Genomic DNA, 60185 nt, shown 5'->3' on the forward strand with positions numbered 1-60185 from the left:
TCACTAAAATGTTGTTTAAAACCATTTTGGGTACATACAATGAGATGAACAACACATAGATATTTAGTGTCTTTGATATACAAAAAAGAAAAAGAAATTCGTTTCTTTTTTGTATATCAAAGACACTAAATATATTCAGATGTGTTGTCATTGTATGTACCCAAAATGGTTTTAAACAACATTTTAGTGACAAACAATGATTCAGATGCCTGTGTATACGATGACAAAGATATACTCAGTATCAATCTGCCGGACATGTTCACCACATTCTCCACAATAACATTTTAACAAATATCTGAATCTGTGTAGATAATATGTTCACTGCAATGATCAGTCGGTCATATATGTGTGAGGTGATAAAACGTAATAGAGTAGAAATTTTAAGGTATCAATCCATTAAACATTCCTGACTTAACCTTAGATATAATGACCAACTTATTAAGCGCGGACTATATACATTAAATTAAGAATCAATTAGGCTCCAGTTTTTGCCGCTTCCTTATTCACTAGTCGTTTTATTTGCTCCAGAGTAACTGCAGCGTCCACTGCCGTATATGTCTCTTTTTCAGCGGAAACGGAAGACGCCACGGGCGGCGATGCCATTCGGCTTGCACCAGCACTTTCCATGCCAAACGAAGACGCCATAGGCATCGATTCCATCCTTGCATAAGGACTTTCCATCATGTCAGAAAACGTTTCAATACCAGAAAACGCATCGCCACCCATTATGCTCATCTTACTAAAAACGCGTGATGGTCGTCCTATAGAAAAGTCACTTGAATAAACAGGTGCACTTCCCTTTTTGAACACTTTTCTGGCTTCTGCCATACTACCTGTCGCTGCAATTGCTATAGCATCGCTTGATGGTCCTTCAAGTGGTTTATCATTGCGCAAAAGTTGAGTCGTTTTCGTATTCTGGCTACTAAGTTGGTCATACACGGTTTGAGCAATTTGTGCCCTGTCCACTGTTCCACCGGATGCCTGTTGCTTTTCGATTTCACGTTGAACGTCGGCAGAAAAATGCTGAAGGGATAGTTCCTCTTTAGCTCCTCCAATAATTGCATCGATTAAAACCTTTGGACGACTCAAAGGAATGTATTGGCCGCTAGCAATGTAGGCTAGTGCCATGAAAAAGTCTTTGTAAGGCGATATTGCAGGTTCGCATCCAACGGTATAGAGCGTGACGCCTTTTCCAACAAGCTTATGCGCCATCTCGATAGGATCATATATTCCAGGAAGTCCATTGGGAAACGAGGTGTCACTAGAAGGGTCCAAACCATGTGGTGGAGCGTCCGACACTAGCACTGCGACTTTTACAGCCTTTGGGCGCCAGGACAGAGTAGTTCCAGAGTGAAGGGCGTCGGCAACTGCTTCCGGTGTATCTCCACCTCCACTAGCTTCGGCTTTCTCCAGCCATGATTTCATGGTTAAGACCGATGAAGTGAAGTCATTTTTTCTTACAACAAACGTACTTTCGGCTGGCGGGTGATCCCTGTACTCAATAAGGGCAAAACGTATATCAGTCCTAGAACTCTGCACAATTCTGTCCACAACTTTCTGAATATTCTCTCTTGCGGTATGGATGTAAGACGACATACTTCCGGTCGTGTCCATGATAAATGCCAGATCGAGTGGCTCCTCGGAACCCGTCGGCGTCGGCTTGACCGGTTTAATTGTTTTTGGAGGATCAATTTTCGGTGGAGCAATTACAAGTGGATCAACTATCGGTGGATCAATCATAGGTGGATCTATTATTAGTCGATCAACTATCGTCGATGGATCGACTGGAGGTTTTGGCATAGGTGGATCAATTAGAGGTCCTGGCATCGGTGGGTCAATTGGAGGTTCTGGCATCGGTGGGTCAATTGGAGGTCCTGGCATCGGTGGGTCAATTGGAGGTTCTGGCATAGGTGGATCAATTGTAGGTCCTGGCATCGGTAGATCAACTGGAGGTTCTGGCATAGGTGGATCAATTAGAGGTCCTGGCATCGGTGGGTCAACTGGAGGTTCTGGCATAGGTGGATCAATTGGAGGTCCTGGCATCGGTGGATCAACCGGAGGTTCTGGCATAGGTGGATCAATTGGAGGTCCTGGCATCGGTGGATCAACTGGAGGTTCTGGCATAGGTGGATCAATTGGAGGTCCTGGCATCGGCGGATCAACTGGAGGCATTGAGTCGATTGGAGGACTCTTGCGTATTGCAACTCCATTTGCATAATAGCACACACACAGTGACAGAATAGCAAAGAAATTCGTGTTTGCCATTATTTTGTTTAACTCCACAGTTTATGAAAACAGTATATGCGATCTCCGTTAAATACTCTCGTCCTGGCCAACGTAGGGCGGATGTTTTTGCAATGTTCTCATAAAAAAAACCTTTTTATCGCATTCGTATCCGCGTTAAACGTCTGGTTTACATAAATGATTGATGAAGCGTAACCAAGACGTATACACAACATTTCATTGGCAGCTGTTAACGCAATTAATCATCATACGTGTTTGCATGTTTGTAAATAAACAGATAATTTGCGTATCTGAGCTCTTTCATTGGTTGAAAATCTCGAACATTTTCTTGGAAGTAATCTATTGGATATAGGGCTTATCAGCGATTTTCGCTGCTGTATTGTAAACACTATAAGTGCAATGAATTTCATAGAACCCGCTTATACGGAGCCAGCAGTCTTCTACCTGCATGAATTGAAATCTATTTAAAAAGTATTAAAATTCAGGTCTATCGTAACGTGCGAGCCAATGAAACACCAGCAGATCCCTTCAGTGAAAAGCATGCTCGACCCTGAAGGGGTCCACTGGTCTTTATATACACTAACTTCTCTATTCTCACATAGTCCGGGATTTGCTAATTTGCATATTACCAACCAAGTTTACATCCGGTATGAACGTACTTCCGTTTTAACGGAACGTTATTATGAACGCACATCCGCCGCCTACAGCGGACCGTTACACTATTATATGCATTTTTGCTATTATTGATCGATAAGGTGTTTGGATATCCAAACATTAAACGTTTGATCTGTTGGCAGAAAAATCCATCTCAAGACATGCATACACATACAACTTGAGACATATAACGTATACACACAACTAGAGACATATGTATACACACAACTAGAGACATATGTATACACACAATAGGGACATATGTATACACACAACTTGATACATAAAACGTATACACACAACTAGAGACATATGTATATACACAACTAGAAACATATGTATATACACAACTAGAGACATATGTGTACACACAACTAGAGACATACGTAAACACACAACTTGAGACATATGAATACACACAACTTGAGACATATGTATACACACAACATGAGACAAACGTATACACACAACTTGAGACATATGCATACACTCAACTTAAGACAGATATGTATACACACAACTAGAGACATATGTATACACACAACATGAGACATATGTATACACACAACATGAGACATATGTATACACACAACATGAGACAAACGTATACACACAAGTTGAGACATATGCATACACACAACATGAGACATATGTATACACACAAAATGAGACATATGTATATACACAACCAGAGACATATGTATACACACAACATGAGACATATGTATACACACAACATGAGACGAACGTATACACACAAGTTGAGACATATACATACACACAACATGAGACATGTGTATACACACAACATGAGACATACGTATACACACAACTAGAGACATACGTATACACTCAACTAGAGACATTCGTATACACACAACTTGAGACATATGCATACACTCAACTAAAGCTATATGTATACACACAACCAGAGACATATGTATACACACAACCTGAGACATATGTATACACACAACCTGAGACATATGTATACACACAACCTGAGACATATGTATATACACAACTTGAGACATATGCATACACTCAACTAAAGCTATATGTATACACACAACAAGAGACATATGTATATACACAACCTGAGACATATGTATATACACAACCTGAGACATATGTATATACACAACCTGAGACATATGTATACACACAACCTGAGACATATGTATATACACAACCTGAGACATATGTATACACACAACCTGAGACATATGTATACACACAACCAGAGACATATGTATACACACAACCTGAGACATATATATACACACAACCTGAGACATATGTATACACACAACCTGAGACATATGTATACACACAACCAGAGACATATATATATACACAACCTGAGACATATGTATATACACAACCTGAGACATATGTATACACACAACCTGAGACATATGTATATACACAACCTGAGACATATGTATACACACAACCTGAGACATATGTATACACACAACCTGAGACATATGTATACACACAACCTGAGACATATGTATATACACAACTTGAGACATATGCATACACTCAACTAAAGCTATATGTATACACACAACCAGAGACATATGTATATACACAACCTGAGACATATGTATATACACAACCAGAGACATATGTATATACACAACCTGAGACATATGTATATACACAACCAGAGACATATGTATATACACAACCTGAGACATATGTATACACACAACCTGAGAAATATGTATATACACAACCTGAGACATATGTATACACACAACTAGGGAAATATGTATACACACAACTAGGGACATATGTATACACACAACTAGGGACATATGTATATACACAACTTGAGACATATGCATACACTCAACTAAAGCTATATGTATACACACAACCAGAGACATATGTATATACACAACCAGAGACATATGTATACACACAACCAGAGACATATGTATATACACAACCTGAGACATATGTATATACACAACTAGAGACATATGTATACACACAACTAGAGACATACATATACACACACAACTAGAGACATACGTATATACACACACACACACACACACACACACACAACTAGAGACATACGTATACACACAACTAGAGACATACGTATAAACACAACTTAGTTGAGACATATGTATACACATAACTTGAGACATATGTACACACACACCTAGAGACATACATATACACACGCAACTAGAGACATACATATACACACACAACTAGAGACATTCGTTTACACACAATTTGAGGCATACTTATACGCACAAATTGAGGCATACATGTTTACACACAAAAGGGACATACGTATACACACAACTAGAGTACACCCTCAACTAGAGACATACGTATGCAAACAACCAGATACATATGTATACACACAACTAGAGACAAATGTATACAAACAACCAGAGACATATGTATATACACAACTAGAGACATACGTATAAACACAACTAGAGACATACGTATACACACAACTAGAGACATACGTATACACACAACTAGAGACATACGTAAACACACAACTAGAGACATATGTATACAAACAGCCAGAGGCATATGTACACACACAATTAGGGACTTACGTATAGAAACAACTAGGGACATACGTATACACACACACACAACTAGAGACATATGTATACACACAACCAGAGACAAATGTATACAAACAACCCGAGACATATGTATACACACAACTAGGGACTTACGTATACAAACAACCAGAGACATACATATACAAACAACCAGAGACATACGTATACAAACAACCAGAGACATACGTATACAAACAACCAGAGACATACGTACACCCACAACTAGGGACGTATGTATACGCACAACTAGGGACATATGTATACGCACACCTAGGGACATATGTATACACACAACTAGGGACATATGTATACACACAACTAGGAACATATGTATACACACAACTAGGGACATATGTATACACACAACTAGGGACATATGTATACACACAACTAGAGACATATGTATACACACAACTCGAGACATATGTATGCACACAACTAGGGACATAGGTATACGCACAACTTGGGACATATGTATACACACAACTAGGGACATATGTATACACACAACTAGAGACATATGTATACACACAACTAGAGACATATGTATACACACAACTAGGGACATATGTATACACACAACTAGGGACATATGTATACACACAACTAGAGACATATGTATACACACAACTAGGGACATATGTATACGCACAACTAGGGACATATGTATACGCACAACTAGGGACATATGTATACGCACAACTAGGGACATATGCATAAGCACAACTAGGGACACATGTATACGCACAACTAGGGACACATGCATACACACAACTAGAGACATATGTATACACACAACTAGGGACATATGTATACACACAACTAGGGACATATGTATACACACAACTAGGGACATATGCATACACACAACTAGGGACATATGTATACACACAACTAGAGACATATGTATACACACAACTAGGGACATATGTATACGCACAACTAGGGACATATGTATACGCACAACTAGGGACATATGTATACGCACAAGTAGGGACATATGCATAAGCACAACTAGGGACACATGTATACGCACAACTAGGGACACATGCATACACACAACTAGAGACATATGTATACACACAACTAGGGACATATGTATACACACAACTAGGGACATATGTATACACACAACTAGGGACATATGCATACACACAACTAGAGACATATGTATACACACAACTAGGGACATATGTATACGCACAACTAGGGACATATGTATACGCACAACTAGGGACATATGTATACGCACAACTAGGGACATATGTATACGCACAACTAGGGACATATGTATACGCACAACTAGGGACATATGTATACGCACAACTAAGGAATATGTATACACACAACTAGGGACATATGTATACACACAATTAGAGACATATGTATACGCACAACTAGGGACATATGTATACACACAACTAGGGACATATGCATACACACAACTAGAGACATATGTATATGTATACGCACAACTAGGGACATATGTATACGCACAACTAGAGACACATGTATACACACAACTAGGGACATATGTATACACACAACTAGGGACATATGTATACACACAACTAGGGACATATGTATACGCACAACTAGGGACATATGTATACACACAACTAGGGACATATGTATACACACAACTAGGGACATATGTACACCCACAACTAGAGACATATGTATACACACAACTAGGGACATATGTATACACACAACTAGGGACATATGTATACACACAACTAGGGACATATGTATACACACAACTAGGGACATATGTATACACACAACTAGGGACATATGTATACTCACAACTAGGGACATATGTATACTCACAACTAGGGACATATGTATGCGCACAACTAGGGACATATGTATGCGCACAACTAGGGACATATGTATACGCACAACTAGGGACATATGTATACTCACAACTAGGGACATATGTATACACACAACTAGGGACATATGTATACACACAACTAGGGACATACGTATACGCACAACTAGGGACATATGTATACACACAACTAGGGACATATGTATACACACAACTAGGGACATATGTATACACACAACTAGAGACATATGTATACACACAACTAGGGACATATGTATACTCACAACTAGGGACATATGTATACACACAACTAGGGACATATGTATACGCACAACTAGGGACATATGTATACTCACAACTAGGGACATATGTATACACACAACTAGGGACATATGTATACACACAACTAGGGACATATGTATACACACAACTAGGGACATATGTATACACACAACTAGGGACATATGTATACTCACAACTAGGGACATATGCATACACACAACTAGGGACATATGTATACACACAACTAGGGACATATGTATACACACAACTTAAAGCATATGCATAGACAAAACTAGAGACATTTGCATATACACACAACTAGAGACATGTGCATATACACACAACTAGAAATGTATGTATTCGCACACATCTAGAAGCATATGTATACAAGTTAACAATCATAGACAATATTAAAGCTACACTTTCAAAGAATTATTGTTTAACAACATTTTTTTTTGTCTTTGAATAAGTCAATTTTTGCGCAAATGTCTGGAAACCAGTGATATATCAGACTGCTAACAAAAGATCAAATCGCGCTATTATCATATTTGCGTTCGAAAATGGATGTTTTGTGACTTATGGCGTTATTAACGTTCGTCTTAAAAAATGGAAAGTTTCGGCAGTTTACCAAGCAATTTAGTTATGTATTATATATGAATGTTGAACAATTTAAATTTAAGATGTATTTACTCAGTCTTGTTATTTTGGCATTTCAAAGTGTCTTTAGAAAATGGCATATAAAATATATAAAAATACTTAATGTTTGAAGAGTGCCTCATTAACTTTATTCATTGGTGCGCATATCGAGGGGTGAAAGCGAAAAGGTTCTATCTGCTTCTTTATTTAATGTCACTTAGAACCTTTTCGCTTTCACCCCTCGATATGTTTTCATACTCGTCTTGACACATATTTCTACCAGGAATTTGATCAATTACACTTGGAAAAAGCAATTCTTTTAATTCATATTTGATACTGGATTGAACTGTTGTCACTGAAGTCGCCTTATAACATTCTGTAAAGTTGATTGCCCTATTGCCAGTATTCATGTTTTTGCAGTTTTGTTGTAATATAATGTTGCCGTGACAAAATAAATTGTGAATGGGTGTGTGAACATTTTTTATAACTTAAATATTTACAGTGTAATAATATGAGTATTTATTTGATTATGTTTAAGATATATTTCGTAATTTCGTCTTACATAAAATCAAATTCGCACATTAGCACGTCTCCAGCTGGAGATAAGGCTTCACATGGACATACAATAAGTTCCCGTTATAATAATGTGAGAAAAGAGATCGTAAGCATGAATTTAATTATGAAACTTCTAGCCCCGATTTCTCGAAAGTACTTAAGTCCCATAAAACAGGATCAAGTTAGGGTCATTTTTTTAAATTTATTTATTTATTCTTATTTATTTATTATTATTTTTTTTTTGGGGGGGGGGAGGGGGTATAATTTGTGTAATATGTACAATTTTAGGAGTTTGGAACTTAAGGGAAAATGGAAAACATTTTCAGGTAATTAAGATAAACTTACTTATATAGACTAAAATAAAGATTAAGTACGAAATTTAGCCTATGAAATAAGCCACTTTTGCCTCTCACACGTTTTCCATGATTTGTTATTTTCAATTCATCGTCTGACTACGTTTCTTTGCGTAAATGTGCACACTCTAGATTGGTACGGAAACCTTTATTTTTATTTTTATGCATCATCATGTTTAGCTCAGTTGACTTTATTGATCAAAACAAAATAAAACATATAATTTGTGTACAGATAAAAAAGATTAACTTTTTTTTTTTTTCAAAATATGTTTTCTTGTTTGATCAATAAAGTCAAATGAATTGATAATAATAATGCATTAAATCTAAATAAAATGGTCTGCATCAACCTATAGTGTGTGCCTTTAATGCATATAATGAAGTCGTTTTATATTTTGTAAAAAGAAAGTATATTTAAGTTTATACGTACAAGCACATGTCATACAATATAATTAGAAGGAAACACATCTTAGCATGTGTTATCACTGTTGTAGCAATAAACGCAGGTATAAGAACACAATCTCATTCGATAAATGTTTTATTTATAACTTGTATTCCATATTCATACAAATCTACAATTTATGTAAATAATGCATAACAGTCATAAACATGTACTACCATATACATAGCCTTACCGTTCAGTAACAAGCGTGCGTATAAATGACATGGCTATTGACTTTAACTACGTGCTTATTATTGAACGTTTTCTTTAGCGACATGGTACAAAACAGTTACGTCGACCACCAGCATCGTTATATACACTCGCGCCGGGTTGTGGGTGTGGTGGCTTCTACGTTTACTTCAAATTGAATTAATACTCGGTATCTATCCGAACAAAATTAGGCACCAGCTTTTGCCGCCTCCGCGTTCACAAGTCGTTCGATTTGGTCAAGACTAACTGCAGCCTCCACAGCTGTAAAGGCCTCTTTTCCCCCTGAACCGGAAGACGCGCCTGGTGCCGATGCCATCTTTGGAACAAAATCCATGCGCATGGATGGTAACCTTCTCGAAATACCACTCGAAATACCATCCATTCCACCCATTTTCGAAATACCACCCATTCTTCTCATTGGCATGAAACCGGACTTTAACGAAGAAACAGGCGCACTACTTTTTGTAAATACTTTTCTGGCTTCTGCCAAGCTAGTTGTCGCAGCTATTGCTTTAGCCCCGCTTGTCGGTCCTCCCAGAGGCTTATTGTTGCGCAAAAGATGTGTCGTTTTCGTATTCTGACTACTAAGTTGATCAAACACCGTTTTTGCAATTTGTGCTCTGTCCACTGTTCCACCGGATGCCTGTTGTTTTTGGATTTCACGTTGAATGTCGGCAGAAAATTGCTGCAGAGAGAGTTCCTCCTTAGCACCTCCAATGATGGCATCGATTAAAACTTTATGATCGTCCAAAGGAATGTACTGGCCGCTAGCAATGTAGGCTAGGGCCATGAAAAAGTCTTTGTAAGGAATAATTGCAGGTTCACAACCAACGGTATAAAGTTTGACGCCTTTTTTCGAAAGCTTATGAGCCATGTCAATAGGGTCATGACTGTTTGGTGATCCCTGGGGGTAAGAATTGTCCATAGAAGGGTCCAAACCATGTGGTGGAGCGTCCGACACGAGCACCGCGATTTTCACAGCCTTTTGGCGCCAGGACAGAGTAGTTCCGGAATGAAGGGCGTCGGCCACTGCTTCTGGTAAATCGCCACCGCCCCTGGCTTGGGCATTTTCTAGCCAAGCTTTCATTGTGGAGACCGATGAAGTGAAGTCGTGTTTTCTGACGACAAATGTGCTCTCCTCTTTCGGGTGGTCCCTGTATTCGATCAGAGCAAAGCGGATGTCGGTCCTAGAGCTCTGTACAATTTCGTCCACAACTCTCCGAATATTTTCCCTCGCGGTCTGGATATAAGATGACATACTTCCAGTTGTGTCCATGATGAATGCCAGATCCAGTGGCTCCTGTGAACCCGTCGGCGGCGGCAACGGCTTTATCGGTTTAATGGGCAAAATTGGACCACCTGGGCCAATAGGTGGGAAGTCCCGAATAGAAAGCGGATCCATAGCAATTCGTCCATATGCTGAAGTCCACACACACAGTGAAAGGAAGGTAAACAAAATCTTGTCTGCCATTGTTTTGTAGCTTATAATATTGAAAGTTAACTCTACGCTCGCCGTTAAATACTCTTTTCTGACAAACGTCACCAACGTAAAACGGATTATTTGTTTTTACTTTCTTGGAAAAACACGCTATCACGGATGTGCAAACTAATCGTATTCGTCTACAGTGTATCGTTAAATTGCGTCATGTGAGCCGTAAAAACGTAAACAAACATGTAAACGCAACAAAGTATAAAACGCTGTGGTTAATAAGCGTTTACGTGAACATAAATCACAGGCGGCAGTTAGAATATGTTTTCCCAATTTATAACGGATTCTAATTTGTTTCAGTGTAAGATTGAAACATATTTCAACTCAAAAAGTGAAAAACAAAAAGCTATATTTCACAAGTGGCGTTGTTCTAAAACCAACGTAAAGCATATACTAGATACTATAATAACTTAAGAAATAATACATTTCATGCATGAACACCAAAAGTAACTTTAATATAGCGAGTGGTGCTTATTCGATGAAATATACTACGATCTTACACTGATCTGAAATGATTGTCATATTTGTACTATTTATTTTATTTTTTAATTAATTATTTTTTTTATATTTATTTTTTGGTGGGGTGTGTGGGGTTAGGTGGTCGTGACCGTAGTTAAGGTCCTGTCAGCGTAACTGACGTCTGTGTTTGAAATAGCAAAATCAAATTATAATCTACTCTGATTACTTAAACCTGATCTGTTGAAATGCACTTAACTTGCCATCAATTAAAACACGTTTTCTTTGTGTCTAACCATCATCAGCTGCAATCTTTTGAAGTTAAAGCCCTGTCGTTCCGATTGAGCTCAGCTCAACCTAACTAAAAACTTGATGCTTATTATTACGTCCTTTTAAACAAAGCAAAGAAATGCATAAAACATATATGCATTTTATTTCAAGACAAAATGCGCGGTTATATAAAAACAGAAATGTACAATTCGTATTCTAACGAGATGAGAGGCACTCGGTTGTTTGATCTTGAATACCGTTCTATATCTATATAAATCAAAGCGCTTAAAGCGTTGAAAGGCTTTCGATCCGCTACGTTTTCATTCGGAACTCCTCGGCCATTATATCGAAAACAACCTCGGATGTATTTGGATGGTTTACACACTCAAAAAGTGGTACGTTTAAGTCCGCTGCAAGTAGATCGCGTAGTAATTTTATTTAGCAGTTAAACTTTGTGACTTAACTCTCGGGATTCTTCATTATGTTTGCTATAATACAATTCAATGACAATAAATTTAAACTTAGATCAATAAATACAACTCTAAAACACTACATTTAACTAATGATATAATTCAAAATTTTACGAACTACTTCAACAGATGTACCGGCATACATCCGAGGTTGTTTTCGATAAAATGGCCGAGGAGTTCCGAATGCTACGTTTTGTGGGTATATTACAGTCATGTAATTGTAAAACAAAAACATATAAAGATAATAAATGCTTTCCTCTTAAATAATTTAGATTTTCGTATTATATGCATTTATTAACGGTTAAATGTTGTAAGTATGTTCTTACACAAATCAATGGTTTGATGCAACACGGTCGCATAACCGTTTATTTTGTGGAAGTACATGTACATACAATCTTTATAAAGATTGGTAAGTAAGAGCCTATTTAGCTGTTTAGGCTATTTTAGACATAGAAAAGAAACTTATGAATGAACTACAATCACAAAAAACTGATAATAGAATAAAGTGAAACACTATATAATTTCATTTCAAACATTGAAGTTGAATAGCTTACGTCACATGAGCGTTTAATTGCATCTTCGACTTCGTTACACCCCATGTTTTTTTCCGGGTTTTAACGGGTTCTCCGGGTTAATTTCCGGCAAATAAACATGTCCGAAACCGATGACCCAGATTCTCTTTTCTTGTTCCCCAGCTTATTCGCACTGTATTAACCGCATAACATATTATGAAGACTCATTACAGGGCTACTTTTAGTAAGCTACTTAATATGCAAAATGCAGTCCGTAGCTATTAGAGCAGATTGACAGCTAGGTAATTTAGATGTAAAGGTTAATGTAAATCAGGTGTTTGACCACCGCAGTTCAAACAGCGCTGGGGTTGATACGCACGTGGATGGATTAATTCGTCAAAAGTTAAAAAAGTTATGTCGATCTGCCGATGGTAAATTCCCAGAAACGGTTATATAAGTATGCAAGCCTAGCGACCTACAGCCTAAAACAAACAGTAAAATAAATAATTCAATATACAGTACAACACAATACAATACAATACGTTTATTTCGGCTTTAAACTTACAGCAGTTTATAGCAGTGAAAAAATAGCATATGAAAAGTGGTAAACAGAACTTAACAAAGGGATATTACGTATCAAAAATATATGTATGAGATGTTATAACATACAGTTATATCATTCGCATATAACAGTACAAAAAGCTTATTTAATGTGGGCAATCTACAAACGTAAGGTTTAAAATAGTTTTTCCTTATATGTCCCAGGGCATGCTAGCAAAAAGTGAAATTCTGTTTCTACAGCTGTCTTGAAATAATTTCACAAAGTCGTTCGTTTCTTGGTGTATTATCATACCTTCCAGTCTCTATTGCTAGTGTGTGTGCATGTACCCAAAATTTTGTTAAACGGCTCTTTATTTTAAGACATTGTCTATATAATTTTCTAACACGAAGGTTTGCTTAAACATACAATATGACTCTAATTTACGAGAATAATTTATATCGGCATACCATGATTGATAATATATATCAAATAATCGCTGTTATATTTTCGATATAAGTAAAAACTCTTTCTTAAGTCGTATACACAATTTTACTGAGTTATACATTGCTTGTAAAGCAGTCACCATGCTGTGGATATTTTCAGCCACCAATTTATGCCACAACAACTTTCTTTCAATGAAATCAAAACAACGTTCATAGTCTACTAACGCAGCTAACACTTTATCTCCTAAATTAAGGATTTTTCGACTGTTAATAAGAAATGCAGTCTATAATTGAATTTCATCAATTTGATCATCGTCATCATCATAATCAATCATCATCATCACCATCATCATCATCATCATCATCGTCGTCGTCGTCGTCGTCGTCATGATCATCATCATCATCATCATTATCATCATCAGCATCAGCATGAGGAATTGGGGAGGCTTGTAAAGTCTGATCAGTTTCCGTTCGAAATTAATTCGTGAAAACTACAAACGACGTCATCGCTATATGAGTTAGAACTACTTATATACTTTTATGCTATGTTTTGCATTATTTCTTTTGTTCAACACACATATTTTACATATTATCTCGAAAAAAATAAAGACTTTACCTTTTTTATGAGTTTGGTTGTTTATAAGAAATTTATTTCGTAAGCCTTCTTACAACTATTTTGCATATAAACGCCCGCCCATCCATCGAAGGATATAGTTCGGTGTGATTTTACAAATTTTCGAGAAATACTTGTTTAAATTTTATTGAAAATAACCTTAACACGTGAATTATCTAAATTTAAACTTATTTATGATATAATGTGTTTGTCTTATGGGAACAATTCCTTCGTCATTCGTGGATGAATATTGAAAATTATGCGTGTAATGTGATTCGGTCACCCTAACCATAACTGCTAAATATTGCATCTCACAGGTGGATGTTGATGTATTTTCGTGTGCCGGTGCTTGAAACAATTGTTAATAATTTCTATGTAGAACTTATCTTGACATTGGTATCAAAATATACGTCCAAACACTAGTTCAATTTGGTTAGAACATGCGTTTCATCAATAAATTCGATGCAATTTCATTAGAATGAGGTCAACAGTGTTCCAAAAAATGAGGAAACCCCCATTTGTCAGAATCATTGTTATGAATGTTAAGAAAAACATGTAAATCCCGTTTTTATAAACGTTTCATAAAAGTGACTCGTTTGGTGTGATTTTATAAAAAGGGTCGATTCAAAATGGACGAGTTGCCAGAAGACCCATCTCTTGTCAATATTAAAAATGAGGTCATGCAACTTCCAGAAGTTGACAGTTTGTCAACAAACAATTCTGCAACCTTTTCTGACAGTCACGAATATTCCCTGGAAACAACAGTTAAATCTGAAGAGGATGAGAGTCAAGAAATCTTATTTGACCCCTCCATAGATCTCAATGAAGAACTTCAGGCTGGATACAGAATTCTCACAGATCTCATGGCTCATGCCCACAAATATGTGAATTGGCCTTTCATGGAATCAGTCCAAAATACAGATCCAGCTCTCTATGAAGAATACAAGCTGAAGATAAAAAAGCCCATTTGGCTCAAACTGAGTAAATAACTATCTTTTGATATATTTATTTCTGAATAAAAAAACAACAACAAAATCCATTTATTTTTCAGTATGATTTCAAAAGTACACTCATAATGAACAATAATTAATATGGTAACAAGATCTAATTTCCTATTCGAAGTTTAAATTAATAATTTTTTGAAATTGATTTGAATTACATGTTGTAACTTACATCTTTCACCTTTTCAGTGAAACATAAATTTGAAACGATGGAATACACCTCAATCACTCAGTTTGTCTCCGATTTCCGCCTGATGTTGGAGAACTGTTACCACTTCAATGGCCCAGATCACTTTATTTCAAAACGAGCTCTGAAAATGGAGATGATGTTGGAACAGAAATTAGCGCTTCTATCAAGGTGATAATTATTAAGTTATGTCATGAGTTTTTCAGTCTCAGTCTGTTGTTAGTATATAATGAGGAACTATAAGTAAGTAAATGATTTGTATTGTTTAGGCTCATCATTATGTTTAAACATTGGTAAAGTCATCAACTGCAGCATGCAATACCTTATATATTCCCTGTTTTGCTGAAAATACAAGATATTATTGTGGTTCCTATGCTCACTATGACAATATATTAAATAATATTTTTCAAGGTATATGACTATATATTATAAAAATGGCTTAATTATTTGTGGAATCATACCCCTATATTGACTAAGACAACCAAAGTGTTACCATTTACTTGCTGTGCGCTTTTTTATCACAAGAATAATTGCTTATCTGTTGGCTCAATGTTTAACAAATTTTACAGGGATATACGAGACAAGACATCACTAAATGCCACATCAGGAGAACGAGATTGTGACCAGTCAAGCTCCCTTGGTAATTTTATATTAATTAGCTATTGACAGTCATCAAAATGTTTAGGCTTTTAATATTTATTATTATAAAAGCACTGCTATGTAAATTTTTTATCTTGAACAAACCGTGTAAGCATTTTAATATTGCTGCGCTTGAGGGCTTCTTCTTATGTCAAAATAGTATTCGGCATTCTATCTTCCATCTGTAGTAAAAAAAGTAAGGTTAGTTCATGCAGATTCATTCTTTTTAAGCAATTCTTATGGAGAACACTGCATATAATAGATGTGTGAGTAAAAAGGCATATATGTTTCTAACATTGTACCTTATAATTCAGGTTTGCGGCGCCGTCCACGTTCCCATGTGCCTCACAACTCCAACCTGCTTATGAACCAGTTGCGGGAAGAACAGATCCAACGGAAGAAGGAGCGTCGTCGGCAGCAGATCATGGACCGACGCGCAGAACGGGAGGCCCTGGCACAGGAAATCACGACCTGGGAGGACAACATACTTTTTGATGGCAAGAAGGACGAGATGAAAGCTATGTGGGAGGTGGGTCATCACTTCAACAAGGCGCAGATTGTATAGGTCTTATTAAATTTACTATAATGAAACATTTCAAGATTCAATGCAAAACATTCAATCAACACATAGGCAGTGATTTGGAAAAACATTTTTTAAGGCCTCCGCAGTTATAGCCACTTAACCACAACAACTAAATGTTTTTGAAACTTGCTGCTTTTTATCTTCAGATTCCGCAGATTGGATTGTTTCTGTTCCTGCTACAGAGTCCGCTTAACATTGGAGAGGTTATGCACTTCGAGCTGGAGCGCTGCTTTATGATACCACGGGAGAGCTCCACCATGCAAAGAATCATGACATCCCTCCTCAGCACACCTTTCCAGAGATTCAAGTAGGCATTTGTTTTCATTTCTCAGGATATCATACTCCTTGTGAGTCCAAGCCTAATTTTTAATAGCCACCTGCCCTTGCCTGGGAAACCTGTGTTTTTAACTTTTTTACATTTCACTATTTATTATAGATACTGTGCTAATTGAAACACCAGTCGGATTTTGCTGGCCAGATGTTTTTGAGGTGTAAAACACTGTTAGAATACACTTAAAGACATCAGGTGTTTTACTGGAGAATAAAACACTGTTGGAATACACCTTTCAGGCCTTTAAAGGATTCATTGATGTCTATTATCATGTGGATGTGGATAGTTACAAAACTGTAAGAGATATTATTCATTGTTTGTAGCTTGTGAGTCAGAACCCTACCAGCAGCAATTTCTCTTGGTCTCTTTAATGGACATTCATACTGGATGATACCCAGGAAACAAGTTTAAGCATGATTGTTTCATCTTTTGTTACAATCAAGTTAAAATTAAATTGAAGAAGGACAAGTGTATTGTAAATAAATTAAAATTCCATTACAGAATAGACAAAAAGAGCCTGATGCCATACAAGGTGTGGGAGTCCAAACTGCGCTATAAGTTCCAAGTCTGGTACAAGATGTACGCTGACTCCAGAAACAACAGGGAAAAGGTGATACCACGTGCAATGTATTAACAAATTTGAAGTACAGTTTAAATATATTATCATTTTTCCAAAAATCATAGCCTTGGTGTCATTGTCTGCAGCTGCGGTGTCTTGTAAATGTTTTAACTTTGAGCCTTAGCTGAATGTAAAGGTATTGATATTTATCTTGGTGTGTTATCATATGCAACGGACATAGGACTCGCAAGTCCGATACTGTGACTAAAATGTTGTTATGCCCCTTGACCAACTGACAAAATCAGACAACTTTGGCCATCCGTCCTGCGGAACACTTGTTTAAGTTTTAGCTTTGATTTCTTCTACTCCCATTAAAATGATTGTGTGTATAATTTAAGTATACTAAATTACTATTCTCTTATGAATTTTAATGACTTATTTCAGACCTGTTTTAAACTTGGCATAGAAGAGCAATTCTTTGATGTTGTAGGTATGTACCTGATCACTATTATACTGGATTAAAGAAGATCAAAAAAACAAAACATAATCATGATAACAAACTAAGATGAAGATGTAGATTTTCCATCTTTACTGAAACTAACATGAGACCTTTTTTTCTGATGATTTTAATTTAAACTTGCTATACATGTACATTGTACCTTCGTTATTCCTAGGTAAAATGTAACAATTGCCACCATCATTCTGAGACAATTCTATTGTCATTTCCGAAGGCTCATTTATCTGCCGCTGAAATGCAATTCAACTGGGAGATTTAGTCCCCGGAAGTAGAAAAGTTATTTCAAATGTCATGCTTCAATTTTGACTCAATGTTTGAGTGAAGTTTCTTGTATAATTCTTTGTTTCTTTTTCATGAGACTTGGTGGATTTAGTTGAGTCATATACTTGTCGCTGATTGTGAAACTGGGGCCAGGTATCGGCCAAAATGCCCATTGTCAATATCCAGGCAGCAATTGTAATTGTCATTTCTGACAACTCATTCTTCTACCCCTGGAATACTCTTAGTCCCTAGAAGGAAAAAAGTTAGCACATATATCAAATGTCATGCTTTACTTTTTGCTTGTTTGGTTGTAGCCCAATTTTATTACACAGTTATTGAAAACCCAATACAACCTTTAGAAACAAAGAATTATACAAACACTCATTGGCTACACCCAAACAAGCTGAAATTGAAGCATAGCATTTGAAATATAACTCAGGGGAGTAAATCTCCCAGTTCAAATTTATTTAGGGGCAGATGAATGAGTTATCGGAAAGGACAATAAGATTTGTAATAACCTCATTACCACATTTCAGGAGACACAAGTCCCCTTGAGAGGAAACAATACCATGAGTTGGGCATGTACAAGAAAGTCTGGATCATGAAGGCCCTGTGTGATCATTGTCTTGTAAGTGGTCAGAATCAGGACACTTGTTATGAATTGATATGATGCTTTAATCGGATTTCAACAGCCTTTTAAAAATTTATTTATTTATTGATATTTAGGTGGTTTGGCGTCAAATCAGTTGTCAAGCAGTTAACCCCATATACATAGGAGAAGCTTTATATTTTAAACTGCAAAACTTTGTTTACCTTTAATAAGTTAAATGCCCCTATATGAATGTATATTTAGATTAAAACTTTACTATTTATGTTGAAGTGATTTCACAATATAAAAAAAAGTCACCCACAAGAATTATATGGTCCAATTATCTAGTTCAGTAGAGTTACCACCACTCTAGTAAGAATACAGTTTTGTTTCCAAAATTTAGATATATAAACAGTTATTTAAAATAACGATAAGATTAAAAACAAATGCTATAATTTAAAAACATCTCAAGAAGTGCTTTACAGTCCTTGAAATCCTTACAGCACATGCAGGAGACACTAAGGGACATAATTGAGCTTCAATCGTTCGAGGACCAGCGAGAACTTGTGCTGGGAACCGACTCATCAGGCCAACGTTACATCCATTTCCCTCAGTTCTGCGGAGCAGACGTGCGCGTGTACAGGCAGGCGCCCGTCAAGTACCCGAAACTAGTGATCAAGCCTGATCCATTTGAGAGCAAAAGAAAGGTACATGTACTTGGGGTCATCCAAAAATTTGTTGACACTAGCTTATTGTATACTGACTGAATGAAGTAAAGAATTAAAGAATGTCTTTCGTCCTTGAGGATAACCATTGTGTGCTCTTGGTTCTATTATTTAAAGTATGCAGTTGAATATAATGCTCTGTATTAATTCATTAGATCTATTCATGTCCTGTATGAAGAAAAAATACCTTCATGATTTTATTTTTAACGACTGTGTTTCATTTGTCCCTTACAATACTTCTGTATTACAATTACAGTACCCATTTGTATACAAACCCCCGCCAATAAAGAAGATGAAATTGAAAACGAAAAAGAAATCTCAGCCCTCTCCAGTGAAGCAGACCCAGAGTTCCCCGCGTGACTCCCCCCTCAGACAACGACCTAGCAGACTTAGACAGGTTAGTCGTCAATCAATAGCCTTGTTTGGTGTATATATGTAAATGTGTTTTAACATGCATTTATGTTTTCTTTCTCTAATCTGCTTGATCAAGATATCAGGAAGCTAATGTGATATCCTTAAGATATGAATACGATTTTGAGTAACCAAATTCAATAATATATTCCTGCACAGAATGCTAAAGTTTGACCATGACTGTCTGGAAATGATTCATATTTTCATTGAACTTCACAGTTTTCAGTTGTTTTATATTTATGACTTTTATTAACTGTCCTCTAACAAATGGAACAATTTCTAGTTTACAACATTGTGCAGTGTTTTTATTTGGCCCTCTTCCCTCCTGAAAAAGTTTATATTTTCCCCTACCTAAGTAAAAAAAATCCCCTTAATTTTTTTATTTCTTGTAAGAGCATTGACCTTCTAACATTTAGCTATGGTAGCAATAAAGTGCCATTCATGAATGTCTTGATATAATCTTTATTTTTTTAATAGTTATGAATATATATCATAATGATTTGACTCCATGTCACTTGTCTGTCCTTTGAAAACAATTTTAAGTTTACAAAGCTTAATTTTGTTATTAAGAACGGTATGTGTTTACATATCTTTCCAGGCTCCGAAGTCTGTGATGCCTCTCCAGCTTGGATATGAGACTCCACTTACAGAGGACTACAGCAACGATGATGATGATGATGATGATGATGATGATGATGATGATGATGACAACAGCAGCAGTATTGGTGGTGAGGAGCACCAACAAGATGACACTAGTGTAGTCAGTGAGCCTGTGCCTGGGCCAAGTGGCATTGGCAAATCCTGTGATCTCAAACACATGGACAATGCATTAGAGGATGTGGATAACAGATCTGATGTCAGTTGTGCGAGTGATGCTACTGTTCCATATTGTGAAGAAAGTGATTCAAATAGTAATCTGAGTTCTCGCGAATGCTCGCGGGAATCAAGTCCCATTCGGACAGGACGTGATCTCAGTAGTCAGTTGGGTTCAACCCGAAACCAGTGTAGTGATATTTCTCGGGAATCCAGCCCCTGTATATCCCCTGCAGACTTTCTTCCTAGGCGTAGTGCTCGACTTGATAGAAGTGCTGACAATTCTCGAGATGCCAGTCCTCTAATATTTGATGCAGATTTTGGTCTCCGACGTGGCAGTCAACGGCGCCGAGTGTTAAAAAATATTCCACCCTATAATGCAGCCCGAGACCTAAGCAGTTTTTTGTTAGATGAAAATTCTGCCTCAAACTCTAGCATGACTGGTGAAAACAGTTTATCAGGGCAGGGTACAAGTCGGTGGCAAGATAAACAGAAAACCAGTCGGCAGAGTTCATGCGACACAGGTGAGGATGACAACAGCAATTTCTGTGATATTCGTAACCTTTTCTCCACCTCCAAGACTTTGGACGACCTCCAGTCAGCATTGTCTCTTGACGAGGGGCTTGTTGATTCAGAGGGAATGGAGGCTGAGGATATATCAGGGAGTAATGGTGCATTACAGTGTGATGATAGTGGCCAGGTTGGTAAGAAGGGGGGTGTAAAGGAGAATGGGGATAGTTTGACTAATGATAGCTCTGTGGGTAAAGGGAAACAGTCTCAGGTTGAAAATAACACCGCAGTAAGTGGAGAACATGTCAAAGAATCCATTGCTACCAGTGAATCAGTAACATCGGGGATAACAACTTTGTGTGGTAATGTAGGGGTGTCATTGAACAGAGGGGAGAAGAGTTATTTACAGACACAAAAAGGCCAGTCTACAAACGAGGGGATAGAATCAGGTATATCCAATTATGTGCAGAGTAATGGAGAAAAGGAGGATTTAAATGAACCTGGAACTGTAACAGATATGACTAGTATTAAACAGCTTGAGGAGAATTCTCAACAACATACTGAAAACCATTCTCTTAGTAAGTCAATGAATGAAAGTGCTACGGTAGAACATCATGAACGCAATAAAGAAAATGAAAAGCTAAATTCTGAGGATGTTGATAAGAAGAGTGTTCAAAGTAGTGACAATGATGTCATGAATCAGGATAGTGCTCCTAAGTCTTGTGAAATAAAAAACTCAGTTGCAAGAATCTCAGAAAACAATGAGGTACATCATGTAGTGGAAGATATCAAGTCTAAAAGTTCTCGTGATTTTTTGGTTAGCCAGGTAAGTGATATTGAGTGTGAAGAAAATGGCAATGTTCAAGTAAAAATTGAACCAAAAGTTGAAATGGAAGAAAAAGTGACTATAAAAAAAGAATTTGTTAATGATGACAGCAGAAAAGAAAAACCAGAGATGATGAAAGAAGAACTGGACTCCTTAAAGGACGAAACAATGAAGGAAGAAAGTGACGATGATGGAAGCCTTGAGATTAAGAGAGAAGTGAAGGATAAGGATGTAAAGACAGAGGTTAAGGCGGAGTCAGACAGTGAAGACGAAGTGGTAAATAGTTTACAAATACATTTCTTTCATATTTCAGATACTGTAGTGTACTTTGTGTAAATGTCACATTTTGTTCAAGCCCAAATAAAAAAAAAGTTTATCAGTGTTACTGCATTTTAGTTTATTTTAGATTAAACACATGATGCAATAAAGTTCAAGGTATATGTGAATTAATGTCATTAAAAAGAAATTAGATTTTCACCACGTTCATTGAAATAAGAAGTGAGTGAAATGCTTTGATATATATTTACAAATCTGAAACTGTTGTAGTTGCCGGACCCGGAGGAGTTCATGATGGTTGCTGACAGTGTGGAGCAGTTGCGTCTACTGGCTCAGCAGTTTGCTGAACCTGAACCCATACCAGGCCGCAGATTTAAGAAAAACATGGTATGTTCTGATAGATTGGATGCCATTTACTGTGTCAATGCCATAAATGTATATAGTGTCGGTGATAGCCTTTAACAAACATGTTGTAACTTTATGCCCTGGTCATTAGAGCCGAATGATATGGTTAGGTAAAAGCAGAAATCGATATTAGCAAATATATAAAGAAGTCATTTCGTCCTTTCATCATGGGTTGATTTTCATCATGGTTGATTAGTCACTTTCAAATGTTTATGTGATTTAACGGACTAACATTTAAGCTATATTTTTAGACACCCCAACCACCCCCACGGAAGAAGAACATCGTGGAGCTCCATGAACGGGTGCTGTGCCTGCTTCGTGAACTGGAACCCTGGGAACACAAGTTGCTCCAGGCAACGCGGAACGCCCGCATCCGTATGAGACGGGAGCTGGAGGATTATGTCGAACCTGACGAAGAAGTAGGTGGAGAACTGACATAAAGTTTTAACATATACTGTTGAGTTAAAGAACACAACATGTCAATGTAATTATATATTCAATATCCAGGATTAGAACAGTAGAAAAACAACTTACTACAATTCCTCTCATTGTATCTATGGTACACTAAAAACATTGAAGAAAGAAAGTATCTATAGAACAAGAAAACATGTACAGCCCCAATATAAAAAAATGACATATAACACGCTAAGAAGATTGATTGGGAGACAGAAGAAAGAAGATGCAATTAAAAAAATTGCAGACTTGATTTGCTTTATGTTGAAGAAATAATGAGACTGATAATAGTAGAAAACTATCCAATTAATTGTTTGGAGAAGACGAAAAAAAGGAAATAGGAGTCAGGTGCAAACAAAAGTTGATGGTACCTTTCAACAGTAATGTATGGTCTTTATTTGATGATGAAATATTATTTATATTATTGACAAATGATTTAAATGTTCGAGCTTAACAGGCAATTTCTATAGACATTTGATGATTTTCCTTTGCACTAACAGGAAAATTTCTCTCTAAAAAGCATATTGCCATATACTGGCATGATGAAAATTGTATTTGCAGTACAATATCTTTATCCAGTGTACTGGTATGTTGTTGCTGTCTTACAAACTATGGCAGATTTACAGGGCTCATATTGTCAATGTTATTGGGGTCATCAACCACTAGGTATGACCTCCTTTTCTGAAAAAAGCCACATTTTCATCTGTCTCTGTTTTATAGAATGCTGACTGGAACACGTCCGATGAGGAGGCCACAGAGTCCGGAGACTCAGAGGCAGAAGTGAAGGAGGAGGCTGAGACCAAAACATCCAAGCCCAGGCTTCCTGTCAGCGAGAACACCTCCCGTGCTAGGTAACATTCCTCATAAATGAGGTAGCTTATAATTTTTAGGTAGCATGTTACAAACATGTCTGATTTGGATATATATATACATCCAGCTTTTAGATTGACTACCACCCACCAGCTCTGAATGTTATTTGAATCTTTTGTTTGTCTATGTAAGTTTGTGTCACTTAATGGTTAGCGGCATACAAACAGAAAAGGTGTGTTTCTTCTATGACTTCCAATATATCAAAAGATAACAATCTTGCATATAACTTTTTAAAAAAGTGTGCATTGTTTCATACAAGGAGATATATGTTTTTCTAAAATGAACCAACAAAAAGTCTACTGTCACAGGATATTTGTTTTTTTGTTGTTGTTAAAATGAATACATATGTGCGAGATTTTTACAACTCACATTACTGGTATATTGTGTATTTCAGCACCCCTGTGAAGCCTGCCGAGGAAGGCGATATTGATATTAGTCAGCGAGGTCGACTTCGCAAACGTCGAATCATTCCAAATAATGTCGAGGACCAGTATGCAACGAAGAAGTCACGTCCAGTGAAACCTGAGCATGCTTCAACCCATTCTCAGACAGACCAACTTCCAATGGTAGTACAGAGTGGAAAGACTCAATTTGTTGACTATACTGACATTCTAAAGCAGCTTAAAAACAACCCTGTTGTGAAACCAGTGCTAATCAAATCCATTCAAGGTGGAAAGACAGTCATTACAAGTGTAATACCTGTGTCATTAAGCTCAACAAATGCCAGTGTGTCTGAGACTTTGAGCATACAGGATGTGAAATTCACCCAATCTACATCAGTCACACTCACAGGCACTTCTTCATGTATCGACCCCAACACGACCCCACCCCCAGGGATGAGACTTGCATCCCCTGGGGGGTCGGAGAAGATAGCCCATCACCCGACAATCCGCACTCTCCTGTCGACTAGCCTGGCTCCACCCCCCTCCTCAACTGCCATATTGGGGACCAACTCCTCTGTGCTAACTACTGGTATGGACATAGAAGGTTGGTTAAACAGAAATTAATGTGACATTTAAATAATGTGTAACTTTATGTAAGTCTGGTCAATGTCTTAAGTAGATAGGAAAGTGCTGATTGGTTATATGTATTTTAACTGCTACGAGTATTTTTCAAAGTTGAATATATTTAAAGATGTTTTTATGGTATAAGTCTTAAACTGTATATATGCATCATAATGTTTATTTTTAAATTAAAGTATCTTTAACAATAACTACATGTATGTCACAGGAAATTTAAAGTTGACCATGTTTATTTTCAGGGACAGTAGAAGTAAGTGGCGTTTCAGTCACCTCCCCCCTGTTCATATCCACTATAGAAACCCAGCAGTCCCCTAGGGTCACAGTAGCTGTTAATGGATCCACCACACCATCCAAGTTCCCAATACCTCGGCTGGGGAACCCAACAGCAAACCAGATAGCAAAACCAAGGAAGATTGCTCCCAATACTTCAGTTGTGGCTTCATCCGCAGCCACAGATGTCAATGTCAGCACTTCTCACACAAGATACTATGCAGCCAATGCAAGCACTTTGCCAATTAACGTTGTTCAGCAACTGATAAGTGAGAGAGGTGCTAAAATTTCACAAGGAGCGTACAATCAAACAATTTTACTCATTCCTATGGGTAATGATTGGCAAACTAAAAGTCAGAATGCAACGAAACCTGAAACAGTAACTACCCCGCCCACACCCACAAAGACAACAGTTATCACCCTAGCATCCAACCCCACTGGTTCCCAAGTGTCTCCACTTCCTGTATACAGTGCCAGTCCGGTTAGCTCTGTGACAATGGCTGCAAAGACTTCGCCCAATCAGCTTATCTTGCCAAAGCCGCCCATAGTTTCTGCTCTGCAGACTCTCACCAGACCCTCTGTTATGCTGGGACCCCCTGGAGCTGGGGTCACACCAACAGGGATGAGTCCAAACCGGCTTGTCTCTCCTGTGCCACATTATCTGAAGTACCCTAATAATGAGACAGTCAGAAACCTTCTGGACAAGCGGAAATCCAGCGATGAAAAGAAGCCTCCATACAAATTCATGAAGCTCTTTCTCAGCACGACAAAACCGGAGACTCTAAGTTTATCAGAGTTCTCGAGTTTGTCCAGCTCCATATCATCCCAAGCAGCCATAAGTGCAGACACTAGTCTATCAACAACATCCCCCAAAAATCCAGCCTCGATGGCTTATCAGACTTCAGCTGTTGTTCCAATTATTAACAAGATGATTTTAAAAGAACCAATCTCCACGGACCAAGCAGCCATCAATGCAATCAGAGCCCAGCAATGTGTAGTCACATCAATATCTCCTGCAAAGCTGAACACCCTTTTGTTACAGACCAGTGCAGCAGGGGCAAAAATACTACCATCAGTGATCAAGCTGCCCAGCAAAGCAGCACTAGATTCAGCAGTAAAAGCAGTGGTAACAAGCGTGAACACTTCTCTGCCAACAGTTAATATCAAGGTACCATCACCAACATCTCTGCCAAGCATTGGTCCGAGAAGAAATGTCACAAAGACTGTACAGACAATGAAGTCTCCCATTACCGCGGCACCAAAAGTGGTGACACAGTGTTCTGGAGGCCAGGCCCGTCTCACTCCGACTAACACTAACATATCTTCTGCCGCCCTCACGAGTCATGCACAGTCAGCACAGCTGCCATCTCTTACACCCGGAGCCTCTGCTGTCGTACAGGGCAAAGATGGTAAAATGGGGGTCGCCAAGTTTACCCCTCACCTCCTGATTACATCCAAGGGAGTGATGCAAGTTGGTTACGTAAATGCTGACAGTGTGGCATCTGGTAGTGTCAGTCCTGAAAATACTGTTGTAAGCAGTGAGGGTACTCCTGCCTCAATGGTGCCTGTCCTGCTACCAGTGGCACAGAATGCAATCTCAACAACCATTAGTCCGACATCTGATTCCTCTGATTCATCAGATGGATCTACCAAGAAAGGCACCAAGCCTGTTATCGCCTTGAATGCAAATGGTATTCCTATTGGAGCTGTTCGCCTTGCAACAAGTTCTACAAGTAAGCAGATGTTGGGTCCATTAGCCACTCCTGTCATTAGCTGCTCAGTTGCTGTTAACCCAGAAATCAAACCAAGTGTTGGAAATATGGCTAATCTGTTATCCAAAATCTCTGTTGCCAGCAGTCCATCTGCTGGAATGAACAAGCCCAGTTTAGTTTCACCTTTAATGAACCTGAAACAGGGCAACATGGTGGTACCAGGTGGTGTTCAACTTACAAATCCTCTCATGAATAAGCTGGGCTTAAACCTGTTACAACATGGAGTTCAGCCAGCACAGAATACAACCCTCCTTCAAACGCTTCAAACAATATCAACAACTGCAACTTCATCACCATTGGTAGGCATAAATCCTTTATTATTAAATGCGTCTGCTATGAGCAAACCAGCACTGCTTCTAAACCATGAGAAACTGCAAGTCAATGTAAACCCAGCATCCTCACCATTTCTTACACAGACATCTAACCTTGTGTCACCCATAAGGCAGGTGATGGCTCAGCCTGTGGCTGCAGCAAATCCTCAGTTGAATCTTCTCACTCCGATGTCAGTCACGTCAAGCCCTGCCCAGCGCCAGTTGGTATTCCAGTACCCCTCCGCAGGACAGCAGCTTGCTGCCCTTGGGTCTCGTGTGTCCCAGTCACTCCAGCAAGTGGGCTCCCAAGCCCCTCCTTCCACGCCTGTCTCCCGCCAGACACTGACGAGGCTTCTTACCACTCCCATTACAGGAGCAGATGGAAAAACACAAACTACTTCAATCTACACCCTAGCCAACACAGTCGTTTCCCAAACTGCAAGTTTAGCCGTTAACCATGACAATAAGGCATCACTAGATGTTAAATTGCCTAAGGGTGTGATAACTCCTGCTGTTATACAGATACCAAGGACCGCCTTAACAGCAGAACATGTTGCAGCAGCACAGATTCAGACTGCTGCCTCACAAAATCCAGCCCCTCCTAGACAGCAGAAACTGCTTCTGTTCAGCATTGGAGGTCAGCTTGTGACAGGTCAAGGCATTCCAGTCACTCTCAGCAATGGTGTGCTGAAAGTTATGCCTAATGGGAAAGTGAAGATCAATAATCAGACACTGACACATGAGCAGGTGAAGCAAACTCTGTCAAAGATTAACCACAATGCAGCAGCTCTAGGCATCAACCAAGGACCAGTGGTGACTATTCAACAGACCTCCCCTTGCACTGATGTTGTATATGACCAAAATAACGTGCCTGTTAAAATAATGAAGCAAGGACAACAGTCTTCTCCCTCTGCCATTACTGGAGTTGACCAGAAAATTGTGCTTGTTCCATCAGTGAAGCAAGAACCTGTCTCTGCTAATGGTGATTGTGCACATCAAGCTGAGGAAAAGATCATTAGAATTCGACCATCTCAGTTGGCAAGTGCCAGCAATAATAGGCACAATGGATCAGATTTACAGTCCGAACATGAAGAACGAGCTCAAGGTTCAGGCTTAACAGTGTATTCTTCAGATATGAAAATCACCCAGGAATCAGAACAAGATATGGTTGCAACAGAAAAAGAGCCACCTTCACTACCAATGCAGAACATTATTAGTGGAGTTAATTTTGCAAATTTCTCAGTGAACAAGGATGCAAGAGGGTTTGTTGTGAAGAAGCCAACAATGAAAGAATTAAACGGTTCAGGTGACGCAAGCTCAGTTGGAAGTTCACGCGAGGGTAGCAGTGTAGCGGATGAGGAAGATCACAAGCTCGTCATTGATGATGAAGGTGTCAACGAAAAGGAGGCAGCCCTTAACCTTCTCTCACTTGCTAACCAGACGATCAAAGATGAAAATCCTGATGTTTAACCCTAGCCTGGGATTTTGGACAAAATTGGACAGTACATGGGTGAACGTGAAAAGCAACCTTCTCTTTCTCAAGCAAACCAGGCTATCAGGGAAGAAAATATGACATGCCTGGGTAGATTCAGGTGTAGCAGTCCCTGTATGTGACAAGTTGATATTTATGTGCAGGTATAAGGGGGATACTTTGCAGGTTATCTTGATAAGCATTGGAATTAGATATTGACAAAAACAATTGGCTGTTTGAACTTCCTAAGTGTAATTGTGGGGACCACAAAACACGAAGTGCCCCAACATATCTTGTGAAATTCCGGATTTGTGGACAAAACTGGAGTGAAAATAAAACAGTTTCTCTTATCAATTTTTGATGTCACTCAAAACCTTTTTGTTTAAACTCCAGGTGACTGTATCTTGGTACTACCTGTATATATACATATTGGCTCTGTTGGTCAACTGGGTTTTAATAACATTGTATTTTGCCATAAAAAAATCATACATCATTGCAATTTGAAGTCAATTTTGTTATATATTTATTATTTCTCAAAATGCTGTATAATACATTTTTTTTGTTGGATTACAACAATGACATAGTCTTAGCCGAAGTATGAATAATCCAATTATATCTGTTCAAAGCAAGACAAATTATTTAAGAAAGATAAAACCAGTGTTGTTTTTATAAGAATGTTATTAACTACCAAAGTCTTGACACCAAATTTCATGTATTTTTCTGAAAAATTTGGTTTCTTTTACATTTTTACATTTTGTAAGTAATGCATTCAATATTTATTTTTACACCAAATGCAGAATGTTGTATTCTGAACAATGGTTAAAGCAAATTCCAATAAGTGTTGAATGGCACATAAATAATAATTCTAGGTAAACATTTGTATCTATTTTGGCTACCGTAGATTTTTGGAACTTGCGTTTTTCAAAACTTCACTAAAAATTGTAAATAGTCTATATTGTTTTATATTGGTAAAACTATTTAAGAAGTTCTTAATTACATCATGTTAAGCTTATTTTAAAGTTTGGATCAATGTTTGTTATCGATGCTATGGTTTTATATGTATACGAAGTTCCGTTAAGTAGACTATGTTTTGAGAGAAAAGATTGTTTCCAATAAATTCTATTTCATATACTTTGATGTTTGTTTTCATGAGCCCTCTAGAAAAGACTCTTAAACAAATGTACTACAAAGGGATACAAGCGCTCAACTGTTTTCCTTTGTCAAATAAGGGAATTAACTCAGAAAGTAGTTTTATCAGAGTTATGGGACTTCCTTTAAATACATCTATTGTCAAAATCAATGGCTATCATGGATGATTTTATGCCACCGGTGATGATTCCAAGGCTATCAAAATGTCTTGACTTGACAGACAGGCATAAAATTGGGATCTGCCTACCATTTGATCAGTGTTATTTCAAAATGATATGACCATAATTTAGAATTATTTATTTTACAATGATTGTGAAATAAGTCATTACTACATTTTATTTATCATTCTCCTAGGTGAAAATTGAGTGTGCTAACCGGACAACCATGAACTGGCCAAATATGAGTCTGATATTTGCCTCCTGGGCTGGAGCAAGCACTTGCATGTAATTTTGGTATGATATTGTAAAGTGCCAAGATATTTTGGAACTCTTTCAAGCGGTTATGGAATTTATAAGAAAACCAACATAAACCCGACTATTTTGGACCTTGACATACATGGAACTCAACACACTATGGTTCAAAGACAATTTTGTTTAAGCAGTTACTGTTCTGGAGTGGACATGGCTCTTAACTTATTCAGTATTTTATCAAAACAAGTATGAACTTGAAATCAAAAGCTGAAGCATGTGTTCCTCTGCACAAATCTAAGTTGCAACATTTTGTTAATTTATGGAAAGTTATATGTTCTATTTGCTAAAAATGTAATGTACTTTTAAAAATGGCCCATAATCATCTCTCTTTAAACTACAGCAGCAAAGAAAGAAATACTGTATAGGAATAATATTTCCATAAATAATTTGGAGAAATTAGTGTTTACTGAGTTGTATTGCAATAGGAAACAACATGGCTTATAACCTTGAGCTGGAGTCACATCATAAAGAATATACTTGAAAGCCATAACTCTACATTTCATGGGATTTCAATACAAACAATTAGGACTAAAGACAATCCTGGGAAGACATGTTGTTCGTATCACTGATTCCCGTCTCAAAAGCAAAGGTCACACTCTTAATAGCTGATTTAAGTGTTACAAGGGAGGGTACACAAGACCCTCTTCTCAATGTAATGCACCTATTGTCGTGGCAGCCACAGCAATTATGTTGCCTGAACAGGGGAAATCTATCGAAATCCATCGAAATCCCTTGATTTTGACAAGTTCCAGGCATAAAAAAGTTGAAAAAAATCTGTCCAAGTGGAGCAAACATCGATAGGTGCATCAAACTTGATGTACATGTACATGACCACGTAATTTTCATTGCCATTATCTGAAATCTACAGAAGAGAACCAGGATGAACCTCTAGTAATATTCCAATAAGAAAGATTAAGTGTAATGTGTAAACAAACATCAAGTGGTTTACTGTTTTTATTTCTCACACAGTAAAGTAAACAAACATTGAATTAGCAACAGTTGTAAACTAATTTGAGATTACAAAAGAGAGAAAAAGCTTGTTACAGCAGTTTATCCATTTTCAACTTGCAACAAAATATTTGAATTTCGGTGTTCCAAGATGATGCAATCTCATTAAAATCGTTCACTTCATTTCATTACGTTATGTACGATCGCTCCACATAGCGTAACGTCGTGAAGCGTGTATTGGGGATCTGATTTCAATGAGATTGAAGATGATGCAATGTAATATCAAACAGGCCTTTTAGTAGCAAAATTATTGTTACATGACACAATTAATGCATAACAATTTGAATATTCTATACTAACACATATATGTAATATATGCTTGTTGTATACTAAGGGAATCAGACCCTAAAATGAGCTAGTTCTCTGAAAGCCATATTAACCTGAATGTTCGATGTTGATGCTTTATGACCCCATGTAAGTTTGGTATCATTTGAAAAGTATTCAATGGCTGATTACAAATATATAAAATTAATCAACTGATGCACATTATACATAAAGTTATTTTAGTTTGTATGTTATGAAATCCGATGTCAAATGCCAAGGCCAATAACCCTTGTTTGTTAAATTATTTTCGTATTTTTTTTTATTTTTCTGTATTTGTACATAAAACGAATTAAAACACTACCAAAATAATAAGGAGTCGCCAAGCATCCAAAATTCTCATATTTGTGGATCACCTACCTTAATTACAACACTAAAATGTCAAGTAAGTCCATGAGATTCATGATATATCACATACTAATAGAAAACGTGAGCACAACAAAATAAAGTAAAAATAATTTATACAACAAGAATAAAACCGTGAACAACCGGGGAAGATGTGATGAAGATCAACACACGTGAATTTATGTAAAAACTTAAACCTTCTCCCGAGTGAAATGTTAAATGAAAATTACGCACATTTATACATATCTACAAATTAAAATTAGGATTTAAACACATGAAACAAAATAAAACTAATCTCAAAAGAAAACTCTTTAAAAATCATTGCACACAATATTAAGAATGAAAGCTAAATTACCGTAATACTACCGGTAAATGACAAATGATATTCCCATTTACAGTTTACAATACATAGTTTTTCTTTCTATCACGTTTAACATGCAAAATATCTAGACATATTAACATATTACAACTCCAACCTACAAGTTTACACGAAGTTTCTTGTTATACACGCAACCCGCACTTATTCAATGGGTATAAAATTATCACTTATGTTCTTAAAATTTCTTAATCCAAAGGACAAAATAAAAATGGAGTACAATTTGATAGTAGGCTCATATACTTATACATTAAAGAACAGATATACTAATCAACTTTGAAACATAAATATTCAAGTACATAGTTTTCTAAATAAAACAACCTTATACTGAAATATACGGATATAAGGATATGCTAGGATGGATAATATACCAGAATAATATACTAGGATATGCTAGGACTGATAGTACCCTAGGATAGATATTATGCTAGGATATATAATAAACAGGATATATAATATGCAAGGATATGCTAGGAAAAATAACATGCTAGGATAGATACTACGCTAGGATAGAAAATACCCAGCAGGAAAAATATTGAGAAAAATTAGGTCAAAAATCTTAACACTGTGTTAAGTACATAGGAAAAACCAGAACTGAAACAATTATTCCATTAAATTAAGTCCATTGATACGATCTATAGCTCTCATGCGATAATTTTGATCAAATTCTGGCGAGAATAACTGCATCATGCTCTATTGTAAATCTGGGTAAATGAAAGTTGTTGTCTTCAATGTTTTGATCTATATATGTTTGCACAAGTGTAACTCATTAAAATAAAAATAAAAAAATAACTTAAAAGCTATAAATAAACTTGTAAATTAAAAACTTAATTGTCAGGCATACAGGCTGATCCTGGATTTCAAACATAGGCTTTGGTAAATCTACAAAAGCTGACAATATAATCAATAAACAGATCTTTTTGTCCAACAACAAATATCATACATGTATACTTAAGATATTAAAAAGTGAAGTAAAAGAAAATTTACAACCACAATGCATGTATAACTTATATTCCAAAACAAAACCCATCATTTGTTTAATCACATTTTAACTTGAACTTCTTCATAACACAGCTTATAAAGCAAACATGAACAAAACATTTAACTTGAATGCCATGTCAGAGCTTGCAGACCAAACCAATGCTGTAAAACAAGTGGTGAGTCTATGGCCATTCAAGCATCACAAGGCAATCAAGTCAGGAGCCCAGGGACCTTAACCTTAAGCAGCCTGTTAAGCAAACCAGTGGATTTTCAACGTCACTGATCATTAATTATTTGGAGATGTTTCTCATTATCAAAGAATATGTTCCTGTTTAATACTATTGAAAAGAATAATATTGTAAAGACAGAAAGGTTTTGTTTTTTAGTAAGGACTATGTTAAGGGCAACTGGACCCAGTCGACCTGGTAAAACCTCTGAACTCTAGACTCGAGTTACTTAGATAAAAGGTATTCTGATTTTCAAATTATTAGTTATTGTTGACCATTTGTGTTGATTACAATTAAAAACATGATATATTTAAAAACATTATATATTTATGATTTAATACACAATATATTTAAATATCATGATAAGCATTCGCAACTTGCTTTACTGTTTTAACTGGACAAAAAACAACAACAACATTTTGTCCCTACTCCACCTAGTATTCAAAAACCGTTGCCATAACTCAGATAAAAATATTTAAGCCTTACTATATATTAACAGGTATGGAATCATTTAACACCGTTCACTTTCACAAACTCAAGATAATGACTCTGTAAAACCAGTTTTGATACACCCTGTTAGCTTAACAATCTGTACAAAGTTTCAAGCCACCCAGCCCATATATCCCGGCCCAGATGGTGACTCAGGAGTCCTGTGGTAGGGGATTGGGATGGCGTTTGCGCACCGTCGTGTCCTCCTCATCAACTTCCTTCTTACCAGCAGCATCCAGCAACACTTCCTCTTCATCTTGTCCATCTTCTTCTGAAAAGTTTAATTAATAAGGTGGTTTCATATCATATTTTAAACAACAATATATGTACCAGTAGGTAAGTAGTTCTCGGACAGAAATATATGTACCAGTAGGTAAGTAGTTCTCGGACAGAAATATATGTACCAGTAGGTAAGTAGTTCTCCGACAGAAATATATGTACCAGTAGGTAAGTAGTTCTCCGACAGAAATATATGTACCAGTAGGTAAATAATTCTCCGACAGAAATATATGTACCAGTAGGTAAGTAGTTCTCAGACAGAAATATATGTACCAGTCGGTAAGTAGTTCTCGGTCAGAATTATATGTACCAGTAGGTACCGGTAAGTAGTTCTCAGACAGAAATATATGTACCAGTAGGTAAGTAGTTCTCGGACAGAAATATATGTACCAGTAGGTAAGTAGTTCTCGGACAGAAATATATGTACCAGTAGGTAAGTAGTTCTCAGACAGAAATAAATGTACCAGTAGGCAAGTAGTTCTCGGACAGAAATATATGCAGATTCCAACATACTAACATTATAAATTAAATAAACTACTGTTTACAAAATCCAATTTCCCTTCTTTTTGGAATCCCAAGTGGGCAATTGTAGTGCATATGCACAAACATACCATAAATGGCATACAATGTAAACCAAACATGCCTGCATGACAAGCTTTACCAGTCTACAATTTTTGTTGCAAACATATAAAAGAAAATTATTTTAAAAACTGAATTTTTAATGGAAAATTTACATCCAAAACATGTGAAAATTTAATAAAAAGCCATTTATGATGCTTTTCAATCAAATGCAATAAGAGGAACCTATATCACAATTCATAGGCAAATCATACAATACCCGTACACATTTTTAACATACTGCAGATCTTTCTTTCCTTACTATTAAGAATTATCAGACAATGATAATAAATAGTTGGTCAATCAATGTCAGAAAGTAACAAAGTTACTATTAGAAAATAATGCTTAATATGTATTACATGTATTTACTGGTTTAAAAATTTAGCTTAAACAGATATCATAACATTAAAGTTTTGTTGTAAATTGAGGAAATGCCAGATCGAAACCAATGAATACAAAAGGTTGATTTTATGATTATAAAAGAGGCCTATTTATTTTTTTTAAGTATAGAAATTCAGGGTAGTGCTTAAAATCTCTAAATTTCTGACACCACATTTGATCCAGCACCTACCCTGTTTGCCTTGATCACTTAGTTGGTCCCCAGCTGGCTCTGTGTCATCACTGTCAACAGTTTCTGGCAGCAGTGTCTCCACAGACTGGCTCCCTGTTTCCTCACCGCTTGACTCCCGGTCAGACTTGTTCACTATCTCAAAACTGTCAGAGTCTGGGGTAGACTCGGAGGACTGATCATTACTCTCCTAGAGTAAATAAGGTAAATCCAGCCACATGTTGATCCATTAATACAGTAAGAATATCAATGTGTTTTAGTTATTTAGGATAATCAATCTATTTTGTGCATTCAGGCAGTAGGAACACTTTCTTCGAAACATTATAGCTAACACTAGCCTACTCACACTTACAATAAGCAGGTTTCTTAGTTACCCTAAAGTCTCAACAAAAACAACAACAATTTACTATAACAAATTGAGAATCCAACTCTTTCCACTTTCATCCTGCTATCTGTAGTGTTTGACAAGTAATTCTCCCCGCTATTAACGGTTTTGGCAGAGATGTTCCTCCCCTTTGAGGGATACATCTCCTATCCTGATCAATTTAATCAATTAATCAATCTAACTTTGAAAGCACAAACCTTTTCAGTGGCCTCTTTCTTCCCGCTCTCAGAAGCATTTGCGGAGTTATTCCCCTGTGCTGGTTGTACGGAGACATCCCCCATCTTGTTCTGCACGGACTGCATGGCCATGAGGATTTTGGTCATCTGGGACTCGGTCTCGGCCAGACGCTCCTGTAACTTTCTGATGTCCATTTCCTCTGGAATAAACAACTCATGGCCATAGGAAACATACAGATAACAGTCATGGAAATTAAAATGTTCTTGCTTAAACACTTCAAAGTTCATGTTATCATATTATAAGACACAGGCAAAAATACACAAATTAATAATAAAACTTAGATAGTTTTACAAGCTCAGGCTTGATTCATGCTTCACAGAATGAACACAGGCAACTTGAGTGTGTGTATACCACGTGATAAATTGCGTCATAAATGCTACGTTGGTAGGCAATATTTTGATTTGAAAAAAGATTTTAAACAAAGATAACTTCACTATCTCTTCACCATTTTAAATGAAACATAGTGCAGTCTATGCAGCTTACGGCGCCCCACCTTCGGTCTTTTACCAGAATATGATTGCGAGTTTAGTTTCTTAAAACACTTCGACAAACCTTTCACAATAGGCTGTCTGACGGAGCACTGTCAAAACATTATTTTGGAAACAGGTTGGTCGAAGTGTTTGATGAAACTAATGACCTCATCAAAATCGGAAATAAAACAAATGCGGGGCTCTTTAAGCGGCATAGTCATTTAAAATGGTGTTGTAAATGAAAAGTAATCTTTGATTAAAGTTTTATCCTTAAGCAAATTTTTGCTTTCCGACATAGCATATATCACGTTTAATTCCCAAAGCAAAGTTTGAATCTATAGACTGCCAAATGGAACTTATGTGAGAACTTTGAGTGGTCAGTCTGAACTGGTCAAAGGATACATATAGGATCATTATTGAAAAAAATCAAGAGTTCATGAAAAGTTGGATTTGTTTTAAATGGCAGTTATTGTCAGAATCTTGCTGCCCAAAAATGAAGATTTCATTCATTTTTTGGTAAAATGTTTGATGCTTATTATGATAAATTTAATATAGGAAAGTATGTAATGTATTACACTTGAAACAAGGAATGTCATGTCATATAAGAGATTATATCATTTTTTTCAATAAAGCTACAGGGGTATTGATAAGCTGATCTGAATCATGTATGCCTCAAACACATGACCTCTTGGTTAAGAGGCAGATAGCAATGTATAACGGTTAACCCAAGACGAGCTCATACAATATTTAAGCTGGATCAGATTTTCTGGGGAAATGCCTTATTCTGACCAATGCCTGAATAGTCATGCTGGGAAAATGGCTCATTCTGAACAGATTGCCTAAATAATCATTCTGCGAAATTCCTTATTCTAAACAGTGCCTTAATAATCAGAGTCCTAAAATAGGAAATAACACAACAAAATTTGATCTTATTTTGAAAACAAAAGTCTTCTTTAAAAGCAACATTATATCTATACACCAAAATTTCTTCCACTATATGTATTTTTCATAAGAGAAAGGCATTTGATAAATCAATACACAAGTGATGTTGGGATAAAATATAAATTAGGAGTAGTTTGGTTTTAAGCAATATTGTACATTCACGTGATAATGAAGCAAGAAAGTTCATTTATTTATACTGTTACAGTATATAAGGTAAATTATGCATCGAAAATCTTCACTCTTCACTCAAGCATTCGAATATTAAGGCACTCTGGTGCATCAAAATAACAGTCGTTGCTTAGCAACTTCCTTAGGTAAACAAAGTATGATACCTTAGAGCAATGTTAATCAAAATTCAAGAAAATATCAAATAAAAACCCACAATAGTTTGGCAAAAATTTCATCAACAAGCATAATTATTCTAAAATAACTTCAAAAAGTGATTGGAATTTGCAATTCAGCACTTGCATAGTATAGTTCATACACCTAATTAACAAACTTTGATTCTGCCCAAGGGATACGTACCTAATTGAGTTCCAGCTACCGGTAATTATGATGTTCATGGAAAGGTGTTTAGTTTACGGTATTGGATAAACAAATATGTGAAGTTTGGATTCCGGTAGATCTCATATTATTGTAGCATTTGAAATGGTTTTATGCTCAGGAAAAAGAAAATACACAAGAGCTGTCACAGAGACAGCGCGCTAGTCTATTCCGCCGCTTTTCGGTGTATGGATTGAACAGTTTTGGCGAAACATGCATGGATCACTGTTAGATTAGATTTCAATGCAATACATGATGTGCTGAGATATTTACATAAATTGAATTGGAAAATATGTGAGGTGGTACGCAAACTTTAATGTAAATTCTAAGTTGAAAAAGGGGCATAATTCTGTCAAAATGCTCAATACAGTGACCTCCTCCTGTGTACAGGTTGGGGGCATGATGGTGAATAAGCATGCAAAGTTTCAAAGCCAGATGTCAATGGACTTTGAAAATATTTGAGGGGTATGCAAACTTTAACGTAAATTATATGTCGAAAAAGAGGCATAATTCTGTCAAAATGCTTGATACAGTGACCTCCTCCTGTGTACAGGTTGGGTGGGGGCATGATGGTGAACAAGCATGCTAAGTTTCAAAGCCAGATGTCAATGGACTTTGAAAATATTTGAGGTGGTACGCAAACTTAAACGTAAATTCTATGTCGAAAAAGGGGCATAATTTTGTCTTAATGCTTGATAGAGTTACCTCCTCCTGTGTACAGGTTGGGGGCATGATGGTGAACAAGTGTGCAAAGTTTCAAAGCCAGATGTCAATGGACTTTGATAATATTTGAGGCGGTACGCAAATTTTAACATAAGTGGTTACGCTGACGCCGACGCTCGGGTGACTAAGATAGCTCTCCTTATTCTTCGAATAGTCGAGCTAAAAATTATACCTAAAACAATATAAAAACCAGGCTTTTTTGGCCTTGAAAGATTTCGAAAGGTCAGTTTAAATTTGAATTTAGTTAAGATACACAGCAAATATACAAACAACATTAAACATATGTTTAATATGCATTGTTTTCACGAGATATTTTAATACAGACATTATTTTGATCTATAACAAGCGTCTTTGTAAACGAGCAATTGCTCTTCATTCGGTGCACAAGGTCGTTTCTAAAAATTATCGTTGAAACATATAGAAAACAGTTGTAATTCTCACCGAATCGAGGACGTTTATCACTCAAAACAATGAACCGGGAAGCATGAACGCACCTGACATTACTGCCCTTGAGTTTTGGTCATCTATTTTACATATTGTATTAGTAATCATAAGGAAAATACCCTTTCAATTGATACAGTAATTACATGGAGTCACGAGTCATAAAAAAAGGTTAATGGAGCTATCAGCAGCCAATTGTATAAAACTGGTTCATTCTTTGATTTGGTTAAAGTTAGCCAAAATATTAATTGATTGGTTAAAGTTAACCAAAATATTCATTGATTGGTTAAAGTTAACCAAAATATTCATTGATTGGTGAATATTTATCAAAAAAAACTATTAACCAGTCAAATCATTTAACTGTGCAAACAAACCTATGGACAACTTATCTAAGCTGTATAAAACTGGTTGTAGAGAATGTGGGTTGGATTCCTAAGCTATAGAAGGCAACATGTACATGAAGAAATGTTGTGGGGCTCTTTTCATGCTAAGCACATTTTTTTGATGGGTGAAAAAACATAACCAAGGGTCTGAATTTCTGAACTAACTCAAATCAATCAGTATGTGGCCACAGCAGATAACTATGAATTATTAAGCCACAAAGAAAAACATGAATTAGACTCAAGAGCTTATAACACCAAGTCATAAACTGTAAATCATTAAATACTTTCAAAGCTATTGAGTGTATGGAGTAGGATGGAGTCTGTTACAACAAGCTTCATTTTGTTTGAATAGTGACTGACAGAGTACAATTACTGATTTTCTCTGGAGAATCAAAATAATTGTATTGATCTTGGGCAGTTAACATTATGATTATCTACATAACTGATATGAAGCTGTCTAGTTGATAATATTTCTGATGAAAAGATCCCCCCCCCCCGACTAATTAATTAGAAAGAATTAATGCTTAGAGCAGGCCCAATCACTGATTAAAATATCATGATTCAGGATTAGTTTAAAGAACTTATCCTTCTTTGGGATAAAAGTTTCCAATTTCAGATATTTTTAATATACAATTTGATGCCTGTTTTTTTTCTTTCAAACCCTGACTCTCAGTCTTACACACGTATGGTGATGGTTTACACTAATAATCTATCTAAACTACATACATGATTCAATATCTTAAATTCACACACTGGACTAAAAAGAAGGAAAAAGGGAAATAGTAGATGAGTAATAAACAAAATAAAACACACTAAAGTTTGAATTAATCTGTGTGTAAGTAACTGTTACTAAATGGAAGAGAGTACAGTTAACACTGTGAGGAAAGGTTTTGAAATGGAGTCTTTAGAAGATTTAAATCAATGTATTGAAGTAATTGGTATGATTGGAAGTAATTGATACAAGTTGAAGTAATTGGTATGAGTGGAAGTAATTGGTACAATTTATAGGAAACATGGAAGATAGAACCGCTACATGTAATCTAATTATAAACAAACGATTTTCACGAGGTTGTCTTAGAAATTTTGCACTAATTCATTTGAAGTAATTGGTATCATATGGTTATGAAACACATGAAATAAAGAACAGCTAACAAGAACAGTAAACAGTTATGTACTGATTATTTGGGTAACAGTCTATCATAGTGTCCCTTGATGTCAGGGATGACATCTGAACTGTTGCCTTACCGTATATATCGGCCGAGGGCAACGGTTCAGAATGTCATCCCCGACACCAAGGGACAACAGTTTTGAGTTTTTCCTATATAACTTCCAGTATAAAATAACTGAAATGAAGGAAATTACTGTTTTAATACCTGATGAAAATTTTATTTTAATCAAGTTTTAATTTTATTTTAATCAAGTTTAAAAATATTTAAAAAACCTAATGATATGCCGTCTAAAAATAGAATTTGGAAATTTCAATGACATGAGGGAAACAGTTCAAACTGTTGATTGGGGAATATTTCAATACCAGACAAATTTATAGCTTTCATTTGAAAAAGCAAAATATAAAAAAAATTGTATTCATATAATGAATCAGGCAAAGATATATAGTTTTACTGGGTTGATTGGAGTCTTAAAAGGGACACATCTGATGCATGTCAAATAATCATGTAACAACTAGAGAAAGTGGGAAAAGGAGTCACGCCATAACACACAGGCCTTACTGAGGTTTTTATCCTGTACGCTATTAGCAAAAGCCTGTAGCTGGTCAAGCTGTCCCTGTAAATTTTCTTTGGACATGGGGTCCCCTGCTGACTGGGGAACTTGGGGTACCGTACCTTCATCATCTAGGGGCACGTCCTCATATACTGGGGATTTCGGCTGATGTGTCGGGCTTTGTTGATCAGAACCATCTTTTTTGTCTTTCTTTCCAAACACCTAGCAAAATGAACATATTGAGTTTATGAGTATGATTATTGGACATTTCAACTTTCGGCAAATGTTTCACTTGCAAAATGAGTGAAAATAATAAGCTTGATAGTAACAAAACACAAGCATATCAATATGTGTTAAATAACAAATCAAAATGCTTAAATTTTTCTGAATAATGAATAAGTTGAGCAGCAAATGGCTAGGAGTGAAGCTGACAACATGGACTTACTTAAGTACATAAAGCCATAACATGAAAATGCCAAACTGGTGAAAATAGGATGGCAAATGGGTTTAAAGGTTTTTTATCTTTACTGAATAACTGGCATGTATTGACTATTATTACATGATCTATAAATAAACCACCCATGATTAGACAAAGAGCATTATTCAAAGACCGATTAAAAGCCATATTGACATGTCTATTCATAGATTGGAAACCGTTTATCATATGACATCATAATAACAGGGGTAATATCCCTTCAGAAAATGCCATATTGACCTGTCCATTTATAGACCAAAAACAATTTATCGTATGTCGTCATAATAACAGAGGTAATATCCCTTCATAAATGCCATATTGGCCTGTCCATTTATAGACCAGAAACAATTTATCGTATGTCGTCATAAAATAAAGCAGGAAATATCACGTCACTGGACGTTACCAATGTGAACACTATTTGTTCAGTGTAATAAAATAAATATGAGATGCCATGGTGGAGGGTGATAGGTTATAATGTAAACTATCGGAAGTCAATGGTGAACACATTTCTTCGAAAATTAAGTCAATACAAAGTTCAATTTATCCAAAAAATGATCAAAGCAAGTCAATAACAACTGCATCATATCATAAATATCATATAATAAAATGGTGAACATAATATAACAGCTTATTCACAGCTAACAAGTAAATAATTGTATAATATCAAATTTGTCCTTGTTACATTCAGGAGTTACCCGATTCTAAGTACTATTGAGGCAACAGATTCATCTATTGGATTATATTTAACTCTATACAGAATTTTTTTTGAACATGCTTACCTTAGTAAGTGTATACACAAGGTAGACTACGATGCCAATGGCGTACATAGGAAGTATGACACTCATCATTCCACCGCGACCCGACCCCCGTGTCTGCTTGCCTTGGTCTGCTGCTGCTGCCCGCATACCAGGGTGGGGACCATGCTGAAGAAAAAAATCAATAGTGGTTGAATTCAGCTCAAGCTCACAGGCCTTGTTAATTGCAGTGCTTGTTTTTTTTTAGTTTGTTTCAGAATCCACAACAGAACTTTAAGACACTGAATAAGAAAAAATCACCCTAGTATGTATGCAAAAACTGCAGCTAAAATGAAAAATAACATATCTTAGAATAACCACTTTATATATGATGCATTCTGGTACACAGTCATACCTCACACATGCAGAAATGTCTACATTTTCCATGTTGTCAGTTATCATTGGCAAGCATACTGTATCATTTCAAAGACTGAGTAATAAAAGAAATACTGGAGGACTAAACAAAAATATATCATTAAAATTGCTTGATAGTGTAAGGTTTAAAGTAAATAAAACTTAATTGGATGATTTGCTGTATTGTGGTCCAGTTTATACTATTAACCATTACGAAAAGTCTGATTATTTGTCATCGATATGAAAATTAGAATTATCTGTCATTACAGAATACCAACCTAGTCTAAAATAATAGACGTGTTGTACGGGATTCTTCCAATCCCTAACGTCTAAACGGGAATGTGCAAAAAACGGGGGTGTTTTAAAAATATTGAAATTATTTTAAGTGAAGTATTTTATGGTTGAAATTGATCATAAAGAGTTATATTCATATTTTACCATGTAAGTGAAATGTTATTTTGCACTAAACAAGCATTTAGTGCATTAAAACAAGTTGTTTACCTTTCCAATGAAACGAAAGTTGACTGACACAGACAACAATTATGCGAAGGGGAACAACTCGATACAATCGTAATAGCTCGGCCTCCTCCGACAAAGCTTCGAGATAGACCTCGTTATACAATCGTAACAACTCGGCCATGGCCGAAATGTTCCGAGCGATTTAAAACTGTGCCCTAAAGCCTTGCAGGTGCCCTTCATGTATATATCGTTATGTTTTGACAGAATGAAATGAAAAAAAGCCGTCAAACTCATAATTATAAGTTGGATATTTATTTTTTTGTGTACGAAACTAATATAAAATAACATTATCTGGTAATATTTCTTGTTTTTATGATATTTTATAGACGCTATATGCTTTAACCCGGAATCCTGATCGGAACAACTACCCACTTTTGATACTAAACAATTTGTACGTGAAGGATTTGCCATATCAAAAATCTAAAAAAAATCCGTCAACGTACAATTATTTGGACTAAATACCAACCCTCATGTTTTTAATATTTTCTGGAATGTCTGGTTTCCCCTTTGAATTGGGTACATGTTGATGCTGGTTCCGTAGTGGTGGTGGGATAAAATCTGTAAATTTTTAAGGAAGTATTACCATGGATACGGAATGAACTGGAGAGAACCTTAAACACTGTCAAAATAGATTTTGAAGCACTTAAAATGCCTATTTTTAAACGACTAAACAATGTTTATGTAAGGAAAAACATTATTGTCCGATAAACACTAACTACGGACACCTTCGAAGTTTCGTATGACAGTTAGTTGCATATAAACAAACGATACCAAGCAAACAATGAATAATAAGAAGTCGCGAAAATGTATTACAATTAAACTGTCAACTACATTTACAATATTACCGTTTTCCTTCACAACTTCTGACTTAGCATTTAATCCAAACACACTTAGGACCATAGGATGCAACAACTTTGGATACAAAAATATAAAGCATCCCATAATTACGACTAAGGAACCATAAATTCTGACAGTCTGGAAGTCCATTTTGATTACAAACAAAAATATGTGTCACGTGACCGTCCAACTGTAATCGATTAGTCAATGCCCGTGCATTGCGTGGCGAATGTTTGTGGAATTTGCTATTAATACTGTTGAATCAAATATGATATACGTCTAATACAGGATCCGATACAGTTTTGTAACATGATAAATACATGACGCCGCTGGTTTACTTGTATCGATATGAATCAGGGCGTAAAGAAACAAGTACTGGAAAGTTTCTCGAAACTTCTTAAGCTTTACTGGCTTAAGTAGCTTATTTCAATTAGCCAATGTACATACTTTAATTGAGTTTTGATAAAAGAAAAATGGTTTATTGTGATAATCATACAGATAGTTCCTCTCTAAAAGTATAAAACTCTTGAAGAAGTAAATATTACGCAAATTATTGAAAAACAAAAATAGTCAGCTTAGCTTAATCCTGTTATAAGGAGGTTATAAGGAGGTTTCGAGAAATTGGGCCCTGATACATTTTATCAATGTGACAGTGAAATTCAATATCATGAATTATTTATTTATTTATCCAAAATAAAACAACAGCGCAAAACCCATCACATTTGACTTTCAAAGTACCTTCAGGAACGTTTCTTTGTTTCCACTCACATCTTTAACGAAAATAGGGTAGATCTAGGTAGGTAGACATATCTTTTTATCTATTTTTTGAGAACCAGGATTCTGTTCCAAACCGACCTGAGAGCTGGGTAAATAACATAATTGTTGAAAGTTTAAGTATAACATGGTCAATTTTTAACATGTTCACCCATTTAAATTCGCTCATGTAGGAAATTACTAAACAAATCAACTTATCTATCAGGGTCGGTACGGAGATATATAGTTTCTTTGAACTGGAAGTGTATTTATTAAAGGGTAGTTTCAAAGCTCTGTTCCTAGTGCCAAACTAAAGTGCAGTAGTTAAAATCACCCAATTTTACCCTTGGATTGCGGTTTGATAGGTTTGAAAACAATCAGATTGTACCCTTGATTTTGAGGTCAGTGGGTCAAAGGTCAAGGTAATGATGACAATGAGCTGAAAATCTGTTTCTGATCAATAATGAAGAACGCTGTGTGCCAAAGCTTCTCAAATTTGGTTGGTAGGCTGGTCTGATGATCAGTGGACGAACCCTTACCTTTAATTTTGAGATTAGTGGGTTAAAGGTTAAGGGCTAAAACCCATAAAAAGAATTCACATTATATACTTCTAAATTTTAATGTTTAATAATGCTAATATATCGATAAACAATTGGATATTTACAATAAGGTAGCAATGCATGCACTTTACACACAACAACAACTTTTATTGTATACAAAACTTAACAAAACATTAGCACCATTTTATGCATGATTAAATTTCACTGGATGACATATACTACATTTGATGATATTGAACGACTGTCCCCTTTTGTCTTCATTCAAGTCGAGTACATTACATGTGCAAAGATCCAAGGCTTTCGTAGGAGTCAATAATGTTCAATTCGAGGGGGTTTTCCTCACACGTAATATCCCCATCACAATCTTCCAAGAATGACCTCGTCCTCATAAAACTGTCCAGACTCTCGTCGGAGACGGGCTCTTTGTCGTTCAACATCCGATCTATGACGTCACTTCCGTCGCTTTCGTCATAGCTACACGAGATATCCATGCTATGGTAGTCGTTGTCCATTCTCGGGAAAGAACAGTTGAAGGAATAGTCAAAGTCCATCACATTGGTGTCTTTCTGAGCGTTGAGGGTGTTCGCCGGCAGGGAGAAGCGTGTGGACACAGTACACTTTCGGAGGTCAGTAAACGCTGACTCGCGCCTAAGTGTCCTCCTTCTAAAATCCTCGGTGAACGAGCTTTCCACAAACGCGTTGTCAAAGGTGCAGTCCGACACCTCGCTGTCTGAGTCTGAGTCACAGAACTGGTCCCAGATAATGCGACAGCGGTCCTTCTGGTCCTGGAACATCGGCATACTCTGGCGCTCGAGGCGCTCATATTTAGAGACCGATAGGTTTACACACTGATTGTTTGCTGCATCATAGGATGCCGGCAGCGTCTGGTCCGTCATAAATTTCTCCATTATCATACTCTTCCCCTGAACCTCATCGAAGTTCTCCAGATATTTCTGTGTGAGAGTGCACTCCATATTGTCTGAGCGACGTTTCTGTTGTCTGTAGGCGCTCACCGGCGTGCTGTGCCGCGGTCCATCGTCGGTGTCCTCCAGCAACCTGGTATGACTTTTGTAGAGCTTTGCATTGGTCATGTCACACGGTATATTGTGTGGTGTACGATCGCCCGCTTCACTGCACGCTGAGTGGTAGCCAGTGTCTGTGGACTCGATAGTTCCGGTGGATGTTGAGCGGACAGACAGCTTGTTTGTGGAGCCGAATTTTCTCTTCAGTGACAGCTTCATTGACGACAGCCCCTCACGCATGTCGCTCTTTGCCCTCTTGACCGGCTGTGTCACCTCAGGAGTCGGTAGTTGGTTTGACAGTGAAGTGCCTTTCTGAAGCGCCTCGGTGGTTACATGTCCACAGAACTTCAAGAAACCCGTCATCTCATCCAGGTTGGTCCTCGCGAGGAAGGCGTCCATGCTGCTCGTGGAAGACTGGGTTGTCAGGCGGCGCATCAGTTTGTTCCTCTCGGAGTGTTCAGCTTCCTTGACTTTTTCAACTATAGGCTTGTCGAATATATGAAGTCTCTTCTTCTGGTAACGGGCGAAGAATGCGAGATCGGATACCCTCTTCAGGGATTCCCGTGACAGACGACCGTTCACCTGTGATTCTGATCGGGGTTTATCACACTTGCTTTTATCCCCTAACACCATTCGTGTGCCTCTTTTCGCCTTCTCTTTCACAATGTCTGATTTTCTGATTACAAACTCAACATTCTTTGATGACGCATTCGCACGCCAGACTTTCAGTAATCTGTTTTTTCCCGGAAGTTGTTTCTGCACACCATCCACTGACAGAAAGACGGCCAGCGGCACCTGAAGATTTGGCAGCTTAGCAATGACGTCGGCGCATGTGGTGTGTTTAGAGACGGCCTTTACGATCCTTGCAGCGCCATCTAGGACGAAGGGGATGTCCATGGTTTTAAAACGCTTGGTTTCTGCCATCTGGAATGGAATAAAGACACGCAATTCAGTTAAATGTATAATGTAGATTTAAAGACGGGCTTAAACAACTAAAAAAATGGCAAATCGGGCAAATGCTGTATTTTGTGATACCGTTAAACTTTTTTTATCAGTATTCTATATATGAAGTAAATTAATCCAGTACCTTTTGGACATAATATACGGCCTAGAAATATTCATTTCTTGTGTGTCAAACCTTTATTGAGACAGTTTTGCCGATATGCAAGTGAAATCTGAACTGAACTATATTTTGTGATGGCAATAACAACCGATCCGGCATTTACAGGCCTAAAGATCATTAAAAACCTCAGATGAAATTGTACAAATCGGAATCTTAAAGAATAGATCCATTATGGTCCAGATTAATTGTAAAATTCCGGGATATTGGCCATAACGGCCTATGAAAGCCACTGCACAAGGCGCAAATAGGCTGACAATAGAAATGCAATCTGCCACTTTCACGCCACAAACACTGCCATGAGTGTCATAATCCGCGCTTAAACACGAACATTTACTTTAAACACAAACAAACACTTAAAATGATTAGCTTTGGAGGAAAAAGAAATAGTGTAGTGAAGTAGTTGTGTACACAATTTAGGTTTTGGTCCGAAAAAATACCGTGCAACATGTCCAGACAACCTATATGTACATACGAATTCAAGAAGTTCAAAGTCTAATATTTTCCGGATGACACTTTTTTTTTATAAAAACGTCATTAAATAATCAGATTTTAGGTGGTTTTACGGCAAATATTAATCAGACACCATAAAAAAAATGACGAAGAAAACAACAATATGATGTTATTCAATCTGGCCATGTTTAATAAGACAAGTTTGTAATTGATTTAATTAAAACCTTTCCATGTAAGTAAGCCTTCAATTTTTGTTACTTTGTTGTTGCTAATAAAAAAACAGAAAGAAAGTCCACACCCACATACCATGTAAATAACTCCAATGTAAATCTATAAAGCACAAGAATCAGAATCTGTGTATCGCTTTCTTGTTATATTATTTATTGTAGTTTGATAATATCGATGTATTTTTTTAATTATGTCATTTAAAAGCCTTGTTGATACTTTATACCAAACTCGGTTCCACTTGACTTAATTCTCGAGTTAAGTAATTTCTCAAACTCACCGGGGTTCGAGCCTCATTAAAGGTAATCATGAAATCAGATTATGATCTCAACTTGTCGCGAAAACCTTAATTAGTTCCTATAAGGAGTTCCAGGCTCTAATTAGTACAAGGGGCTTTTCAGCCAATCAGGTAGTTGATTGATTGTGAAGGTCATGGTGAGAGAATAAAGAAGATTTCAAGAACCAATAACACCTTTTTCGATCGGATAGCAATCTATGACACGAAAACTAATGTCTTCTATTGTTTTACAATATGTATAAACAAACTAATTTACGAACATTAATTTCGATTTCATAAAAGAATTGTCATTGCATATGCAATTGCTAATGATGATTGAAGTTAAATAAAAAAATCGTTGCTGCCAAATACGATGTGTATTGTACTTTTGTCTTATGTTGAAACTTAATCGCATTCATGTGTGTACAAACATTAATACAGAATGTCACATGGGCCGTGTGAGTCGATATAAAAATACGTCATTTAAAAAAAAAACAGTATTTACACCTGCATTTTACACAAGTCGAAATGAAACTGGCTTTTCTGTTTTATAAAACTTAAATGGAATGATTGCATATTGCTTAAGGACACACCCTGACCCGGGAACATGTATTTTACAGTTTTCTTATGTTGAAACTTAATCGCATTCAAGTTTTTTCACAAAATGCCACATGGGCCGTGTGAGTCAGTTTTATTAAACTAAAATGGAATGATTAGATATTGATTAAGGACACATCTCAACCCGGGAATATTTATTTTACAGTTGTCTAATGTTGAAACCCCATCGCGTTCATGTTTTTCACAAAATGTCACGTGGGCCGTGTGAGTCTGTTTTGAGTCCGTGTCAGTCGTGTAAGGTATGATAATACACCAAGAAACGAACGACTTTGTCAAGTTAAATGACAGCTGTAGAAACAGAATTTCACTTTTTGCTTGTATGTCCTGTATATAGAGACCTAAGATAAACATATTTAAAACCTTACTTTTGTAGTTGGCCTACATTAAATATTCGAAACGCTTATGTCCTCCAAATAAAAAAAATGTCAAATGAATATTGCGAAATACATATTTTTTGCAATGAAATTAAGAAATGAAATTTTTACCAACAACTTAATAAATTAAGTTAAATATTGAACCTGAAATTATACCTTCATCTGACTTTTTGTACTGTAATATTGGAATAATATACATGTATGTAACAACATCTCATGCATATGTTTTTTATACATAACATCCCTTTGTTAAGTTCTGTTCACCACTTTTCATATGTGATTTTTCACTGCTATAAACTTTGTAAGTTTAAAGCCGAAATCAACGCATTGTTTTCTAAAACTAAAATGGAATGATTGGATATTGCTTAAGGACACACCATCCCGGACGTTTCATATTGTCCGAATAATGTTTTAAAGGGACTAGACACCGGATTGTCCAACAATTAGCAAAAAACAGTGTTTCCTCAAACTACCATCGTAATATCGCGTTTTCGTTATCGTAGTTATGTACTGCCACATTATCGTCATCATTCTGTGGCGCTATAATCATCGTACTGTCATGTTATCATCATCGTACTGTCGCGTTTTCATCATCGTACTGTCGCGTTATCATCATCGTATTGTCTCGTTATCATCGTCGTATATTCGCGTTATCATCATCGTATTGTGGCGTTATCATCATCGTATTGTCGCGATAACATCATCGTACTGCCATGTTATCATCATCGTATTGTCGTGTTAACATCATTCGTTAAAGGTGCATAACTCATTCGTTCTTAAAAGCTAATTGTGAACCTTGCTGTTTGTATGCGTATTGTCTCTGGCAATATCTGAACGAACTTTCATTAATTTTAGATACCAGCTGGAGGGGCGGTATTCATAAAACACCTCAAGTCATTTTCAAAACTAAAGTCGATTTCATTATTTTTTCATTATTAGATTAAAACGAACTTGGCCATAAAGCATTTCAGATATTATTTAGATATTACATTACATGATCAGCGATATAATTAACTTAGGAAAATGACTTAACTTAGGAAATGAATTAAGATATGAAATGACTTCAGATGTTTTATGAGTACATGCCCTGGAACGGTTCTTGCACTACGACGGCCCCGGCGACAATATGAAAATAGCTCCACCTTTTTATTCATCGTGCCCTCCCTTTTTCATGTAAACTATTTGCAGTTTAGAGGTTTCTTGTATTGATCTAAGACTTGGGCAATAGGATAGGTGAAGAAGGGTAAGAGCCAGGTAAATCCACATTTCGATCTACATGTGGTTATGTTGGTATATGATGTGTCGCACTTGAGACTATTGGCCATTCCGAAAGTATGATATGTTTACATAAAATTATGATACTTAACTTTTGTTAGCCGAATTGAATTTTGATATTGCAGAAAATGCACATGCGTTTCCATTTAATACATAGCTAGATTTATGTTTTAGAATCTTATCAAAGCGCCTGTCATGTGTATTTTGCCCATTTCTCGGTATCTTTTTGTTTTTGTAAGTATCGTTCAAAAAGTAACCCTAAAATTGAACTAAACTTAAAAAATGACAAGCATATGCTAATAAGTTTTAGTCTTTAATAATGTTAATACGTGTAAATAATCAATCTGGTATTGGCCATAAGGTAACAATGCATTCTCAATTAGCAATACTATTTAGACTATAACATTCTTAACAAAATATAAGCACTATTGTATGCACACGTAAGTTTTCCATCTATATACAATATATTTTACATCAAATGACTTTCCCTCTTCTGAAGAGTCCATTAATCATATGTAAAAAGACACAAGGTCTTCATCGGAGCAGCCAATGTTCATGTCCAGGGGGTTTTCATCACACGTAATCTCCCCATCACAATCTTCCAAGAATGACCTCGTCCTCATAAAACTGTCCAGACTCTCGTCTGAAACGGGCTCTTTGTCGTCCAACATCATGTCCATGACGTAGTCGCTTCCGTCGCTTTCGTCAAAGCTACACGAGAAATCCATGCTATGGTAGTCGTTGTCCATTCTTGGGAAGGAACAGTTGAATGAATAGTCAAAGTCCGTCTCCTTAGCGTCTCTCTGTGTGTTGATGATGTTTGCGGGAAGGGAGAACCGATTGGACACAGTACATTTGCGTAGGTCAGTGAATGCTGATTCCCGCCTTAGCGTCCTCTGCGTGAATATCTCGGCTGATGTGGTTTCCACAATAACGTTGTCAAAGCTACAGTCGGACGCCTCGCTGTCGGAGTCCGAGTCGCAGAACTGGTCCCACAGGAAGCGACAGCGGTCCCTTTGGTCATGAAACGCTGGCATGCTCTGGCGCTCGATGCTCTGCCTTTTCGAAAGCAGTTCGTTGAACGTTTGACCGTCGGCAATCTCATTGCTTGCCATAAATTTCTCCATTATCAAACTTTTTCCCTGACCCTTATTAAAGGTTTCAAGGTATTCCTGTGTAAGAGTACACTCCATGTTGTCTGGGCGATGTTTCTGCTGCCTGTATGCAGCCACCGGTGTGCTGTGCCGCGGTCCATCATCTGTGTCCTCCAGAAGCCGAGTGTGCCTCTTGTGGAGTTTGGTAGCCGCCATATCCGCTTCTGTATCACGTAGATCACTACCGTCAACCACACTATCCATGGAGTGGTAGCCAGTGTCTGTTGACTCGATAGTTCCGGTGGACGTTGACCGGACAGTGAGCTTGTTTGTGGCGCCGAACTTACTCTTCAGTGAAAGCTTCATTGACGTCAACCCTTCACGAACGTCACGCTTTGTCTTATTCACCAGATGTGTCACCTCATGAACCGGTTGTTTGTTGGAAAGTGAAGTGCCTTTCTGAAGCGCCTCGGTGGTGACATGTCCACAGAATGTCAGGAAACCCGCCATCTCATCCAAATTGGCCCTCGCGAGGAAGGCGTCCATGCTGCTCGTGGAAGACTGGGCGGTCAGGCGGCGCATCAGTTTGTTCCTCTCGGAGTGTTCAGCTTCCTTTGCTTCATTCATTGGGGGATTTCCGACTACTTGAAGTCTCTTCTTCTGGTAACGGGCGAAGAATGCGAGATCGGATACCCTCTTCATGGACTCCCGTGACAGACGATCGCTCATGTGTGATTCTGATCGGGGTTTATCACACTTGCGTTTATCACCAAACACCTTTCGTGTGCCTCGTTTCGCTTTCTCCTTCACAATGTCTGATTTTCTGATTACAAACGCAACATTCTTTGATGACGCATTCGCACGCCAGACTTTCAGTAATTTGGTTTTTCCCGGAAGTTGTTTCTGCACACCGTCCACACAAAGGAATACGACCAGGGGTACATGCAGGTTTGGCAGTTTAGCGATGACGTCAGCGCAGGTGGTGTGCTTGGTGACGGCTTTCACAATTCTCATTGAGTCATCTAGCACGAAGGGGATGTCCTGTGTCTTAGAACGCTTGGTTTCTGCCATCTGGAATACAGTTTGGAAACATTTTAATACAATGCCGTCATGTACATGTCAATTCACCGATACAATCTTTTATAATGAACGAGTAAACTTTTATACAAGAAATCAATGAAGACGAAATCATATTTGCTTCTTAGAATCCAGGATGTTTTAACGATTTTGAAATGGAACATGATTGAGTTAAATAATAAAAAAGAGCACTATTATTCGTATGAATGTTCTCTGTTGGACGGTACTTATTATCGGAGAAAGACATTTTTTACTTATAAATACAATAACCTTAGACTAAATCTCTATAATAACATGTATGCACGTACCATGCTCATAGCTCCAATGAAAATGTTGTAATACTTAATTTGAATAAATTGTTTAGCACTTGTGTATGTAGATCGTTACTTCCGATGGAAATCATTGAATGATGCCAGTTTGAAGCCTTGTTGATACTTTATACCAAACTCGGTTCCACTTGACTTAATTCTCGAGTTAAGTAATATCTCAAACTCACCGGGGTTCGAGCCTCATTAAAGGTAATCATGAAATCAGATTATGTTCTCAGCTTGTCGCGAAAGGCCTAATTAGTCCATATAAGGAGTTCCAGGCCCTTAATTGTATGAGAGGCTATTCAGCCAAACAGGTAATTGGGTAATTATGAAGGTCAAGGTGAGAGAATAAAGGAGATCTCAAGCACCGATAACACCTTTTCCGATCGGATAGCAATCTATGACACGAAAACTAATGTCTTCTATTGTTTTACAATATGTATAAACAAACTAATTTACGAACATTAATTTCGATTTCATAAAAGAATTGTCATTGCATATGCAATTGCTAATGATGATTGAAGTTAAATAAAAAAATCGTTGCTGCCAAATACGATGTGTATTGTACTTTTGTCTTATGTTGAAACTTAATCGCATTCATGTGTGTACAAACATTAATACAGAATGTCACATGGGCCGTGTGAGTCGATATAAAGATACGTCATTAAAAAAAAAAGTATTTACACCTGCATTTTACACAAGTCGAAATGAAACTGGCTTTTCTGTTTTATAAAACTTAAATGGAATGATTGCATATTGCTTAAGGACACACCCTGACCCGGGAACATGTATTTTACAGTTTTCTTATGTTGAAACTTAATCGCATTCATGTTTTTTTTTCACAAAATGCCACATGGGCCGTGTGAGTCAGTTTTATTAAACTAAAATGGAATGATTAGATATTGATTAAGGACACATCTCAACCCGGGAATATTTATTTTACAGTTGTCTAATGTTGAAACCCCATCGCGTTCATGTTTTTCACAAAATGTCACGTGGGCCGTGTGAGTCTGTTTTGATGTGTCAGTATGATAATACACCAAGAAACGAACGACTTTGTCAAGTTTGTTTAATGACAGCTGTAGAAACAGAATTTCACTTTTTGCTTGTATGTCCTGTATATAGAGACTTAAGAAAAAAAATATTTAAACCTTACTTTTGTAGCTGGCCAACATTAAATAAGTTCGACACGCTTATGTCCTCCAAATAAAAAAAAATGTCAAATGAATATTGCGAAATACATATTTTTTGCAATGAAATTAAGAAATGAAATTTTTACCAACAACTTAATAAATTAAGTTAAATATTGAACCTGAAATTATACCTTCATCTGACTTTTTGTACTGTAATATTGGAATAATATACATGTATGTAACAACATCTCATGCATATGTTTTTTATACATAACATCCCTTTGTTAAGTTCTGTTCACCACTTTTCATATGTGATTTTTCACTGCTATAAACTTTGTAAGTTTAAAGCCGAAATCAACGCATTGTTTTCTAAAACTAAAATGGAATGATTGGATATTGCTTAAGGACACACCATCCCGGACGTTTCATATTGTCCGAATAATGTTTTAAAGGGACTAGACACCGGATTGTCCAACAATTAGCAAAAAACAGTGTTTCCTCAAACTACCATCGTAATATCGCGTTTTCGTTATCGTAGTTATGTACTGCCACATTATCGTCATCATTCTGTGGCGCTATAATCATCGTACTGTCATGTTATCATCATCGTACTGTCGCGTTTTCATCATCGTACTGTCGCGTTATCATCATCGTATTGTCTCGTTATCATCGTCGTATATTCGCGTTATCATCATCGTATTGTGGCGTTATCATCATCGTATTGTCGCGATAACATCATCGTACTGCCATGTTATCATCATCGTATTGTCGTGTTAACATCATTCGTTAAAGGTGCATAACTCATTCGTTCTTAAAAGCTAATTGTGAACCTTGCTGTTTGTATGCGTATTGTCTCTGGCAATATCTGAACGAACTTTCATTAATTTTAGATACCAGCTGGAGGGGCGGTATTCATAAAACACCTCAAGTCATTTTCAAAACTAAAGTCGATTTCATTATTTTTTCATTATTAGATTAAAACGAACTTGGCCATAAAGCATTTCAGATATTATTTAGATATTACATTACATGATCAGCGATATAATTAACTTAGGAAAATGACTTAACTTAGGAAATGACTTAACTTAGGAAATGAATTAAGATATGAAATGACTTCAGATGTTTTATGAGTACATGCCCTGGAACGGTTCTTGCACTACGACGGCCCCGGCGACAATATGAAAATAGCTCCACCTTTTTATTCATCGTGCCCTCCCTTTTTCATGTAAACTATTTGCAGTTTAGAGGTTTCTTGTATTGATCTAAGACTTGGGCAATAGGATAGGTGAAGAAGGGTAAGAGCCAGGTAAATCCACATTTCGATCTACATGTGGTTATGTTGGTATATGATGTGTCGCACTTGAGACTATTGGCCATTCCGAAAGTATGATATGTTTACATAAAATTATGATACTTAACTTTTGTTAGCCGAATTGAATTTTGATATTGTAGAAAATGCACATGCGTTTCCATTTAATACATAGCTAGATTTATGTTTTAGAATCTTATCAAAGCGCCTGTCATGTGTATTTTGCCCATTTCTCGGTATCTTTTTGTTTTTGTAAGTATCGTTCAAAAAGTAACCCTAAAATTGAACTAAACTTAAAAAATGACAAGCATATGCTAATAAGTTTTAGTCTTTAATAATGTTAATACGTGTAAATAATCAATCTGGTATTGGCCATAAGGTAACAATGCATTCTCAATTAGCAATACTATTTAGACTATAACATTCTTAACAAAATATAAGCACTATTGTATGCACACGTAAGTTTTCCATCTATATACAATATATTTTACATCAAATGACTTTCCCTCTTCTGAAGAGTCCATTAATCATATGTAAAAAGACACAAGGTCTTCATCGGAGCAGCCAATGTTCATGTCCAGGGGGTTTTCATCACACGTAATCTCCCCATCACAATCTTCCAAGAATGACCTCGTCCTCATAAAACTGTCCAGACTCTCGTCTGAAACGGGCTCTTTGTCGTCCAACATCATGTCCATGACGTAGTCGCTTCCGTCGCTTTCGTCAAAGCTACACGAGAAATCCATGCTATGGTAGTCGTTGTCCATTCTTGGGAAGGAACAGTTGAATGAATAGTCAAAGTCCGTCTCCTTAGCGTCTCTCTGTGTGTTGATGATGTTTGCGGGAAGGGAGAACCGATTGGACACAGTACATTTGCGTAGGTCAGTGAATGCTGATTCCCGCCTTAGCGTCCTCTGCGTGAATATCTCGGCTGATGTGGTTTCCACAATAACGTTGTCAAAGCTACAGTCGGACGCCTCGCTGTCGGAGTCCGAGTCGCAGAACTGGTCCCACAGGAAGCGACAGCGGTCCCTTTGGTCATGAAACGCTGGCATGCTCTGGCGCTCGATGCTCTGCCTTTTCGAAAGCAGTTCGTTGAACGTTTGACCGTCGGCAATCTCATTGCTTGCCATAAATTTCTCCATTATCAAACTTTTTCCCTGACCCTTATTAAAGGTTTCAAGGTATTCCTGTGTAAGAGTACACTCCATGTTGTCTGGGCGATGTTTCTGCTGCCTGTATGCAGCTACCGGTGTGCTGTGCCGCGGTCCATCATCTGTGTCCTCCAGAAGCCGAGTGTGCCTCTTGTGGAGTTTGGTAGCCGCCATATCCGCTTCTGTATCACGTAGATCACTACCGTCAACCACACTATCCATGGAGTGGTAGCCAGTGTCTGTTGACTCGATAGTTCCGGTGGACGTTGACCGGACAGTGAGCTTGTTTGTGGCGCCGAACTTACTCTTCAGTGAAAGCTTCATTGACGTCAACCCTTCACGAACGTCACGCTTTGTCTTATTCACCAGATGTGTCACCTCATGAACCGGTTGTTTGTTGGAAAGTGAAGTGCCTTTCTGAAGCGCCTCGGTGGTGACATGTCCACAGAATGTCAGGAAACCCGCCATCTCATCCAAATTGGCCCTCGCGAGGAAGGCGTCCATGCTGCTCGTGGAAGACTGGGCGGTCAGGCGGCGCATCAGTTTGTTCCTCTCGGAGTGTTCAGCTTCCTTTGCTTCATTTATTGGGGGATTTCCGACTACTTGAAGTCTCTTCTTCTGGTAACGGGCGAAGAATGCGAGATCGGATACCCTCTTCATGGACTCCCGTGACAGACGATCGCTCATGTGTGATTCTGATCGGGGTTTATCACACTTGCGTTTATCACCAAACACCTTTCGTGTGCCTCGTTTCGCTTTCTCCTTCACAATGTCTGATTTTCTGATTACAAACGCAACATTCTTTGATGACGCATTCGCACGCCAGACTTTCAGTAATTTGGTTTTTCCCGGAAGTTGTTTCTGCACACCGTCCACACAAAGGAATACGACCAGGGGTACATGCAGGTTTGGCAGTTTAGCGATGACGTCAGCGCACGTGGTGTGCTTGGTGACGGCTTTCACAATTCTCATTGAGTCATCTAGCACGAAGGGGATGTCCTGTGTCTTAGAACGCTTGGTTTCTGCCATCTGGAATACAGTTTGGAAACATTTTAATACAATGCCGTCATGTACATGTCAATTCACCGATACAATCTTTTATAATGAACGAGTAAACTTTTATACAAGAAATCAATGAATACGAAATCATATTTGCTTCTTAGAATCCAGGATGTTTTAACGATTTTGAAATGGAACATGATTGAGTTAAATAATAAAAAAGAGCACTATTATTCGTATGAATGTTCTCTGTTGGACGGTACTTATCGGAGAAAGACATTTTTTACTTATAAATACAATAACCTTAAACTAAATCTCTATAATAACATGTATGCACGTACCATGCTCATAGCTCCAATGAAAATGTTGTAATACTTAATTTGAATAAATTGTTTAGCACTTGTGTATGTAGATCGTTACTTCCGATGGAAATCATTGAATGATGCCAGTTTGAAGCCTTGTTGATACTTTATACCAAACTCGGTTCCACTTGACTTAATTCTCGAGTTAAGTACTATCTCAAACTCACCGGGGTTCGAGCCTCATTAAAGGTAATCATGAAATCAGATTATGTTCTCAGCTTGTCGCGAAAGGCCTAATTAGTCCATATAAGGAGTTCCAGGCCCTTAATTGTATGAGAGGCTATTCAGCCAATCAGGTAATTGGGTAATTATGAAGGTCAAGGTGAGAGAATAAAGGAGATCTCAAGCACCGATAACACCTTTTCCGATCGGATAGCAATCTATGACACGAAAACTAATGTCTTCTATTGTTTTACAATATGTATAAACAAACTAATTTACGAACATTAATTTTGATTTCATAAAAGAATTGTCATTGCATATGCAATTGAAGTTAAATAAAAAAATCGTTGCTGCCAAATACGATGTGTATTGTACTTTTGTCTTATGTTGAAACTTAATCGCATTCATGTGTGTACAAACATTAATACAGAATGTCACATGGGCCGTGTGAGTCGATATAAAGATACGTCATTAAAAAAAAAAGTATTTACACCTGCATTTTACACAAGTCGAAATGAAACTGGCTTTTCTGTTTTATAAAACTTAAATGGAATGATTGCATATTGCTTAAGGACACACCCTGACCCGGGAACATGTATTTTACAGTTTTCTTATGTTGAAACTTAATCGCATTCATGTTTTTTTTTCACAAAATGCCACATGGGCCGTGTGAGTCAGTTTTATTAAACTAAAATGGAATGATTAGATATTGATTAAGGACACATCTCAACCCGGGAATATTTATTTTACAGTTGTCTAATGTTGAAACCCCATCGCGTTCATGTTTTTCACAAAATGTCACGTGGGCCGTGTGAGTCTGTTTTGATGTGTCAGTA

The 60185-nt window shown here is 37.1% G+C and overlaps 4 protein-coding genes across 7 annotated transcripts in view; 1 reads left to right on the plus strand and 3 right to left on the minus strand.

The window, feature by feature from the left end:
• The window catches only part of LOC128232507 (uncharacterized), a 2643-nt gene extending 285 nt beyond the window's left edge, over window positions 1-2358 (minus strand). The window contains exons 1-2 of one of the 2 annotated variants that reach the window (XM_052946092.1): window positions 1715-2358; window positions 1-1684 (exon numbers count right to left, since the gene is read on the minus strand). The exon at window positions 1-1684 is cut by the window's left edge and continues 285 nt beyond it. In XM_052946092.1, coding sequence (XP_052802052.1) covers window positions 475-1684; window positions 1715-2265 — 1761 coding nt within the window. In that variant the 5' untranslated portion in view covers window positions 2266-2358 and the 3' untranslated portion in view covers window positions 1-474. The other variant, XM_052946091.1, reaches the window with a different exon arrangement.
• A 7334-nt stretch (window positions 2359-9692) lies between these two features.
• LOC128230228 (uncharacterized) lies at window positions 9693-11397 on the minus strand. The gene has a single exon (XM_052942326.1). The coding sequence runs from the start codon at window positions 11291-11293 to the stop codon at window positions 10010-10012; it is 1284 nt and encodes a 427-aa protein (XP_052798286.1). The 5' UTR covers window positions 11294-11397; the 3' UTR covers window positions 9693-10009.
• A 3498-nt stretch (window positions 11398-14895) lies between these two features.
• LOC128231399 (uncharacterized) lies at window positions 14896-30549 on the plus strand. 2 transcript variants are annotated; one of them, XM_052944182.1, is made up of 16 exons: window positions 14896-15597; window positions 15807-15975; window positions 16374-16444; window positions 16758-16972; window positions 17173-17333; window positions 17859-17967; window positions 18361-18406; window positions 19231-19322; window positions 19787-19990; window positions 20265-20405; window positions 21018-22844; window positions 23115-23231; window positions 23501-23668; window positions 24423-24553; window positions 24967-25559; window positions 25834-30549. In XM_052944182.1, the coding sequence occupies exons 1-16, from the start codon at window positions 15246-15248 to the stop codon at window positions 29415-29417; spliced, it is 7980 nt and encodes a 2659-aa protein (XP_052800142.1). In that variant the 5' UTR covers window positions 14896-15245; the 3' UTR covers window positions 29418-30549. The 2 variants fall into 2 exon arrangements, with proteins under 2 accessions (XP_052800142.1, XP_052800143.1); XM_052944183.1 differs by having other exon boundaries at window positions 24967-25544.
• A 1426-nt stretch (window positions 30550-31975) lies between these two features.
• Window positions 31976-45251, minus strand: LOC128232701 (resistance to inhibitors of cholinesterase protein 3-like). 2 transcript variants are annotated; one of them, XM_052946407.1, is made up of 7 exons: window positions 45080-45251; window positions 44701-44792; window positions 43347-43490; window positions 42215-42314; window positions 36832-37010; window positions 36253-36439; window positions 31976-35055 (listed from the first exon to the last, which is right to left on the minus strand). In XM_052946407.1, exons 1-7 carry the CDS (start codon window positions 45219-45221, stop codon window positions 34937-34939), a joined length of 963 nt encoding a protein of 320 aa, XP_052802367.1. In that variant the 5' UTR covers window positions 45222-45251; the 3' UTR covers window positions 31976-34936. The 2 variants fall into 2 exon arrangements, with proteins under 2 accessions (XP_052802367.1, XP_052802366.1); XM_052946406.1 differs by having other exon boundaries at window positions 42101-42314.
• Between the last annotated feature and the right edge of the window lie 14934 nt (window positions 45252-60185).

The sequence above is a fragment of the Mya arenaria genome, chromosome 4 (assembly GCF_026914265.1).
Source record: "Mya arenaria isolate MELC-2E11 chromosome 4, ASM2691426v1".
NCBI lineage: Eukaryota > Metazoa > Mollusca > Bivalvia > Myida > Myidae > Mya > Mya arenaria.

Bases quoted from the DNA above. Each gene is read 5' to 3' on its own strand.
- LOC128230228 (XM_052942326.1), bottom strand. From the start codon at position 11,293: ATGGCAGACAAGATTTTGTTTACCTTCCTTTCACTGTGTGTGTGGACT.
- LOC128231399 (XM_052944182.1), top strand. From the start codon at position 15,246: ATGGACGAGTTGCCAGAAGACCCATCTCTTGTCAATATTAAAAATGAG. The intron at 23,232-23,500 runs GTATGTTCTGAT...CTATATTTTTAG, and splicing joins GCAGATTTAAGAAAAACATG to ACACCCCAACCACCCCCACG. The intron at 24,554-24,966 runs GTAACATTCCTC...TGTGTATTTCAG, and splicing joins GAGAACACCTCCCGTGCTAG to CACCCCTGTGAAGCCTGCCG.
- LOC128232701 (XM_052946406.1), bottom strand. From the start codon at position 45,221: ATGGACTTCCAGACTGTCAGAATTTATGGTTCCTTAGTCGTAATTATG. The intron at 44,793-45,079 runs GTAATATTGTAA...AAAAATTTACAG, and splicing joins AGAAGTTGTGAAGGAAAACG to ATTTTATCCCACCACCACTA. The intron at 36,440-36,831 runs GTTTGTGCTTTC...TATTTACTCTAG, and splicing joins AGAAAGAGGCCACTGAAAAG to GAGAGTAATGATCAGTCCTC.